Source organism: Benincasa hispida, chromosome 2 (genome assembly GCF_027475165.1).
Source record: "Benincasa hispida cultivar pf3 chromosome 2, pf3_genome.v1.1, whole genome shotgun sequence".
NCBI lineage: Eukaryota > Viridiplantae > Streptophyta > Magnoliopsida > Cucurbitales > Cucurbitaceae > Benincasa > Benincasa hispida.
In genome coordinates, this window is record NC_143479.1 from 65,055,450 (window position 1) to 65,127,538 (window position 72,089).

The 72,089-nt window shown below is 37.0% G+C and overlaps 1 protein-coding gene and 1 pseudogene across 4 annotated transcripts; both read left to right on the forward strand.

Annotated features, from left to right (window-relative positions):
* The first annotated feature begins 8,351 nt into the window (after window positions 1-8,351).
* On the forward strand, window positions 8,352-54,940 carry SCC3 (sister-chromatid cohesion protein 3). Of its 4 annotated transcripts, XR_005480196.2 has the most exons (24): window positions 8,355-8,619; window positions 8,744-8,851; window positions 8,937-9,156; window positions 9,533-9,645; window positions 9,860-9,952; window positions 10,121-10,284; window positions 10,381-10,617; window positions 10,702-10,846; window positions 10,947-11,125; window positions 11,196-11,341; window positions 11,427-11,554; window positions 16,736-16,909; window positions 43,867-44,028; window positions 44,122-44,322; window positions 44,407-44,544; window positions 44,616-44,810; window positions 44,916-45,060; window positions 48,141-48,247; window positions 49,039-49,176; window positions 51,491-51,756; window positions 51,850-51,974; window positions 53,551-53,823; window positions 54,124-54,264; window positions 54,458-54,940. XR_005480196.2 is itself a non-coding variant. In XM_039023410.2 (23 exons), exons 2-23 carry the CDS (start codon window positions 8,798-8,800, stop codon window positions 54,472-54,474), a joined length of 3,420 nt encoding a protein of 1,139 aa, XP_038879338.1. In that variant the 5' UTR covers window positions 8,352-8,619; window positions 8,744-8,797; the 3' UTR covers window positions 54,475-54,940. The 4 variants fall into 4 exon arrangements, 2 of the variants coding, with proteins under 2 accessions (XP_038879338.1, XP_090166860.1); XM_039023410.2 differs by lacking the exon at window positions 54,124-54,264 and having other exon boundaries at window positions 8,352-8,619; XR_005480197.2 differs by lacking the exon at window positions 49,039-49,176.
* LOC120071254 (large ribosomal subunit protein uL3-like) lies at window positions 35,462-39,124 on the forward strand (annotated as a pseudogene).
* Window positions 54,941-72,089: the final 17,149 nt, after the last annotated feature.

Below are 72,089 nucleotides of genomic sequence, written 5' to 3' on the forward strand. Positions count from 1 at the left end.
TTGCGGTGATGAAGCTAATGGTGAGGTGGGGGCTGCTGGATAAATAATAGAAGATTTGGGGACAAGAAGAGGGTTTATAAAATGTTCGTGCAAAGGGGAAGAGGGTTGCGCTGTCGGGCTCGGAGGGCTTGGAGGCCGAATAACTAAGGGAAGAGGGTTCAGAGGTTCCGGATCTTGCGTTGGTGATTTTTGGACCTTCTATTTTCCCTTATCTTCTCTTCGCTGTCTTTTGGGCCTTGGTTCTTGAGGCGCATTCAAATTGACCGCATGCCTCTTTGCTGGCAGCTCGGGGCAGTGTGGAGAATCTTTGAGGAGCATCCTCAAGATTTTTATGTTGATGAGGCCGTGGAATTCTGACATGGGCTCCTCATCAACACCTACATCCGTAGACAGACATAGACTTGAAATGATCCACGGGAAGAAATACTGCCCCTAAACATGCCCCACTAATGCTCTGATCTGCCTCACAATCAACTAGCCCACGTCAATAGGAATGATGCAGGCTATGCAGTATGCGGCCATGACTCGATCCCTTAATACAGTTCTGTCATGCGTTGTTGGGATCAATCGCTTCTCAACCAAGTAAATCCAGAGCCTTCCCTCCAATAGCAAGAACTTGGACTCCAAGGTACAGATGCCTTTGAGCGAGACCGACCACTTCGTGCCCGGTTGCGTTAGTATCCTCAACGCGTCCTCTATATGCTCTTCTATGGGATCATCAATCATCTTGTTCCCTGGTGCATCAGGGTTGTCCTTCATCTCATAAATTTCATTGATGTCTCTTGCGTTAAAGGATATTGTTTCTCCCGTAAAGGTCACCGAATCCTTATCTCCATATAGCCGCCCGCGGTAAAAGCTTCGCACTACCTGAGGAACTATGATAGATGCGCACTGGCAGAATGTGTCCCACCCATGTTCCACAATTACACTCGTGATGAGGTCAGGTAATGGATTCGGCGCAGGAAAGAAACCCATCTCGATTAACATATCATCGTTTTCCTTTTTCTTTGATGAACGTTTCTTGGCTACCGCGGGTTCGCTGCTTTCTGCTATAGCCTTGCCTTTTGCCAGTGCAAGGCGAGCTGCTTGTCTTGCCTTCTTTTCCAGCTCCTTGCGTTGTTCTTCTTTCTCGCGTTCAGCGAGTTCTTTGCCCTTGCTCTTATATAAGCGCTTCTTATTGGCTTCACGCTTCTTCCTCCTCTCATCCAGCACCAATCTGTCCTCTTCTTCCTTTTTCCTCCTCTCTTCTTTTTCTTATTCTCTTTCTTCTCTCGCAAATTCTTCTTCGAATTGCTCAGAGGCAAGCAATAGACATTGTTCCTCCTCGCGCTTCTGGATCCCTTCAAGTCTGGCAAGCTCATTGTTGCTTCACATTTCTTCAAACTCCACTCTTCTTCTTCTATTCCCCCCTGCGATAATGAGCTTGCCCCGCTCCATCTTTTCTTGTTTCTCTTCCTCTTCTCTTATTTTTCTCTCCTCCTCTTCCAATGCCAAAATTAATTTTTGAGGGTCAATTATGGACTCTTGCGGTGCATTCTCCCTGCGATGTCGCATTAGGGGGGTTCCCTCTGCTTCTTCTCCTTCATCGGTCGCAACTATTTGCATTGGTATGGGTTGTACCGATTCCATTAACTGTGCCATTTCCCCCTATCCTCCCTTACGGAGGTTGATTCTCCATCCTTCTTAGTGCTCGCAGCTCTCTGTTTCACTTCCTTTTCTTTTCTCAAGCGCCTCTCTTCATGCCAGCGCAATTTTCTTTTTTCTTTCTCTCCATATTGGCCTCTTCATCTTCATCATCATCCTTTTGCTCTTTGTTCTTTCTTGCCTTGCAATGATGTGAAGACTCCGCCTCTCCAGCCTTTTTTCCCTTGCTTTTCTTCTTCTTTTTCTTCTCAGCCCCTTCTGGTTGTGCATCCCCTGCAACCTCTTCCATCGCAATGTCAGGGGTCTCCAATGCAACCTCAGCTTCCTTGGCCTCCTTAATCACAATCTCTTATTCTTCTCTTCTTGGAGGTCCATCATAGGCTTCTGCAATGACAGCTTCCTCTTGAGTCTTTGGGACCAGAACATCTTTCCCTGTTTCTTCTTCTTCAACCACCACTTCTTCCACCACCACTGCTCCATCCTTCACTGCTCCATCCTTTACCCCCACCATCTCCTCCTCCGTAGGCAGTGGTTGATTTACAACCCCTGCCTCGGGCAGTCCACCTCCTTGCTCCAAGGTACTCAGGATGTTACCAAACATCTCCGTATCATCGCATCTCTTCCTTTCACTTTCAGTTGAGACAACAGGTGTTGGCGTAGGCATGCTCTCGGTGCTTCTTCCTCGCTTGAACAAATGAGGTCTAATGGCCAGAGGGTTTCTCTGGGCTCTCCCAGCGAGTCTGGGGATAGTGTGGGCTTGGGTGGAAAGCCTGCGACTGGCAGCCAGGAATGTTGCCTCTTGCATGGCTACTTGGTCAGGTGTGGGAGGTGAAGCAGATTGGGTGGAAGTTTGGTCAGCTATGGATACGAGCTTGGAACGGTTTGGTAAAAACTTGAGTTGCTAGGGAGAAAGAAAGGTCTGGGTACAAGACGCATAGGGTTTTTGGTTTTCCAAAGTGAGGTAAAGAGTTTCCAATGAAGGAGGAGGCCGTATTTATAGGTTGGGTCGTGGTAGAGCCCAACGCGATTTTTGCGGTAATAGGCCTCGAGCAGCTCAACAGGCGCGTTGTTCCACCTCCCTCATTTATGGAATTTCAAATAAAGTTGTCCTTTGGTCTGCCAAGTCATAATTGCTTGGGGATACGAATCCATTGGACTCCCCCATCAAATTGCGAAAAGAATTTTTCTTTAATATATTATTTGAATGGATGCAAGATAAAGATTAACGCATTTTGCTCACCAACGCAACTGCATTTTCGCAGAGGACGAGCAACAACGCATATATCCCCGCAACACACCCCTTAACCAACGCATTTTTGGAGGATACCTCAACATAGTGCATTTAGCTAAGGACAGGCAAAGGACATATATGAGCGCAACACACCCTTCAACTCAATATAGTTGAGTTAGGTGAACGCAAAGTATTCCTTATTGATTTGAGATGCGTCCATTGTCGCCTTGCATACCTGTTGTTAATTGTTTTATTATTTTTATTATAATTTTTTTCATCAACGTAAGTGCTATAACTTGGTGCAATAAATTCTCTCTTTATTACTCAATCATTCACCATTTAAAGCTCAAGCATTAATTACAGAAAAAGTCAAGGAATTAAAGACAAGACAAACTTAAATGCAAAGAAATAAATGAGGAAATAAATTCATAAAGTCAAAATTAAATGAAGAATTGAAGACATAATTCAGAATTTAAAGAGAGATATTTAATAAAGCATTAAACATAGTATTGAGATATGGACCAAAAATTGCGTTGTCATGAGTGATCGCAATCCACTTCTCTGCAAGCAATCAGACTTGCCTGCTCAATGTCTTAAGGACATTGCTCCTTTCCTGTAGATCCCGGGCTTCTGAATTGTTGCGCAATGTTCCTGGTGTTCAACTTCTTAGCTTAGAGGCCAGCTAGCCCACCTGGATCTCTAGATTCCTTATTGAAGACGTTTGTGCTTGCATCACTGCATCGTTTTTATCCATATATTGCTTCAGCAGCGTCTCTAACGAGCTTCCTAAGGTGTTGGATGATGATGGTTGTTGGTTGTGTGGTCTTGATTGCCCTTAATTGTGGTGAAAAGGTGGATTCCCTCTACTATCCCTTGATGGTTAACTGGCCCCCCTGGGTTGGGATTGCCTCCCCAACCGAAGTTAGGATGGCTCATCCAGCTCGGATTATAGGTGTTGCTGACGGGGTTCTTTTGGATAGCACATACTTATTGAAGGTTCAATAGGCACATGTCAGCTCCGTGAGCCCCTTCACAATTGACGCAACTGATTGCGACCACTTGAGCCGGTGCAGCGGGTTGCGCTGATTGTGGAGCAATGGCTCCTTGGTTGATTGCCATTGACTGGAGGATCGAGGTCACCGTGGCCATTTATGCGGCCAACGTGGTCATTATCTCCATAGGGACAATGGCTATTTCACTTTTCCTTCTCTCGATGCCTCGACCTCCATATCCATCATCGATCCAGTCATCCATATTCCGCGAGATGCGATCGAGAATGACTTTAGCGTTTGTGTATGTCTCCTGCCGTGGAGGCATCAACAACAGCCTCCGTTGCTCTGTTCAAGCCATTATAAAACGTTTCCATCAAGACGCAAATCGGGGATCCCGATATACGGGCAGTTTTTCACCAGTCTTCTAAATCGCACCCAGGCAGTGCTTAGGGTCACATTCTCCATCTGTTCTAAGTTCAACACATCCTTTCGTCACCTTGCGTTGACGGCAGGTGAGAAGAACTTCTTCATGAATCTCTCTACCAGTTGATCCTATGAAGTGATTTCATTTGGCTCAAGTGAGTAAGCCCACCTCTTTGCCTCGTCCCTTAAGGTGTAAAGGAACAGATACAGTCTTATATTCTCCGGGGTCACGCCATGTAAGGAAAAATTGTCGCATATCTCAAAAAAGTTGGTCAAATAGGCGTGTGGGGTCTTCACCTTGCAGACCCCGAAACTGCCCGGAATTTTGAATCATCTGCAACATGACCGACTTAATCTTGAAACGTGCATTCTCTTCCATAGTCGGCCTCGAGATTCCAGGCGAAAAATCATACAAATTGGTTGCCGCATAATTACGCATTGGGATGTTGCGATCAGCCGCTAGGAAGATAGGATCCTGAGCCGGTCGAACATCCCCTTGGTTTGCAACTGGTTCCGCATTATCATTGTTGTCCGCCATGCTGGCTGCCTTCTTTCGCCTAATTCGGTTCTGACGTGCCCTTGCGCGGAAAGTACGCTCGATCTCAGAGTCAACTTCAAATTCCGGTTCAGCACCAGGACTCATAAACCGTCAGGCTGCTCTCCACATTGAACAGCCAGTACAATGAGATCTGTTATGCAACATACCAAAAACACACTCAAACAATAAACCGTTAACCAGTCCCCGGCAATGGCGCCATAAACTTGTTGACGAAACGCTGATAGGTATGATTGATGATGTTCTACTCGAAATGATGTGATACTACTGCTAGATATGCGTTAATTAAGGATGTTCACGTAGTATGCCATGCGTTGTCACAAGTTTCCTTACGATGGAACCAAGTGTAATTCCACCGCAAGTTTCTCGGTGTGATTCGAGGTCACACTCAAGGACTATTTTAGGTTATTGTGATATGTTCATGATATATGCGACCAGGTTTTCAATCTTTAAAAATGTGTTTGTACAGGTATATAAATTGCGATAAAATAAAGTAAAACAGTAAAGATGCGATAATAAAATAAAATATAATAAACCTTATCATTGAAGATGTTAGATGGATAAGGTTGGATACCTTATCCTGGTGACATTTCGAACACGACTCACTTTGTAGATGTTACAATTATTGTAAAATGCTACAAATGATCTGATCCTGATCATTCATGTAGAGGCATGTAAGCTGGGGTATTATATACAAAGGAGTTTGCATAAGACTGGACCACAAAATGTTTAGTCTCATTATATAACGTCGTTCATAATAGAGACTTACATTTCCCCAAGATGACCATAGGTGACATGACATGAATTTTGAGTGAGTTGTGAGCTCCTGCTTATGAAGGCGATCCTTTTATTTGTATGGGTGACAGTAGCCAGATCGCCGACTCAACAAGCCTACCATTTTGGGGATTCGTCTGACTGGGGAGCTGGAAACACATTTACACAAGAAAGAATTCACTCATTCCCTAATGTCGGGATAAGTAGATAAATTGCTCCCTTAAGGGCTAATTTCGGGGTTTGAACAATGTTGCGTCACACCCTCTCTTGGCTTGAGAGGAGTTTAGTCATAGTTGGACTATGATTTATTGTTTATTAGAGGGATCAGTGGTACTTAAGGAGTTAGATGTAACTACAAAGATAAAATGGTAATTTTGGCCCAATTGTACTTACAAGCAATTTGTGAAGGGTCACTATACTGTTGATTTGTTATATCCAATGGACATAGAAATATATCTGTAGTATGAAGAGTGCAACTGCTTTAGCGGAGTGCCCGACAGTTAACGGAAGGTGAATAATTTGATCTATGAGGTCCCCTTGGTAGCTTAACGGGATTAAATGAGAATCAGTTTTTGGATTAATTTGAATTGTTCAAATTAATTATATATGATATAATTAATTAAAATTTAATTATATGTGATATAATTACTACGATGTATTTGATACATTATAATATTAACTATTTATTAGAGGAAATAAATATTTGAATATGATTCAAATATCAATTTTATGAATTGGATTCATATTGTTAAATTTAATGTGAATGTGATTTATATTAAATGTCATTAGTGAGAGAAAAGAAACAATAAGTTATATTGTATATGATGCAATATTAAAACTATTGATTATATGTTATATTTGATATAACATATAGTTTAATATATACTATATGATAAGGTGGTTATCATATATATTTATTTATTTATTTACTTATTTAATTTTTTAATGGATGGTTATCATATAAATATATATTAAATTATTTTTTTAATTTGGTTAGAAGGTTTTCTTTCTTGAAGAAAGTTTCTAAAGGTTTCTAAACCCATTTTTTCTCTTCTTTAATTATTTTATAGCATGTTGTATTTTAATTAGATGCATAATTTTCTATATGTTTTTACTGTAAAATTGATGTGTCTGTAAATTTTGGATTTGGGTCCAATCCCGTTTTTCGATCAAGGACCTTCAATGGTTCCTTCAAGACAACCCACCACAGCCAACCATTCCGTGGCCACCGTTTGTCGCCAATGCTCCAGTCCCTTCACCTCTGCTGCCGCCCACGTTTGCATCGCTGGTGAGTTACTTCTTTACTTAATCTCTCTCTCGATCTCTTTTCCACACACAGCAATCAGCCACACACGTTGATCTATGCATCGTTGCCGTTACAAGTCATGACCATCGAAGTTGATTGGGTTCGCATGCAGCAACGTTAAAGTTGGGGTTTCAACGTCTTGAACGACTTTGAATTAGTTACCCGCTTTGTTCTAACGTTTGAACTCAATTCCTTTAAGCATGGGGGGGGGGGGGAGGGGGGAGGATTTTAGCAAGGGACTTGGTTTTGGTAATATTTATGGGGTTTTCTTGAATTCCTTGGATACTAATTAACTTTTGGCATAGATTTAATGTTATGATTGAAGGTTTGGAGTGTTGTGAACTGTTGTCCAGCAATACTTTTAATGTTTCGATTGAAGGTTTAGAGTGTTGTGAACTATTGTCCAGCAATACTTATAATATTTTGATTGAAGGTTTAGGGGGTTGTGAACTATTGTTCAACAAATTCGAAGGTGTTTCAGTGACCTTTAGTAAGTGTTTAGGGCTTCTAATCAATTTAAATCGTTGTTGGTTGGGTTAAAATCATTAAACCTTTTGGTATTTGGCTTAAGGTAATCTTGATTTGGAGGATTGGAAGTACAATTGAATCAAGCCACAATTAAAGATGATGTATTAGTTGAAATATATTACGAGAATGTTTGGGGCGCTAAGATGAGATATGATGTCTGAAATTCATGTATGGTATGTGTAGATTATATATATGAGGATTTCATATGTTTATGTTTTGGGTGTTTGGGGTATTGAGTTCAGAGTATCCAATGTAGTTTTTTTGTTTGTTTTTACATAAATAATCTGTTTTTATGGTGATTATTTTTTGTTTGGAAACATTTTTATTCAATAATTATATATACGTGTGTGTGTATTTATTGTTTTTTTTTAAGTAAACAAGTATTGGTGGGAGTTTTGGAAAACGAGTTTATGGTTATTTTTGCATCATGCATTTCATTTTTTTTTAATTTAAACAATCACTTAATAATTTTGTGCATGTAACATTTCTAGTTAAGTTGGACAAAATTATGTTGGATTCGTTGGAACAAAACAAATAAAGATTTATCAGGTAATCGATTTAAAAACCTGATCCCCAAAGAAAACGGTAAACAGAGACCTCTGGGTATTCCTACCCTACCGAAGATATATATATATATAATATGTGCCAACAAATGGCCAAGTTCGCCTAGGGTGTACATGGATTGGGTTGGGTTGGGTTGGGTCGAGGATATTTTTTTTGGACTAACTTGAAAATTACTAATAACTAAAATCTCATAAAATCAAGATGCTAAATATCAAATATCTATGATATTTATTGTAAATTTTAAACAAAGACAAGTATCATAATAATTTTAAAAGAAAATATTAAAAATTTAAAAATAAAAAGAATATATATATATATATATACAAAATTCGGGTTGGGTTGCGATGACTTCTCGTCATATGGCGGGAGATTATCATTTTCCACTCGTGTGATCCACCGAAGGCTTACCTTCTTCTTTCTCGCTGCATAATTTTCAGGCCAAATTTTATATGCACCATCTATCAAAAGGAAGCAACGCCACCGGCTAACGCTATAGGACAGTGTCAAGTGGGGACGTCTGCGTGGGAAACCCTAGCCTCTGTTCATCAACACACTGCTTTCACTTCTTCTTCCAGTTTGTAGAAATTCAATTTTCGTCTAGGTAAAATTTCAATATGTTTTTATTAGGCTGTCTGTTCAATTGTGGGCTTGTTTCGTTGATTAATTATGCTCGAATTTGTTTTGGTTCTGTTACGCCTTTGATTGTTTGATATGATCATTCGCAGTTTTGAGGACCACGCATAGGTAGTGCGTGTTGGGTTGCTGATCTTTTAAGAACAATGGAGGGTACTGCTGCTGCTGCTATTTCTTCTGGACTGACCAGCCGCCGCTCGGTGATAATTGATCTCAGTGCTCGTGAAGTTTTTTTTTTTTTCCTTTTTTGTATTTATATAAGGTTATTTATGGTCTTGGAGACAGAAAAGGACCCGGGCTCAAACTGTACCCGCCGAAGCTCAACCTACCAATGCAGATGGGGGTGGTGCCGACAACAATGACAGGACCAGCGATGCTAGCGACCAGGCTGACCGAGATAGTTCACCTGAAAACTTTGAAGAGGCTCGGGCTCCTAAAACTAAGCGGCACCGTTTGGAAGGCACTTCGAGTGCTGCGCATGAAGTCTCCGATCAGAGTCTGATTGGTAACTAATTTTATATCCATTTATCGGCATGACGAATGTTCATTTTCTGAATTAGGTTTAATTTATCTGCCACTTAATGACGTTTCTTGTAATTTTGATAATTGAAAGTATGAAACGGGGTTGTGGTTGAATGGGTTTTAGTCATGGTGATACAGCTCAATGAATTACTGCCCTTTCCATCGTTTTGCAACTGTGCTCACGTTCTAAAAAAAACTCTTTAATGCCCGTACATGAACTATACGGGCGTGCATATTTGGAATCAAAACAATTCTCGGGTGCTCCCTCATAGTTTCGATACTAGACTTGCTATATTATGCTTTTAGGAGATATGAGGGAAATCTTGATAAGCACCATCATGTCCTATTATTTTCTGCAGATGTTATAAAAGGAAATGGGAAACTTATTCCTCAAGTCGTTAAGCTTTGGGTGGAGAGATATGAAAACGATCCAAAAACTTCAATGGTTGAGCTACTATCAATGCTGTTTGAGGTAATTCAAAGTTTTATTTTTATCGGATCTAATTTGAGAAAGAATTTATAAAGTAACCCTCTCTTTCGAAGTTTAAGTAGTTGGGCAGCTTATTTAGATCCCCTGAACCTTGGGATCCTTATTTAATGGTTAATAACTACGAGACCATCCTCTTATAGAGGCTGTATTGTAACTGAAGAAAGATTGTTGATTATTGAAATCTACAAACTTTCAGGCATGTGGAACTAAATACCATATCAAGGGTGACTTCCTAGAAGAGACTGATGTTGATGACGTTGTTGTTGCTCTTGTCAATCTCGCAAAAAGAGTATCCTAAACCTGCCTTTTTATCTTTTATGCACATTTTTTAAACATTAAACTCTCTTTTACGTTCTTGTCATCAATCATCATCACTCTACTATCAATTTTTTTTTCAGTTCTCTGAAAATGTGTACAAATTTTCCTTTAAAGCATTGTCTGGACTTTTGTATCACAGGGTGAAGTTGAAGACTATCAAAGCTCTAAAAGGAAGGAGTTCAAAAACTTCAAGGATAATCTTGAGTCATTCTGGGACCACTTGGTCCACGAGTGTCAACATGGGCCTTTATTTGATCACGTGTTATTTGATAAATGTGTGGACTACATAATTGCATTATCATGGTTAGTAAAGTGTAGCAAAGTCTGATTATATCATTTATTACTTTCTTTAAAACAATTATGTCTCTCCCTTGAGTAATTTTTATAAATATGGTGCAGTACTCCTCCAAGGGTTTATCGTCAAGTAGCCTCATTGATGGGTCTCCAACTTGTTACATCTTTCATCAGTGTTGCTAAAATGCTTGGTGTTCAACGTGAAACTACTCGTAGACAATTAGATGCTGAAAAGAAGAAACGAGCTGAGGGACCTCGTGTGGAGTCTTTAAATAAAAGGTTTTCTATGACTCATGAAAATATTACGGTGTTGGAGGAAATGATGCGCAAGATTTTTACTGGGTACAATATTTTCTTTATATTTCTGTTAGGAATGTTGGATTCTTTTTCATTACTTCCTATTTTGATTAGCGTGTTCTTTTGAAGGTTATTTGTGCATCGTTATCGAGATATTGATCCAAACATTAGAATGTCGTGCATACAGTCATTAGGAGTATGGATTTTGTCCTACCCATCACTATTTTTGCAGGATTTATACTTAAAGTATCTTGGATGGACATTGAATGACAAAGTAAGTTACTTGATTTGGAATATTTACCAAATCTTTATTGTTCTTATTTACCATCTATGTGGAAACATCTTCAATGTTTTCTCTTATTTTGCTGTTGCAGAATGCTGGAGTCAGAAAAGTTTCTGTTCTTGCATTGCAGAATCTTTATGAGGTGGATGATAATGTGCCGACATTAAGTCTGTTCACTGAGAGGTTTTCTAATCGGATGATTGAATTGGCAGATGACATTGATGTTTCTGTGGCTGTGTGTGCCATAGGGCTTGTTAAACAACTACTAAGGTAACTGAGTAGAATTTATTTTGAAAGCTTGTTTATTTTACACATTTATTTGATTATTTTTGTGTCTCAGACATCAACTTTTAGCAGACGATGACTTGGGTCCCCTTTATGATTTACTGATTGATGATCCACCAGAGATCAGACATGCCATAGGAGCATTAGTGTATGATCACTTGATTGCTCAGAAGTTCAATAGCTCCCAATCTTCTCGGAGAGGTTTTGCTCTAATTATAAATATATCTCATTCTTGCTGTTATTGTGTGTTTAGAGAAAGTAACTATGATGCTAATTATTGTCTCAGGTGATGGCAATAATTCTTCTGTGGTTCATCTTGGCAGAATGTTGCAAATCCTGAGAGAGTTCTCAACGGATCCAATATTAAGCATCTATGTTGTTGATGATGTTTGGGAATATATGAAGGCCATGAAGGTATGTTAGAGTGAAAAAAGAGTTTAGTCTGAGTTTTTTTTGTTTTCTTAAAGGAAACAACTTTTCATTGTTGAAATGAAAAGAGCTAATGCTCAAGATACAATGACACAAATAAAACAGTAATACAAACTTAACTGAGCAAAACGTAAGATCTATTCAAGAAAAATAAATGCGTTCCAATCTGAGTTACTTGGAAGTTTTTTTGAGATTTTTCTTTATGACATAAAGCATCGACACTCCTAAAATGGCCAAGTGTCGATGTCAGTCACATGTCGGATGCGGACATGTTCCGACACGCTAGCTGGTGTGTCTATTATTTTATTATTATTATTATTTTGCTTTTTGACACGTTAGGACATGCCAGAACACACCGAGGACACGCCATCTGCAAAAATTTAATAAAAAAAAGAAAATGAAACAAGACCCATTATCGGCAGCCCATTGAAGGGGCATTTTAAGCTATTAGAATTAACTGTTGAGACCAACTTATTTAAAATTCTAGGGTTTTTAGACACTTTCTCCATACTTACTAACACATTTCACCCTCAAGACTTAAGCCACAATCTCCCTTTTTCGAACCCCCCTCACACCATGCTATCCGATTCTTCTTTCTAACTTCATCGATGGTGAAAACTTCAACTTTAAGATCTATGACTATTGGCAACTTCTGTGATCTCTCTTACTGTTTTTTTTTTCTTTTCCCATTTTTATTATTTTTCCTTCCATTTTTATCCTTATTTTTTCCGTTTCTGTTTTTTCTTCATTTTGTTAAACATATGCGTGCATATTTCACAATATGTCAAAATATGCACACGTATATTTATTTTTGTAAAAAAAAATTAACGTGTCCCCAAGTGTCCTGTTCTACCTTTTTTTTTTAATTGATATGCCGTTGTGTGTCTTTTTCATTGTATGTGCTTCTTAGATGACAGTTAAAAAGATATTTAATAATTTTTCTTTTTTAATACGAAACAGAATTTTTTGCTGATTTAATGATGTAGCCAAGTAGCCTCAAGGAGTAATCCTCCAAGAATCAAGATTGTGAATCTTTTATTAGAATGATAATGTGTTTGATACAAGAGGAAAAAGTTCCTATTTATAGAGCTTTATTATAAGTGAGGGTAAAAAAGGAATTAACCTAGAATATTACCTAATTATCCAATTAATCCCTATTCTTCTTACATCATTCTACCCCTCCAAAAAGCAAACTCGACCTCAAGTTTTAAAAAGAAAAAAATGAAACAATCAAGAAGTAAAATAAACTCGTTTAATGGCATATGGACAAATCAACCTCCTACATTTTGAACAAAATTATTTCGATTAAAGAAGTAAATCCGAGACAAAAAATCCAATATTGCCACCGGAAGATGAATTTCTCCATTGGCCATATACCCAAAAAAGAAGTTTCCATCAAGCTCATTAAAAATCGTAATCATAGGATCAATCACAAAAGAATTAGCTTCCGAAGAGAACCCTTCAAGAATCACATTTTCTTCAAGTTCTTTGACGTTGTGGTAAACGATTTCAAACGCAATTGGTGTGGCGTTCTTGGTCGATTTTTTGATTTCCGTCTCGACGTTTAGAGATTTGATGTTCGATACCTCATTTCCATCTTCTTCATCACTCGAGACTACTTCCGAATCAACATTTTTAAATTCTTCTTTTTTATCTTCTACTTCGTTCACGTGATTTTTACCCCAATCACCTCTGTCAACTACATGGGTCTCAAAAAGATTTTTCTCAAATTTATCTTCAAGATGTTCTTTGAAAAATTTTCAATTGTGATTCCTTTGTTTTTTCTTCCGTATATGAAATCAATCCGCTCTTGAACTCTTGAAAATGAATTGATAATTGATCAATATATTGCGTTGCTTTTCCCAATGAATGTTGGATTTCTTTTGTTGTTTTCTTTATTTCCTCCTATGCTACGGGGTCAAAGTAGTCATTTTGTTGGATTCTTGGATATGTTTTAGTCTCGCAGTGGGTATAGGACTCATCCATTGATTTTCTTGAATAAACCTTTCTTGATCGTGTTTCATAACCAAAAGAGTAATTTCGCGTCGTGAACGTTCTTCTTGGGCTGTAAACATCCATATTGATGATTCTTGATGATTCTTTAATTCATCTAACTCCCAATCTTTACGTTGATTTCCTGAAAAATAGGTTTCATTGGATCGTTGAGCCCTTTTTCAATATTGTTGCCTTCTAATTCCATCCCAAATTTTCAATGTGGATAATGATATGTTCTTTGAGGAAATCGAGCATGGGCAAAATTAGTATGTTGGAATTCTTCTTCTGAATTACTTGAGTCAGAATTCAAGCATTGTTTTTGGAAGTTTTTTTTTTTTTTTTTTTTTTTTTTTTTTTTTTTTTTTTTTTTTTAAATTTATTTATTTTATTTATTTTTTTTGCCTATAACAATTGCTGGTTTTTTTCTTAGACTTCTTCTTTGATCGACAATAGTCTATTCCTACAAAATCTTGAAAATTCTTTGGTTTCTTCTTTCGTTCTTGGAGTTTCAAGGGTTCCCCTTAATTAGATGTGCGTTGTTTGACAATAAGCACACCTCATGAAGCCCCCCCTTGGGAACGATGTCGCTAAGAGTTTACTGGTCTTCCACCAACGACAGTCAATGTTGGCCTAGATGGCGACTTTGATACCAAATTGTTGTAACTTAAATAGATAAAAAGGAGTAATCCTCCAAGAATCAAGATCATGGATCTTTTATTAGAATGACAATGTGACATTTTCATTGATATTAGAATGATAATATGTTTCACAGAAGAGGAGAATGTCCCTATTTATATAGTTTTATTACAAGTGAGGGTAAAAAGGGAATTAACCTAGAATATTGCCTAATTACCCAATTAACCCCTATTCTTCTTACATCCTCTACTTTATCACATGCCTTTTTAAGATCTGACTTCAATAAAAAGTCATCTTCTTTTCACTCTAGTCTATCTCCAACAACCTCTGGCATCAAGGATTTGCTGCGCCACACAGGCCATTTGTTTAGCTTGATGATCAAGGGGAGAGCCTTCTTCAATATTTCCGCCAACGCTTCTACAAGAATCTTTTATGGAGAGGTGACCGAACTTATAGGTTTAAATCAATCATCTCTGTTACATTAATCTTTTTCAGCATCAAGTAGACATAGGTCTCATTTGTGGGTGTATTTGTCACTCCATTTTTAAAAAAATATTGGAACATTGCTACGTTTTTTAAACAAAAAACAAATGTTTCACCGATGGAATGAAAAAAGTCAAAGCTCAAAAGATAAAAAATAGCAAAAATAAAAAAACATAATATAAATACATAGAAGGACAGGGTATTGTAAGTGGTAGAGTGGCCTTGCTGTCACGATCCACTGAGATTCAGTTCTTCGTCGCTCCGATTCGTTTAAAAAAAAATTAAAAAAAATTAAAAATACATAGAAGGAGCAAATTCCTTCATGAAAAGCTTGACACCCTTTAAAAGAAATACGTAAAAGGAGCAAATGAAAAGCATGACGGGTTCATCATTTTTTTTTTGGAATAAGACTGGTTCATCAATGAAAATTCTGATGCTAAGAGGGGTAAATGAAGCCAACCTAGTTGAGACAAATGTCTTGCGTAGAGAAACCCCTGAACTTCTTGGATTAAAGAACACTGCGAGGAAACCTTCAAATGAGTAGATTCGAAGCAATCTAGCCAAGAAAGGGAATTAACTAAATTCTTGGATTAGAATGTGATGTAAGAAGAATAGGGTTTAAAAAGGGAATTAACCTAAAATATTGCCTAATTACCCAATTAACCCCTATTCTTCTTACATCACATTCTAATCATAGTTAAGATAAACTAGCTTTTACTCCACCAATCCAAATCAACTTGGCCTTCGGAGTTGGGACTAAGAAAAGGATTCGATATAAGCTGCAAAATGTTGTTTCTGAACACATTTGACATGCCTAAAAATTTAGATTAAATCAATCTGGCATATAAACAATTCAAAGAAAACATGACTAAGATAATCAACATCCGAGAAGCATAGAGGGCAGATCGACGGTGAAAAACACTTGGAATGAACTCTCTTCTTACGAACATCCAAGGTACTAATACTACCATTAAGCATGATCCATACATAAGACACATTTAGGGATATGTGAAAAGAAATCTCTTGTGAGTTCCATTCTTTTTCTGTGTTGATTCAGTGCGTGGTGGGAGATGGGCTAGGGGACTTATTTCTGCGAGGATAGATGGGTGGGGGATCCCCCCCTTTGTAGCAGATTGCCTCACCTTTATCATCTTTTTGCTAAGATATTTTTTTTTTTTTTTTTTTTTTTAAATTTTATTTTTTACTGATGTTCTATTAATTTCGGGGGCCTCACTCTCTTTTTTGTTCGGTTTCTGTCCTCCTTTGTCCTATAGGCAAACGATAGAGGTTATCATCGTCTTTTCTTTATTGGGGAATGTTAAATTTAGGCAAGGAAGAAGTGTTAGTCTGGAGTGTGCTTTGTTTTGGGGCATTTGATGGGAGAAAAATAGTATATCTTTTATGGGGTCCTTGGAGACAAATTTAATTTTCCAGTTGACCATGGATTTTCCTACCTGATGTCATAATTAAATGCTGCTTTAATCTAGTTCATAATTTGGCAACAAAAATATATTGATGGCTATTACAGTTATGGTATCCTTGTCAATTCACCTTTTCCAGTGGTCTGAGTTGAGAAGAACAAGTCTATCACAAAAAAAAAAAAAAGGTCTGAGAGTAAATCGATCTTATCTTTTATTTATCTTGAGGATGGTTTTGTACGGAAATGATGAGGGTGCTAAAGGGGTGTCAACCCAGTTGAGATGCCCCAGTGTGCTTCCTGATCTTTGGGCCTTTTTGCTCTTTGTATAATTCTCTTGTACTTTGAGCACTAGCCTCATTTCCTTTTCAAAAAAAAAAAAAAAAAAAAAAGGAAAGGAAAATCAATCTTGTCTAATATGGGGAACTATTTTTGCTTAATTTTGAGTTTTAGATTGCTTTCAAGACAAAATTGCATTACTGATATTATTATTTAGTACCACTTGTTCTTCCAAAGAATAGAGAAGTAAATAGAGGCAGCAGCAAATATGTTTAAATTCTTGTTTTTATTTTTGAAAAAGTTTGCATGGTAAAGTCGTATTCTTAGATGGATGTTGTTTCAAATTTTGACTGCAGGACTGGAAGTGCATTATTTCCATGCTCCTAGATGAAAATCCAAGAATTGAGCTTACTGATGAGGATGCCACAAACTTGGTTCGTCTCCTTTCTGCATCTGTCAAAAAGGCAGTTGGGGAAAGGATTGTTCCTGCCACGGATAATAGGAAGCAGTACTTCAGTAAAGCTCAAAAGGTATGCAATATGTAATGGTTTACTACCTTTCTTTAATGTTTAGTGATAAAAGGAATTATCTCAATTATAGAAATCCTCTTGTTCCATGTGAATTCCCACAATAATAAGAATAATCTCCATTCTTTTAAAAACTTTTCATTGATATAATAAAAAGGAAAAAATGTTTAAAAACAAACTCGCAAATGGAGTGAAAAAGGAAGAAAAAACAAATATTGCATATACAACCATATGAAGCTTAACCATTAAAATAAATAAACATTAAAGAACAAAGATTGCAAATACAACCAAATGGAAATTCACCGTTGAATTCTTTCTTAAGTTCTGGCATTTGTTCAGAGAAGGCTTTTTGTCATTATTCAGGGAGTTTTACAAGAATGGGCATGTTAATTCTTGTCTAAAGGAGAAATTTATTTGTTTAATTCAGAAGGAGGAGGCCGCCATCAGTGTTAAAGATTTTCGGTCAATCAGTTTAACTTCCTCAATTTACAAAATATTTGCCAAAGTTCTTGCTGAGCGAACTAAGGCGATAATGCCTTCTTTTATCTCCTTATCAAAGTGCTTTTATTGAAGGTAGTCAAATTTTAAATCCAATTCTTATTACTAATGAGCTTGTGGAGGAATAACGTGTTAGAAAAAAGAAAGGATGGATCTTGAAGCTGGAGTCCTTGACATTGAAAAAGCTTTTGATTGTGTAATTGGGAGTTTTTGGAGAAAATTATGTCTCTTAAGGCCTTTAATGAGAAATGGATACAACGGATTGGGGGGGTGTATACGAGACCCTAGATTCTTAGTGTTCATTAATAGTAGACCACGATGGCAAATTATTGCATCTAGAGGAATAAGGCAGGGAGATCCACTATCTCCTTTCTTATTTCTATTGGCTAGTCAAGTTTTTTGTGACTTATTTGAAAATGCGTTCTCTAAATTCCTTTATGAAGGTTTTGTGGTTAGTAAAGATAAAGTTCATGTGACTATTTAGTATTTAATAAAGATACTTTTATTTTCTGCAAGTACGCTGGAAAATCTCATTAGAGTTATTGAGGTTTTTGAATGGTGCTTGGGACAGAAGATTAATTGGGCGAAATCATCTCTTTGCAGAATTAATGTGGGGAGTCCAAGATTCGATATTTTTCTTCAAAGTTAAATTGTATGGTTGAATATCTTCCCTTACTTTATCTTGGCTTACTGATGCCCTGAACAATTTTCTTTTTGCCAACCTGTCATAGATAGATTCTGAAAGAAATTGGATAGATGGGAAAGATTCTCTTTCTAGAGGGGGAGGATGACTCTATGCACATCCATTTTTTTATAATAATAATAATTATTATTTTTAAATAATCTATATATAAGAAGCATAATTTCAATATCTTTTGTTGTTGGATAAAGAAATATTTCATGGAAGGAATGAAATAGGGAAAACCCAATAGCTACAGGTGATTATAAAAAATCGCTCCAATTGAAAAGAAAAAAAGATAAACTATTGTGGGACGTATGAATTGAACATGCACAAAAAATAGGATTGCATATAAGCAAAGACAACAATGTGATTTCATGCATACAAAAATATATTGTAAAATATTGTTCATTAAGATAGTCAAACTAGTTAGTCCTACCAAGTTGATGCAACACAATACCTCATCCTAGATTGTGGTGGGACTGTTAAGAAACAATCGATCTTCTGGATGTCTGTGACAAATAGGTCTATACGGATGACTTGATTATCCTTAATATCAAATTACTCCAAAAGACGACTATTAAATGCTAAAAACCAATATTTTCAATTTTATATTTAAAAGCACTTTTGCCAGTCAAGTCTTTTGTTTTTGTTTTTTCTTTTAGTATATTATCATTCGAGTTGGTTATTGGAGTTAGTCGTTGGAGATGAACAACAAAGTTGGTGGTTTTGGAGTTGGTCGCTCGAAGTGATCGTTAGAGTTGGCTGCCAAAGATGGTTGCTGCCGAAGTTGATCATTAGAGATGGTATTTGTCGGAGTTGGTCGTTTGAGGTGAATGTCGGTGCTGGTCATCGTAGGTTGTTGTCAACTGAGTTGATCATTGGAGATGGTCTTTGTCGGAGTTTTCGTCGGAGGTGGTCGCTGAAGTATGTCGCTCGAGTGTGGTAGTGATAGTCACATGTGATGATTTGTGATGATTTTCATACCTTTGATGGTTTTCTGTTGAAGGGAGATTGTTTATGTATTCCACGTACTACTCTACGAGAATCACTTGTCAAAGATTTACACCCCAATGGGTTAGCTGGTCATGTTGGACGCTACATGATCTTGGATTTAGTAAGTGATTGTCTCTATTGGCCATAAATTCGTACAGATGTCCAAAATTTTGTATTACGTTGTTTCATTTGTCAAACAACAATGAAGACTTCAACAAATGCAGGGCTCTACACTCCTTTACCCTCTCCAACCACCACCTGGATAGATTTGTTCTTGATGCTATTTATATTACTAAGTTGTTCTTATGTATTTTTTGTGTTTATTACATGGTTTGCTTGTATTAAAAGCATTTGTCTCTTTTTATTACTTCAATGAAAAGTCTAGTTTCTGTTTTAAAAAAGATTACTAAATTGTTTTTTTGTGAAGTTGTAAGATTACACTGCACCCCAGAGTCTATAGTTTCTGATAAGGATGTTAAGTTCTTTAGGCACTTTTGACACACTTTATGGAAGAAATTCAATACCACCCTTAGTATAGTACCACGACTCATCACTAAGGTTACAAACAGGTCACTCGGGAACCTTATTTGATGTCTTTGTAGGGACTATCCAAAGCAATGGGATTTGGTGCTTTCTCAAGCAGAATTTGTCTTCAACTTCATGAAGAATTGACCGACAGGAAAGTGTCCCTTTAAAGTGGAATATACTTCTTTACCTTGCCTTACTGTGAATTTGGTTAGCTTACCTTCTTCCGTTGATCTTAGTAGTGAAGCAGAGGTGATGGATGAAAGGATCATGGATTCACAAATAAGTGCAACTTAATATGGATGCAGCAAATTTGGCCTACAAGATCGTGTTCCAGTTGGCACGTACAATAAACTCAATAATAGAGAGCTTGGACCCTTTCGTGTTCTCTGCGCTTATGGAGCAAATGCTTATCATATTGAATTACCATCTGACTTGAACAACAACCCTGCTTTTAATGTAGTTGACCTCCACCTGTATCGTGCTCCTTTCCACCTTGCTTCTTAACACAAGGTCGAGTTTGGTCTTAAGGGAGTGGATCGTGATGTATCTAGTTTGTTATCTAGAGGGGCATTATTGTAATCTGGTTGGGTTGTTGTCTTACTTATGAGTTATGTTCTGTGTGGAATGTTTTACTGACCGGTTGACTTCAAGTGAAAAGATTAGTTAGTTAGTTAGTAGTCATCTAGTTAGCTTGTATCTCAAACACCCCTATGTACACAAAGCTTCATGCTCTAAAGCAGGGTGATCTGCATTTGAATTTAAATCTTCCTTTTGGTCTACACATCATTATTGTGAAATTGACTCGACTCCCATTGACTTTGAGTATAAGTTTTGGTTGAGCTAGTTGAATTTGGTGTTCAGCTTGTGGGCTTCCCTCATGGTCTTTTTAGTAATTTATTTTCTTATTATCATTTCTTCGAGAAGATTCATCCCCAAATCTAAAAGATTACCTTGGGAAGAAATTTTTTAGTCGTCATCTCGAATTCGTGAAAGAACTTTGATAGAATCATCTCTTCCATGTATAATCTCTTCGTAGATTACTTCTTCCCTTTTGCCATTGATCCTTCTTCTTCTTCTTCTTTTCTTTTCTTTTCTTTTCTTTTTTTTAAAAAAAATTGTAAACTTGAAGAAGAGGGGATCGATAGGCACATCCAGATACTGGGTTGACACACCCATAGCATCCTCATCATACCCCAATATTGAAATAATGAAAAAGTCAATGCTCAACCTAAGAAGATACATAATAAAGTGTAGAATGAACTCATGAACTAGATAAAGAGGAAAGTTGAATCTAATCTAGGAAGATGAAAGCTCTCCAATTTAAACAAATGTCTTTCATCGAAAAGCTTGAATAGCTTGGAAAGAGAGCACTGGGTGGATGCATTAAGTTTTGCAACTTCAAAGCGATTGATCCATGATAAGGACTTTTCATGGAAAACTCTTTCATTCCTTTCGATCCAAATTTCAACAAGCAAAACCTTCACCGCATTTGCCCAAAGTAAATAAGCTTTAGTCTTCAACTTAGGACCTCCCAAAATTTGGACAACATTCTCCTTGAAGCAACCACTGAACACCCACTGAATATGAAAAGCATCAAAGAACTTCTGCCAACATGCCAAGTAGAAGCTACAATAAAAAAATAGATGTTGAAGATCATTACTTGCAGCTTGACGAAGAGGGCAAATTGATGGGGATAAGTAATGTAATGGCATCTTCCTTTGAAGAACCGAAGAGCAATTCAACGTTCCAAAGATCATAACCCAAACAAGAATGTTAATTTTTTTGGGTTATTAGACTTCCATATAGGCTTCTTTATCAACAGAATCTGAAGCAGCCAAGAATTTGAAGGAGTTCACCAACTTTAAGAATTTATGGGTCTTTCAACAATCTTCTGAAGGAAATATCCATGAAAAGTTTCAATATCCCAATGGTCGAAAACAGACCCATTGGGCAGTACAGCAATTCTATACAGCTGAGGGAAACGTAAGCATTGATTTCGGTAGTAGAAACCCTCAAAGGTGGTTACTCTCTTTCAATAAAATGCACCACTACTTGTAAAGACTTGTTGGGTCACTAATGTATATGAGCCAACCGATTACAAAGAAAGAAAATTTGTGTGGGAAAAACTACTTTCCTTGGTAGCTAACTGTGAAGAGGTATGGTGTATGGGTGGTGATTTTAATATCACAAGGTGGGCACATGAGAGATTCCCCTTGCGTCAAAGTACTAGAGGTATGAGAAAATTTAATAAGTTCATTGAGCAAGCAAAACTCATGGAAATCCGATTGAGTAATGGGAACTTCACTTGGTCAAGGGAAGGTATCACTGTTTCAAGATCCTTACTAGACCGTTTTTTCATATCAAAAGAATGGGATGAGTTATTTGAAAATTCTAGAACCAATAGACAAGCCCGAATTTTTTCAGATCACTACCCAATTTTACTAGAAGCCGGTTCTTTTAGCTGGGGCCCCTCACCTTTCAGGTTTTGTAATAGCTGGTTACTCAACAAAGATTGCACCCAAATTATAGAGAAAGCATGGGTTGACAGTAAAGTGCACGGATGGGCTGGTTTTGTACTAAATCAGAAGCTGAAAGAAGTGAAAACAGCAGTGAAAAAGTGTCATCACAGCAATAAGGAAGAACTAAAATAGAAAGAAGAGAGGCTGCTAGCAGAAATAGAAAAATGGGACACTCTTGTCGAGATTTCCCCCCTTTCCAGAAATGACTATGCAGTTTGGTCTTCATCAAAATCAGAACTCATGGCCTTATATAGGTTGGAAGAAATCAACCTATTGCAGAAAAGCAAGTTAAATTGGTTCAAGCAGGGAGATGAGAATACAAGCTTTTTCCACAGATTCTTAGCAGCAAAAAAGAGGAAAAACTTTATAAATGAGTTAGTTGATGAGCAAGGAGTGCCAACAAAGTCGAGTGCAGAAATTGAAAGCCTAATAATCAATTATTACAGCAGCCTTTTTCTAAAATCCCCAGGGCAGAGGCATCTTCCGTTAAACCTAGACTGGCCTTGTGTGAATTTGAATCAGAATCTCCTCTTGCAAAATAATTTTTTAGCCACAGAAATCTTCTCAGCCATAAAAACCCTTAGCAAAAGCAAAGCCCCAGGCTCCAATGGCTTCACCACAGAATTCTTGCTGAAATTTTGGTCTATTCTAAAGTCAAGCTTCCAAGATACCTTTAATGACTTCTACAAGAATGACAAGATCAATGCTTGTATAAAGGAGAACTTCATATGCTTAATTCAAAAGAAGAAAGTAGCAATCAAGGTTAGTGATTACAGACCCATTAGCTTAACCTCCTTAATATACAAAGTCATTGCTAAGGTGCTAGCTGAGAGATTGAAAGGGATTATGCCCAGCATTATTGCTCCCTCCCAATGTGCATTCGTAGAAGGAAGACACATTTTGGATCCCATCCTTATAGCCAATGAAGCGGTTGAAGAGTATAGAGCAAAAAAGAAGAAGGGATGGATCCTTAAACTTGATATGGAGAAAGCTTTTGACCGAGTTATGAAGCAGCCAAGCTGAAAGCCTCTCTTTGGTGCTCCCTCACAAGCTCCTTTGCAGCATACTCTAGTCAGGAAATTAGTCTGAATTGGCATTCATTTCTTTCTCTGGCATTTTGAAGCTCATGCTACAAAGAAACTTTAGTTCTCAAGGCTGTGTTTTTTCTTTCTCTCCCTTACTTTTCCAGCTCGTTTTTTCTTTCTCGCTTTTAGAATTGTATCCCTTTGTATTGTTTTAATTTAGAGGATTTTCTAGTGTTCGGATGTGATGATGGGTGCTAAAGGGGTGTCAACCTAGTTGAGATGCCCGGGTGCACCTGCTGATCCTTTTGATTTCCTGTAATTTGAGCATTAGTTTCATTTCATTTTCTTAATGAATAAAGAGACTTGTTTCCTTTAAAAAAAAAAAAGTAACTTTCTTGGGATAACTTCCCAAGGGGAGACCAAGATAAAGAAAGGTAAGCGATTCAACCTTACAATGCAGGTGAGTGCAGTTGATCATGATCAATACTTAAGTCACACTCCAAATTCACTTTTTGGCCCGAGCACCACTTGAAGAGCTGAGTAATTTCAATAAGTGGCTAAAGATTGAAGATTTGGCGGTGTTTAAGGTTGGGAATGGGGGAAGAACAGCCTTTTGGTCTGATCCTTAGCTGGACAAATTTCCTTTTAAAAACAGATTTCCATGGCTGTTTAAGATCGCACTTAAACCAAAAGGTTCCATCTCCAACCGTTGGGATTCCTCCACATACTCATGGTCTTTATTTTTTTCAAAACTTGCTGAAAGAGGAAGAAATTAGTGATTACCAGATCTTATTGTGCATGCTCGCGGATAAAAAAGACCCTCTAGTATTCCTAAAAGAATTTGGTCATTGGAAGCAAGTGGAGTCTTTCTGTTAAATATCTTGTTAATCATCTATCTTTGGCCTCCCCCATAGACAATCTGTTGGAGAAGGGTTTTGAAATCTAAAAGTCCACAGAGAGTGAATATTACTATATGGATTATATGCTATTTGGGAACTTAAATTGTCTACAGTCATGCAAAGGAAGCTTCCCTCTCACTGCCTTTCACCTCACATTTGGCCACTGAGTTTGAACAACCAGGAAGATTTACAGCATCTACTTTTCGATTGTGTTTATGCTAAAAAGTGTTGGTCTCGTTTGCTCCCATCTTTTAACCTTTGTTGGGTTTTTGGATATGATTTTCAGAGCGATGTCTTGCAGATTTTGGTTGGGCCAGCCCTCAAGAAGAGACCTAAATTGCTTTGGAGCAATGTGGTAAAAAGCCTTACTAGTGGAATTATGGTTTGAAAGAAACTGAGTCTTCCATAATAAAGCTTCCCCATGGTTTAGATCGTTTTGAGTTTGCTCGATTAAATGCTTCTTCTTGGTGCACACTCTCAAGAGTCTTTGAAGATTACTCTATATTGAACTAGAAGAAAAGAAGACGACACAAGGAGTTTACGTGGAAAACCCTAATTCAGGAAAGAAAAACCACTATAGAAAAGGACTTATTATTTAATGTCATATTTACAATAGACCCAACCTCAGATATAAATAGAATGAGGTGAAACCCTAATTTAGCAAATATAGCAAAAATTACAAAAATGCCCTTAGGGCTAATTCAACGTATTTCAACACTCCCCCTCAAGTTGGGGCATAGATATCGGCAAGACCCAACTTGCTAATACAAGCTTCAAAACATCTGTCTTGATAACCCTTTCGTAAAAACATCTACAATCTGTTGGACTGAAGGTACATAGGGAATACAAATAGCTCCGCGGTCTAAGTTTTCTTTAATAAAGTGCCTGTCAATTTCCACATGTTTGGTTCTATCATGTTGCACGGGATTATTCGCAATACTGATGGCAGCCTTAGTATCACAATACAGCTTCATGGGCCCCGGACTACTCTCGTGAAGATCAGATAAAACTTTCTGCAACCAGATTTCTTCACACACTCCCAGATTCATAGCTTTATACTCTGCCTTAACACTACTTCTGGCCACTACACTCTGTTTTTTACTCCGCCAAGTTACCAAATTTCCCCATACAAAGGTACAGTACCCTGAGGTTGACCTTCTATCAGTCACAGATCCGGCCCAATCTGAGTCAGTATATGCTTCGATGCTTCGTGTGTCATGTTTCCTGAACACCAAGCCCTTCCCAGGGGTGGACTTTAGATATCTCAAAATTCGAGTCACAGCTTCCATGTGCTCCTCATATGGACTTTGCATGAACTGACTTACTATACTCACAGCATAGGAGATGTCAGGCCTAGTATGAGACAAGTAAATCAGTTTTCCTACTAAGCGTTGATACCTCTCCTTATTCACAGGAACTCCTTCCGAAATACTTTTCAGTTTGCTATTGACCTCAATAGGAGTGTCAATAGGTTTGCATCCGGCCATTCCTGTTTCCTTTAACAAGTCCAGAGTGTACTTCCGCTGAGATACAGATATTCCTGCTTTTGATCTTGCCACTTCCATCCCTAGAAAATACCTTAAACTACCAAGATCCTTGATTTCAAATTCACTTGCCATCCTTTGTTTTAGCTTAGCAATTTCTGCCGTGTCATCCCCTGATAGGATGATGTCATCAACATACACTACCAACACAACAATCTTTCCTAAGGGTGATTTTTTGGTAAACAAGGTATGATCAGAATGCCCCTAAACAAACCCTTGAGACTTAACAAACACGGTGAACCTGTCAAACCATGCCCTAGGAGACTGCTTCAACCCATATAAAGACTTCCTGAGTTTGCAAACATGATTCCCAAACTTTAGCTTCGAAACCTGGAGGTGGACTCATATAAACTTCCTCTTCCAACTCACCATTTAGGAATGCGTTCTTTACATCTAGTTGATGTAGGGGCCAATCTTTATTCACGGCGACAGACAGAAGAACACGAATCGTGTTTAACTTAGCCACTGGGGAAAAAGTTTCTGAATAATCAATCCCATACGTCTGAGTGAACCCTTTAGCAACTAACTTGGCTTTATACCTCTTGAGTGTTCCGTCAGACTTATACTTCACTGTGAACACCCATTTGCAACCAACTGTTTTGTGACCTCTAGGGAGAGCTACTAACTCCCAAGTCTTATTTGCCTCAAGAGTTCTCATTTCCTCCATTACTGCTGCTTTCCACTCGGGAACTTCCATGGCCGCATGTACATTGGTAGGTATTGTTAGAGCATCTAGCTGAGTAGTAAAAGTCTTAAAAACAGGAGATAAGTATTACTATAGGTCAGAAAACTATGCAAAGGGTATTTTGTACATGACCTGGTTCCCTTTCTCAGAGCAATTGGCATATCCAGAGTGGTATCATAGTTGTCAGTTTTCGTCTGTCCCTCTTCAGTATCAGACTTTTGAGACAATTCTGCATCTTCTTGAGGATCTTTCAGCATCTCATTACTTCCTAAAGTTTCAACCTTCTTTGAGCCCATTTCATCATTTTCTATGTTCCCAGACTTTTCTTCAAGACTCTCCTTTGAAACAACGGGATCTTGAACCTGAGCTGGTTCCGACGCTTGAACACTTTCCGATGGAATACCAGGGGTTTCCTGAATTTCCTTTCTGAGATTCCTCCTATAGTATGTTATCCAGGGCACTTGTCTAGTAGGAAGAACCGACACAAGAACAACAGGAGCAGAATTAGGTTCAAGACTAGGTAGACTAGGAACAACAGGAGCAGAGTTAGGTTCAAGACTAGGTCCAGGAACATTGGGGCTAGGCTCAGGTTCAGGAATATTCAGATTAGGCTCAAGATTGAGGCTAATGGATATGGAGTATGTGGAACTGTTAGTCTCTTCATTCGTGGTCTCCCCCTGAAGATGACTATCGGGAAAGAACGGTTTATCTTCAAGGAACGTGACATCCATAGTGACAAAATATTTTTTGGAAGATGGATGAAAGCATTTATAGCCTCGCTGATGAAGGGGATACCCGACAAACACACATGTTTTAGCTCGTGGAGCAAACTTAGTCCGGTGTGGACCATGAGTATGAACAAAGGCTGTAAACCCAAACACACGAAGAGGAACCTCAGGAATAAGACGGTAGACTGATAGGACTCTTTGAAGCACTCAAGAGGGGTTTGAAACTTTAGAACTTGTGAAAGCATTCTATTAATTAGATGAGTTGCGGTAAGAACTGCATCTCCCCACAGGTACGAGGGAAGAGATGCTGGAATTATCAAGGAACGAGCAACTTCAATGAGATGACGATTTTTCCGTTTAGCCACCCCATTTTGTTGTGGAGTATATGCACACGATTTTTGATGGATGATCCCTTTTGACACTAGGAATTCCTGGAAGGTGTGGTTGACAAACTCACGACCATTGTCACTTCGAAGGATGGCAATCTTTGTGTTGAACTGTGTTAATACAGTGGTATAGAACTGTTTGAAGGTAGATAAAACCTCAGACTTATCAGCAAGGAGATATACCCATGTAAGTCGGGTATGGTTATCGATGAAAGTTACAAACCACCGTTTACCAGACAAGGTAGAGATGCTTGAGGGACCCCAAACATCACTGTGGACCAGATGAAAAGGCTGGGTAGGTTTATAGGGCTGAGAAACAAACGACACGCGAGGTTGTTTAGCACGTATACAGACATCACAAGATAATGAAGAAACATTCACATTTTGGAATAAATGAGGAAATAAATATCGCATATATTGAAAACTAGGATGTCCAAGACGAAAATGCCACAATAAATAATTTGTTTAAGATATAGTAAACGAAGATAAAAGACTAGTCCTAAACAAGTTTCTGGAGGAAGCATCTACAGAAAGGAAATATAGGCCTCTGTCATATCGGGCAGTGCCAATCATCTTCCCCGAGCTCAAGTCCTGAAACAAAGCAGTATCTGGTGAGAAGACAACTCTACAGTTCAAATCTTTTGTTATTTTGCTTATTGATAATAAGTTGTAAGAAATTTTGGGCATATGTAAGACATTTTGCAGAGTTAATCCCTGAAATGGTGACAGTCTGTCTTTTCCAGCAACAGGAGCGAAGGACCCATCCGCAATTCGAATCCTCTCATTTCCAGCACTTGGATAGTATGAGAGAAACCGGTCGGATGAGCCAGTCAAGTGATCGGTTGCTCTTGAATCTAGAATCCATAATTCATTCCCTTCAACAAGGAAACTAAAAGATTGAGGGTTACCTGATTGAGCAACTGTTCCGATCCCTATGATACCTGAATCACCAGGATTGGTCACTGGAGGCTGTGTCTGAGGTTGTGCAGCCCCCTCAATTGATTCACCCACTAGAGCACGCCCAGTTTTCGACTTGTCATTTGGAGGGCGACCATGCAATTTCCAGCACTGATCCTTTGTGTGCCACTGTTTTTTGCAATGCTCACAAACTGGGGGTGTTTTACTATTCTGCTTGTCACCATCAGCTCCAGCGAACTTTACCCCGAAGGCAGCTGACTCTACAGTGGTAACACCCGACCCGTTCATTGCACTCGATTTATCTTCTTCCAATCTAACCTCTGAACAGACTTCCATGAGAGACGGAATTGGTTTCTGCCCTAGTATTCTACTACGATCTGTATCAAATTTGGGGTGCAGCCCGGCAAGAAAATCATACACACGCTCAACCTCTTCTATCTTGGAGTATTGAATTCCATCTTGTGGGCAGTTCTAGATGATCTCCCGACATAGATCCATTTCTTGCCATAACAATGACATCTTGCTGAAGTATGACGTTACATCCATGCTCCCTTGTTTGCATTCGTGAACCTGTTTACGTAGAGTATACAGGCGGGATGCGTTCTGACGCCTCGAATATAACCGTCGGACTGCATCCCAAATATCTCGGGCAGTGGCTGAATAGAGTAAAGGTTTCCCGATTTGTGGTTCCATGCTACTGATTAACATTGAGCGGAGCAAAGAATCCTCTGCCTTCCAGACACGCTCTTGAGGATCCTCAGGATTCGGTCGTGGTATCTCTCCAATTAAATATCCCAACTTATGGCGTCTCTCAAGAACCATTTTAATTGTTTGGGACCAAGAGAAGTAATTTTGCCCATTCAACTTCTCTCCCGTGATCATTCCTGCAGAATTTCCAATTGTTCCAGATAAAAAATTAGAAGTTGGAAGAGTAGGAAACATTGATACTGGATTTTCTGAATACATCGGGGAAGAATCATGGCCATTCAATCTGGCTCCCAGGGCGACCATCTGTTGTTGGAGACTAACTAATTGTTGTTGGAGTTCCCCATGAGATTCAGATCTGGAATTTTTCTGTCTAAAAACCATGGGATTTTCTTCAATGGAATCACCCATTCGAAACTGGGGCTGAACTGGATATACATGAGGAAGAAGCTGTCCACCATGGTACTGTGAAGAAGCTACTGTCGGAAGTCCACCAGTGGCAAGGTTCGGCAACCCGTGACCGGCGCTGCTCTCAGACGGCTGTGATGGTGGGTAATGGACAGAAGGCTCGGCGATCGACTGCGAGGTTGAAGAAATCGCGCCGATCTGACCCGACCCGGCAGCTGGAGCAAACCCATGACCGTCTGGTGTAGATCCGGTTCTGTGCGACGCCGAGGTACCAATCGGCTGTAGATCGATCGCGTGCGCCGGCTAGGGAACGTGCGAGGCTGAGACGGTTGCGTACGAAGTCAAGGGTCCGATCGGTTGTGACCCGTTCGCGTGCGCCGGCTGGAGCAAAGTCGAGAGTCCGATCGGTTGTGACCCGTTCGCGTGCATCGGCTGGAAAGCGTGACCTTCCTCGATGGTGTTCGGTTGGAACGGCTGAGACTGGAAGCTAATCGACACGCCAGCTGGAGCAAGCTCACCACCTGCTGTTCGGCTCGCCAGCTAGATCTGTTCGGCTGAGCCACCTGGGATGATGGTTCAGAGATAGCGGTCAACCGCTGCTTGAATCACAGCCTCATTAGTCAGCGTACCTTCACCTATCAAGTTTGATAACTGAGTTTCTTCTATCGGGGCTAAGGTTTCATCACCTTGCTCTGATATCATATTGAAATAGAAGAAAAGAAGATGACACAAGGAGTTTAGGTGGAAAACCCTAATTCAGGGAAGAAAAACCACGGTAGAAAAGGACTTATTATTTAATGTCATATTTACAATAGACCCAACCTCAAATATAAATAGAATGAGGTGAAACCCTAATTTAGCAAATATAGCAAAAATTACAAAAATGCCCTTAGGGCTAATTCAACGTATTTCAACACTCTATCTAGGAGCTTAATCTGAATTGGTAGGCATTTATCTCTCCCCCATCTTAGAAGCTGCTCCCTCTTGTTGGTTGGTTTTTCTTGTTTTTGTTTTTGTTTTTTTGTTTTTTTAATGCTTGCTGTGTACTTTGTATTTTGGTTTATTCCTTCTAGCTTTGGTCTTGATCCTCCTTTTGTAATAGCTAGAGAACTTCGGATATTGACTATTTTGGAGGTATTATTTTGCTTGTATTCTCAATATTGGGTACGATGAGGGTGTTAGGGGGTGTCAACCTAGTTAAGATGCGTGGATGCATCTCTTGATCCGCTGGATTTGTACTTTGTACCTCAAGATTTTGTCTCTTTTTATTAATTCAATGAAAAGTGCATTTCCTTTATGATGAGGGTGTTAGGGGGTGTCAACCTAGTTGAGATGTGCGGATGCATCTCTTGATCCGCTAGATTTGTATTTTGTACCTCAAGATTTTGTCTCTTTTCATTAATTCAATGAAAAGTGTATTTCCTTTAAAAAAATATTATCATCATACTTGCATAAAAGAAGTGCATCATCAACGAATTGAAGGATAGAGACATTCACCTTATCCTTTCCCACTACAAAACCTTTGAGAACTCCCTTTTCATAAATTAGGTCAATAACTGCATATAAAACTTCACTAACAAGAAGGAATAGGAATGAAGAAACTGGATCCCCTTGCCTTAGGTCTCTAGAAGCTTGAATTCTCCCTCTTGGTCTTCCATTAATGAATACTAAATAAATTGAATTACGAATACACCCATTAATCAATGAAATCCATTTAGAGCTGAATCCTTTAAGCACGAGAACTTCCTCCAGAAAGTTCCAATCCACTCTATCAAAGTCCTTTTCTAGATCAAGCTTGAGAATCCAACCCGTTTTTTTCTTGGATCGATACTCCCCCACAATTTCATTAGCCACAAGAACCGGATTGGTTATTTGTCTCCCTCCCATGATGCACTTTGAGAAGGAAAAATTATTCCAGACCTTTCTTTCTTTGGTCTTTCAACTAGACCTTTGTAATAATCTTATAAACTGATGTTGTGAGGCTAATTGGCCGAAAATCTTTGACAAAAACTGCTGATTCTTTTTTTTCTTTTTCTTTTTTTTTTTTTCTGAATTAAACAAATAAATTTTTCTTTGATGCAGGCATTCAATCTCCCGTTTCTATAGAATTCAGAAATCATTTCATGAAAATCAGCCTTCAAAATCTTCCAAAACCTGAGGAAAAATTCCTCTGTAAAGCCGTCTGGACCAGGCACTTTGTTCTTTCCAAGAGCTTTCAAAGCAAATGAAATTTCTTCATCTGAAAAGAGGACAGAAAGCTCTGAATTTTGGGCTGCTGAAACTTGAGAAAGACAAATATTAAATGGGATGGCACGAACTCCTGAAATTTGTTGATATAATGAAGAAAAGAAGGATAATACTTCATTCTCAATAAAAAAATCTGGTATTTTCATCTCCCAAACGAAGCCAATTAAGTTTACTTTTTCTGGATATAGTTTCTTTCCTCCATTAGGTATAATTTCATCAGCTCCCCTTTAACTGCTACTCGAATATCAACATCCAGTGAAGACCAACCAGTGCCTTCGGCTTTTGAATCAAGAAATTCAAGTTCATTTAGCAAACTTTTCTCTTTGCCATTTCTCTTTTCTTCTGCTGACCTGTTCCAAGCTTTTACTGCCTCTTTTATCTTTCTGAGCTTTGAACAAATAATTAATCCAGCCCAACCTTTTAACTTATTTGCAGAATAAGTTGATTCAATCTTTTTGCAACAATCATCTTCTAATAACCAGCTATTAAACAATCGAAATGGAGAAGGTCACCACAGAAAATGGTCTGAGAATAAATGTGCTTGCCTTGACACTCGTGTCTTATAAAAAATCTCATCCCATTCTCTAGAAATAAAAAATCTGTCAATGAGGGAGTGTTAAGTAAATCTTCCACTCGAAAGAGGAATCTCCAGGAGGCCACACTCATCAATAAACTTACTAAATTTGTTCATACCTTTTGTGGACCATCCAACCGGAAAGCGCTCATGAGTCCATCTTGTAAAGTTGAAGTCTCCACCAATGCATCGTGGACCTTCATAGTAACTTTGTATAGATTGAAGATTTAGCCATAAGCATTTTCTCTCTTTATAGTCACATGGACCATAAATATTACAAATCCAGCAATAGTTTTTGCTGGGGTCAAGAATTTCATGGATAAGGAATAATCTCCTTTTAGAGTTTCCACCCACCCCACTTTACTTTCATCCCACATGGTTCATAATCCTCCAGGTTTTTTTTACAAGAATCCACAAATGACAAGCTGATATATTTTGACCTCCATATTGATATAATTAAAGAATCATCCACTTCTTTCTTAGTCTATTAAACAATCGAAATGGAGAAGGTCACCACAGAAAATGGTCTGAGAATAAATGTGCTTGCCTTGACACTCGTGTCTTATAAAAAATCTCATCCCATTCTCTAGAAATAAAAAATCTGTCAATGAGGGAGTGTTAAGTAAATCTTCCACTCGAAAGAGGAATCTCCAGGAGGCCACACTCATCAATAAACTTACTAAATTTGTTCATACCTTTTGTGGACCATCCAACCGGAAAGCGCTCATGAGTCCATCTTGTAAAGTTGAAGTCTCCACCAATGCATCGTGGACCTTCATAGTAACTTTGTATAGATTGAAGATTTAGCCATAAGCATTTTCTCTCTTTATAGTCACATGGACCATAAATATTACAAATCCAGCAATAGTTTTTGCTGGGGTCAAGAATTTCATGGATAAGGAATAATCTCCTTTTAGAGTTTCCACCCACCCCACTTTACTTTCATCCCACATGGTTCATAATCCTCCAGGTTTTTTTTACAAGAATCCACAAATGACAAGCTGATATATTTTGACCTCCATATTGATATAATTAAAGAATCATCCACTTCTTTCTTAGTCTCCTGAATTAATACCACATCTAAATTGGGAAAAGTCGGCCATTTGTGGAATCAATATAGAAGAAGATAAGCTGCAGACAGTTGCCTCAAGGCTAGGTTGTAAAACATTGCACCTTCCTTTTTTATACCTTGGTCTTCCCTTGGGCGGATACCCAAAAAAAAAAGGAGTTTTGGCAGCCGGTTATCGATAAATTTCAGAATAAACCGGACAAATGGAGAAGATATAACCTGTCAAGAGGAGGTAGGACAACTCTATGCAATTCAGTTCTCTCTAATCTACCAATCTACTATATGTCTTCCTTTTTGATGCCAGAAAAAGTGATCTCTACTATAGAGAGAATTATAAGAAACTTATTTTGGGAGGGCCATAAAGGTGGGAAACTAAATCACTTGGTAAAATGGGAGATTGTCTCTAAAAAGCAAGAAGATGGAGGGCTGGCACTAGGAGGGTTGAAGGTAAGAAACTTGGCACTTTTAGCTTTAGCTAAATGGGGATGGCGTTTTATGCAAGAAAATACCCATCTTTGGAGACAAGTTGTTATGAGTATCCATGGAACAAGTATCTTTGATTGACACACTTCTGGAAAGGCATCGTGTAGCCTTCGTAGTCCTTGGGTAAGTATCTCACAATCATGGTTGAAAGTAGAAGTATTGGCAGCCTTTAAGCTAGGAAATGACAGCAAAATAGCTTTGTGGCATGACCCTTGGATTGACACTACTCCCCTTAAAAACAGATTTCCATCCTTGTTCGGAATTGCCACCAATTAGAATGGTTCTGTCTCAAATCATTGGGATACTCAAACTTCTTCATGGTCATTATAGTTCATAAGACTTTTAAAGGAAGAAGAAATTTCAGAATTCCAGAATCTGCTTCCCTTGGTGTCCAAGAAGGAACTTTTGAACTGCCAAGATTCTCGTACATGGTCCCTAGAAGCCTGTGGTTCCTTCACAGTAAAATTACTAATTAAACATCTTTCTTTGGCTTCACCTCTTGACATTTGCCTTCAGAAAGCTTTATGGAAGTCCAATAGCCCTCGGAGAGTAAACATTACAGTTTAGATCATGCTTTTTGGAGCCCTAAATTACTCTTCAGTTTTACAACAAAAACTGCCCTCCAATTTTCTTTCTCCCAATCAATGTGATTTATGTAAATCAGAAGGGGAGGATCTCCAACACATTTTCTTTGACTGTGTTTATGCCAGAAACTGTTGGAGAACTCTTTTTAAAAGCTTCACTATTTGTTGGGTATTCGACAACGTTTTTAGGAGTAATGTGCAACAGATCCTTATTGGGCCTTTTCTCAAGAAATCCAAATCTGTTGTGGATTAATGCAGTTAAAGCTTTTCTCGTTGAACTTTGGTTGGAAAGAAATCAAAGAGTTTTCCAAGATAAGGAAACTCCTTGGTTTGCTCGGTTTGAGGCTGCCAAACTTAACGCTTCACAATGGTGCTCTTTATCTAAAGTATTTGCAGCATACTCTCTACAAGATATTTGTTTAAATTGGCAAGCTTTCATCCATTTTGACGGACAGAAGCATAAAGCAAGGGGTCTCTTTTTCCAGCCTAGTGTGGTCTAGCAACTTAGGATTTTGATTTTGCTTTTGATTTGCTTTGTATTATGTTCTTTGAGGGCTGTTTTCAATATCTCTTTTATTGCTTTGTAAGAGTTCCTTTTATCTTTGTTATTTGAGTTAGTTGGTTTGGATATGATGAGGGCGCTAAGGGGGTGTCAACCTAGTTGAGATGTCTGGGTGCGCCTCCTGATCCTTAGTTATGTATCGTTTTGTTTCAAGTACACATCTCTTGTACTTTCTTTTTATACATTAATAAAAAGTCTTGTTTCCTCTTCGAAAAAATTAATACCACATTTGGATGCTGAGATTGAAGAAACCTTTTTAGTGCAATCTGCTTTGATTTATCTCGCAGATCCCTAGTATTCCAAGAGATAACTTCCATACCTGAAAATTTGAGAGGACAGAAATCAACACGCCATTGATGAGATGGTTACGGGGAGTTTGGCTTTTCTGTGGCTCGTTAGAGGGTTACTAGGAGTATGATCGCGGGTTACAAGAGATATGTACAAAGAGCATAAAGCATAAAATCTAAGAATTAGGAGGTGCACCCAGACATCTCAACTAGGTTGACACCCCCTTAGCGCCCTCATCATATCCTACAAACTAAACTCAATGAAAAAGTGTTAGATGCTGAAATCATCCTTACATGAATCAATTAAGATACAAAAATACCGGCCTTGTGCAGTTGCAATAGCCGCACGGGAAGTAGAAAAAGATGTCTCACAGGAAATTTGAGCACCTAAGGCACAGGTCCCTTGGATTTCTTCCAAGGAAGCAAACACCTGGTCACTGGGGAAAAGTGAAGGCTTTCCCAAAGGATGATGCAAGCAAACCATGTAGGTTGACTGCCTTTTTGGGTTACAAGGTTGGAATGACGCACATTGTCAGGGAGGTTGAGAAGCCCCGATCAAAACTTCATAAGAAGGAGACGTGAGCCTGTGACAATCATTGAGACCCCACCGGTGGTGATTGTTGGTGTTGTTGGATATGTAAAGACCCCACGTGGTCATTGCACTCTGGGCATTGTATGGGCTCAGCATTTGAGCAAGGAAGTAAGGAGGAGGTTCTATAAGAACTAGTGCAAGTCTAAGAAGAAGGCTTTCTCTAAGTACTCTAAACAATATGAAACTGATGAGGGAAAGAAGACCATCCAGGAGAAGCTTGAGAAGTTGAAGAAATATGCATTTGTGATCCTTGTCTTGGCTCATACTCAGATCACCAAGATGAAGGGATTGAAGCAAAAGAAAGCACACCTGATGGAGATCTAGGTTAATGGTGGTACAATTGCTCAGAAGGTGGACTATGCCTATGGGTTCTTTGAGAAGCAAGTTCCAGTAGATGCTGTTTTCCAGAAAGATGAGATGATTGACCTTATTGGTGTGACCAAGGGTAAAGGTTATGAAGGTGTTGTCACTTGGTGTGTTACACGTCTCCCTCGTAAGACTCACAGGGATCTTAGGAAGGTGTCTCGTATTGGTGCTTGGCATCCTACTAGAGTGTCATTTACTGTTGCCAGGGCTGGTCAGAACGGATACCACCACCAAGCTGAAATGAATAAAAAAATCTACAAAATTGGAAAGATAGGGAAGGAATCACATATCGCCGTCACTGAATTTGACAGGACCGAGAAGGACATTACTCCAATGGGTGGTTTCCCTGACTATGGTATTGTGAAGAGTGACTACTTGATGATTAAGGGAGGTTGTGTTGAACCCAAGAAGAGGGTCATCACCTATAAAGCACCGACACTCCTAAGATAGCCACGTGTTCGACACCGACATGCCCTGACACGTGTCCGAAACGCCAGCTGGCTTGTCGAATATTTTATTATTTTCTAAAATTTCTGACATAGCTGGGACATGGGTGGGACACAGTTGGGACACGACACTGCAAAATTAAAAAGAAAAAACAATGAAAGCTTATAAAACTAAAGTGAGCAGCCCATGCCCAAAACTTTTAGGTTATTGTGTTTTTTATTTTAATTTCTCAAAATATATTATTCCATTCCACTTTTCTTCAAAATATCAAAACTCCCTAGTCCCCACGCCCAAAACGCCACACCTCCACGCCCACTCTATCAACGACCGACCACACCTCCACGCCCAAGGCGACTTCTCCACACCCAGACACGCCGATAGCACCTTCTCCCCGCCCAGACTTGCCGGCGACTTCTCCACGCCCAGACTCGTTGGCGATTTGTTTTGTTTCTTCCTTTTTTTTTTTTTTTTTTTTTTTTTTTTTTTTTGCGTTTTTCTCCCTTTCATGAACATAATGTTTTGTTTGAACATTTATGTTTGAACCGAACAATTATGGTTTTTTTTCTTTCCATTAAATCTTATTTTGTTCTTTTTGTTTTATTTTAAAAGTATGGCAAAATCATGGCAAAATCATGGCAAAATCATCTTCAAGTCATACTGAAATCAATTAAAAAATGTTTCTTAAAGCGGTAGATTGCTTAGGTGAGACTAAAGACAAATACTTCATAGCAAATTTGATGAAAGAAGTTATAAATGAAGTGGGACATGAGAATGTGATTGATTCCATGAACATAATGTTTTGTTTGAACATTTATGTTTGAACCGAACAATTATGTTTGTTTTTCTTTCCATTAAATATTATTTTGTTCTTTTTGTTTTATTTTAAAAGTATGGCAAAATCATCTTCAAGTCATACTGAAATCAATTAAAAAATGTTTCTTAAAGCTGTAGATTGCTTAGGTGAGACTAAAGACAAATACTTCATAGCAGATTTGATGAAAGAAGTTATAAATGAGGTGGGACATGAGAATGTGATTCAAATAATCACTGACAATGTTGCAAATTGTAAAGGTGCAGGACAAATTATTGAATCATAGTTCCCCAACATTGTGTAGTTCATACCCTCAATCTTGCTTTGAAGAACATTTGTGCTGCAAGAAATATTGATAGTAATCAACATGTATTTGCAGAGTGTAGCTGGATTTCTAAAATTTCTGATGATGTTATGTTTGTCAAGCACTTTATCGTGAACCATTCCATGAGGCTTGCTATGTTCAATGAGTTTGTGTCTTTGAAGTTACTTGTAGTAGCAGAAACACGATTTGCATCTACCATCATTATGCTTAGAAGATTTAAACTCATTAAGGGTGGCTTGCAAACAATGGTTATCAGTGATAAATTTTAGTTCAGAGGATGAGCGAACAAGAGTAAAAATTGAATTTGCCAATTTCTCTACAATGTCTTCAGAGTTTGCTGAACATGATTCCATACATGATAGATATAATATGCCTCCAAAGAGTTGGTGGGCCATCCATGGTGCCTTTACTCCAACTTTACAATCACTAGCTATGAAGTTACTTGTTCAACCTTCATCTTCCTCGTGTTGTGAGCGAAATTGGAGTACATATTCATTTGTGCACTCTATGAGAAGGAACAAGATGATACCACAACGTGCAGAAGACTTGGTGTACATCCATAACAATCTACGTTTTTTTTTCAAGAACTCTTGAATATTTCAAAGAAGAGTCGAAAATGTGGGACATTGCTGGAGATTCATTTGATTCATTTGAAGATGCGGGAATGCTTGAAGTAGCTAGTTTATCTTTGGACGAACCAGAATTGGAAGCTATAGTTTTTACTGACGATGGTGATCAAAATGAAGCTTCGAGTAGTTAAGAGGACATTGGACAAGAATGAAGAAAATATGGCTTGGCTTCTTTGATTCTATTTTGTGGTTTTGTAACTTTTGTGGTGTTGAACTAAAACTTGTTATGACTTATGACATTGAACCGTTAGTCATCTTATCTATAGTTGCATGGTTGTTAATGATGTTTTTAAATGGAATATTTCCCAATATGTTTATTTCATGACATATATTTAATTTTTTTAATAAAAAAATAACACGTCCCCGACGTGTCGTGTCCTACTTTTTTGAAAATTGGCATGTCGCTGTGTCGCGTGTTGGTGTCTGTGCTTCTTAAGTCATCACCCTTCGTCAGTCTCTTCTCAAACAAACTTCCCGTGTGGCTCTTGAGGAGATCAAACTTAATTTCATCGATACATCCTCTAAGTTTGCCCATGAACACTGGAGAAACAGAAGTTCTATGGTAGCGTCAAGGCTTAGCTTTAGCTGCCTTTCTTTATTCATGGTTGTTCTGGTTGTTCCTATCACCAATGAATTTTTGTTATTTATTTCTGTTATTTTGAGGACTCGGAGTAGTTGAGGTGTTTTTGTTATTAAACTTAAATTTTGAACTTATAGCTTGCTATTAATGAGACTTGGTTTCACCTTCAAAAAAAAAAAAAAAAAAAAAAAAGGAAGGAAAGGGACCCTGGTGAGATTTGGTCTCTCGTTCGCTATCATGCTCTTTGTGGGCTTTGATTTCGAAGACCTTTTGTAACTACTCCATAGGCATTCTTTTGCATTGTTGGAGTCCCTTCTTGCAGTGGGGCTTCTTTTGGTGGGCTTGGGTTTTTTGTATGCCCGCACTTATATTCTTTCATTTTTTTCTCAACCATTCTAAAAAAATAAAAAAATAAAAAGAAAGAGGCAACCCCAATATTTAGCCTAAATTTTGATTGACACTTTATACCTTATTGGTTAAGAACGCTGCAAAGTCTTCACCCAAAATATCATCAGACTGAATCTCATCCTCAACTGTGTTTAAGGTATTCAAATCAAATTCTTCGCTACTTGCACTTACATTAGATTCATCATCTGGTTCTTCTTGATTCAAAGAGGTTTCCGAGGGATCTGAGCTAAGTAGTGCGAGCTTGAAATCTAAATGGGGGCATTAAAGTGGTTGGAGGTTTTTAATATGGGTAATTGCTCTTTTTCTGGAATAATATTTCAGGTAGGCTGGAAAATACAGCTTTTTTCTCAAAGGGCTTGAAGAAAAAATGGCTGCCTGGGAGTTCCAAAAAAATGGGGAGCCTGTCTCTTCCTCTTCCCTTGAAGGAGTATTCGTAATTCTTGTCCTTGATGTCGAGATAATAAATGATGAATTGCTGGAATTTCTTGGAGAAGAAAGAGGTTGAGGAACCAATTTAATTAAATCAGGAGAGCGAGTAGTCTTTGATGCGGCTGCCTTATCTATCTTATCCACCGAAGTAATCTTCTTTGAACACAGAGCTACTAATGTTGGAGTTCCCGAGTTATTTGGCCTTGAATTTTCTACTGGCGACAGTGAGGCATCATCAACCAAGATATCATTTTTCAACTGAGCCTCATCTTCCAATGCTAATTGTATTTGATCCTTATCAAAGGAATTTGAAAAGTTTTCTTCATTCAACAAAACATCATCTTTCACAAATGACTCCTGCTCTACAACTGATCCAAAATCCCCAAACTTGAGAGAGAATTCACCAAAAAAATTATCTTTAATAGACAGTTGCTGGGATAAATCCACAAAAGTTTCTTTCTACTTCAATATTGGCTGATGAACAATCGATGCAATTAAGAGTTTGTGAAGATATTCCAACAAAACCCCCTAATTGAATTCCAATGGCTTAAAAAGAGAGCGTTTCCAAGATTGCAAAGATAAGTTCTTGATAAAGATCATCCCCCCATAGCTTCTAATAACTTCTTCAGGGAAATAATTTTTTTCTTTAGACCAGAGCTCCAATTTTAGGAAGAATTTTCCATAGTGGTTCCACTTTCCATTAGGAATGGAAGAATCAGAACTCTTTTTGAAATAAATGATTGCGTTATCAACAAAGAAAGGATTAATAAAAGCAATGCATTTCGATTTTTCTTCGAGAGCTGCTTTAATCTCTCCCCAAGAATAATGAGCCATTAACTTAGTTACAACTTACAACCCAACGATCACTAATCGTTACTTGGCAACAAAGAAAGCTATCGACAGAAGAAATTTGGCAAGCAGTGCACACTTTGGGTAAAACAAACCCCCCAGTCCTGATGGCTTTACAGCCGAGTTCTTCATCAGGTTTTGGGATAGTTGCAAAGTGACTTTGCGATGTAGTCCTTTGAGGGTTTCCATCTTATCTTGGATTCTATTGAAAAGTAGCCTCAACACAACTGGTGTTCTTTAGAAGAAATTAGCCCCATCAACACGGTCGAATGTAGCCTCAATTTTTATTGTATCTCGGTGATAGTTTGTATGGATATGATGAAGGCGTCGAGGGGGTGTCAACCTAGTTGAGATACCCGAGTGCGTCTCCTGATCCTTAGGTCTTTTTGCTCTTTGTATAACTCTCTTGTACTTTTTGCATTAGTCTCATTTTATTTTATTAATGAAGAGGCTCGTTTGCATTTAAAGAAAAAAGAAGAAATTAGCCAATTCTTGCCTTCAGCCATCAATTTGTTTTCTATGTCGTTTGAACGTGGAAAGCTACAACCATATATTTTTTTTGATCTTGCCCTTTCTCATATACATGCTGGTGCAAGCTTCTTAATTTATTCAAAGTATCATGGGTTTTTGACTCAAGTGTTTAAAATAAGTACTTCAGCTACTTGAGGGACCTTATTTGGATAAATGTTGTGAAAGCCTTGCTGTTAGGATTGTGGCTGGAAAGAAATCTGAGAATTTTTGAAGAGAAGTATTGTTCTAGCTCAGACGTCCTTGTCATAGTTCACTTAATACCTCTCTTTGGGGCTCTCTTACTACATCCTTTGCTAGCTACTCTTCTCAGGACATCAATCTCAACTGGCCAGCCTTTCCATTCCCTTATTAGTTTGAATTCTGTTCATTATTGATGTGATTTTTAGTTATGGAATTGTTCCAATTATGTTTTACTTGATGTTTTGTCTATTATTTACTTTTCTCTGTCTTCTGTGGAGTTCATCGAGTCACATCAGCATAAGATCTTGTTGAATTGAAATCTCTTTTTGTAAATATTCCCCAAGCCACAATTCATATTTTGTTAAATTTCACCATGAATATTCCTTGAAACAGGGGAAACAGGGGAGCTGTTGACACAAAAACTAATAATTTCTTTGAATGTATACCATCCTTTCTTGTCAGCACCAAAAGGGACGTCAATATTTTTCCTCCCACCTGTTGAAGCCTGGACTGCACACTCCATAAACCAGTAACCATGAACATGGAATTTTGAAAGTCGAAAAACTCCTTCATCAGCTCTTTCCTTAAGAGAAAAGAACCCAAGAGTTGGGGCCCTAAGCAGTTTTATCAAACTATTCTCAGACCATCTTACCATTTTTCTCGAGAAGAAAACCTTCTGACCCTTTTTCATGTCTTCGACAAAATAACCACTTCCATCTTTCCACATACAGAAGTAATGATTGTTGATATTGCAACTTTTTACCTCCATGTTTTCTTTCCGTTTCTGGCGCTACACTTAATAAAAAAGTAACTCTAACTTAGGAGAAAATGGACAGAAACAGCTAGGGAAAAAAGTAGGGTAAGGCTGAGATGGTGGGAACTGGGAAGTTGAGTGAGGGGTAATCAGAAGTGAAAGGAACGACAATGAAAAGTGTTGTTTGTGTTCTAGTTCTAATTCTTGTTTTTTGTTGTATCTTTATAATTTGAGCATTAGTCTCTTTTCATTTCATCAATGAAAAGTGTTGTTTCCTTTTTTTTTTTTGAAAGGAACGGCAATCAAACTGGAGGGATTTGGTGGGAAGGATGAGGGAGGGGAGGGGAGAGAGCGTTGGGGGGGAGGGGGATACTCCGTTGATCCAAACTTTCATACTTGATCATCGTATTTGTCTTCAATGAACCGCAAAAAACACAAGGAAAAACAACAGATTAGAACACTAGATGGGAAACAAACCGTTGTGTTTTTACACGTTTACTCACAAGGACAAACAATGGATTATTCCTCATAGGAATTTCTCCCCCACAAAGGAATGCCTTGGACAATCCCCAAGGTCCTTTTATAGGCGAGGTTGAGAAGGTGGATGGAGAGAACTACCAATTTGCCCACTACATGGATAACTACCCATGATCTTGGATGAATATCCACTTTGACTAAACTGGCCATTTATGCACCTCAGATGGTCATCCAGGCAACCAAGTCAGTTGGCACCAAAGACTGCATGTCATGTGCACACTATGTGCATGCCATGCCTTGACTCCCATTGTTTGGTGCATGCCCATGAGGCCCGTGCGTCTGGGTGGCACTGTGTGCATCCCGTGTCGCTCAATGTGAGCTCCACCACTGCCTGTCTGACATTGCCTCCACTCATGCGCGTGTCTGATGTGCTGCAAGCCATAGTGCTTGTTGTGCCGTGTGCCTTGCCCTTCACCGTCGTGTTTTGCCCATACACATGCACTAGCACGGTTGTTGCAAAGCTCCATCAACTATGTCTGTGCTCAAGAATTAAGGTCCTGTCACGTAGACACCTGTACTTGGCAGTTGAGGATTCATTGCTTGTAGTATTTTAGCTCTAATGATTGGAATTTGTAGCATAATGGATAGCTCATCATGGGTGGTAATTTGACTCGACTCCCATTGACTTTGAGCTTAAGCTTCGTTTGAGCTTGGATTGAGCTTGGTGTTCATCTTGTCGGACTTTCTTGTAATCTCTTTGGTCATTTATTTCCTTATCATTTAAATCACAGTTAACATGACCTATGGCCTTAATTTTGGTTCATAAAATGTACAATATTTCCATTTGAGCACTGGATGAATACTCAAGTAAAATGTTTTTGCGCTTGATGTTGGTAATACATACATATTCATGACTAACTCTTAAAAAATTTCAAGCAAATGTTTCAATCTCTTTTTTACTTAATTATGTTTTTTGTTTTATCCCCCATGTATCATGTCCGGTATGGGCCAATGCATTAAACTAAGTAACAGACGGGATTCATGGGGATGTGATACACGAGTTAATAAGATTTTAGTTCTTTGACAGCTTCCCCGTATTTCATATTGTCCTGGTGTTTATATTGGTTCCTGTGTGATGCAACAGTGCTACACAAATTTATTATGGCATTTTTTTGCGATTCTCAAATTTTTTGCTGCCCTCTTTGTTGCTAACTTAGTCCAGAATTTAGTTTAAATCATTGTTTCTTTTGGTTGTCAGGAAATATTTGAAAGCAACAGACGGGACATAACTACTGCCATGATAATTAATTATCCCCTACTTCTACGCAAGTTCATGGCTGATAAAGCTAAAATACCATCCTTAGTTGAAATTATCGTGCACATGAATCTTGAATTTTATTCCCTGAAGAGGCAAGAGCAGGTGCTGTCAGTTCTTGCTGCAGCTGGCTATTCAAGTTTTCTTTCAGCTTAGTTCTAATACATAATTATCTGCCATTCCATTTTTTCCCCACAGATTTACAAAAATGTTCTTCAACTTATGAAAGAAGCATTTTTCAAGCATGGCGAGAAGGAAGCATTGAGATCATGCATGAAGGCAATTAACTTATGCTGCATTGAGAGTCGAGGGGAGTTGCAAGATTTTTCCCGTAATAAATTGAAGGAACTTGAAGATGAGCTTTTTGCAAAACTAAAACATGCTATGAAAGAATTAGAGGTACATAGAGTCAATATTGTTCCTTTAGTCCCCCTCCCTCCCTCCCCTCTGAATATATTTTACTAGAATGCTTAATGTCTGCAGGATGGTGGTGATGAATACTCTCTTCTTGTAAATTTGAAAAGGTTGTATGAGTTTCAATTAACCAGACCTGTTCCTATGGAAAGCTTATATGGTGATATTATGATGATTCTCCAGAAATTTAGAAGCGTGGATGATGAGGTAAGGGTGGCTCATGGGTGAACAGTCGATTATTTCAAAACCTTATCATTTTCTTTTCTTTTCCCATGCAGGTTGTATGTTTTCTACTTCTCAATCTCTACTTACATTTAGCATGGTCTCTACACTCTATCATAAATAGTGAAACGGTGTCATTAGAATCTTTGTCATCCTTATTGAATAAACGGAATGCGTTGCTTGAGCATCTGGACCAATACCTGAATGATCCTACTGAAGTTGGTATGAGTGGTAATCAGCTGGCCTGTCGAGTATGTACACCTTGCCTCCGTATCTATCAAGTTCAATAAGTGTATTGAAATCCTCAATAATCACTTCAAATATCATACTGATATAACGACATTGGATATGTGTAGGTTTGTACCATTCTTGCGGAGACGTGGTTTTTGTTCAGAAAGGAAAATTATTCTTCAACAAAACTGGAAGGATTAGGCTATTGCCCCGATGCATCTATTGTTAAAAAATTTTGGAGGTTATGTGAGCGACAACTATGTATTTCAGGTATTGGTTTAATTTTCATTTTTTTTTTTTAAAGGAAACAAGTCTCTTTATTCATTAAGAAAATGAAGTGAGACTAATGCTCAAATTACAAGGAAACCAAAAGGATCAACAGGTGCACTTGGACATCTCAACTAGGTTGACACCCTCTTAGCACCCATCATCACATCCGAACACTAGTAGCAAATGGAAATCCTCTAAATTCAAAGCAATACAATGGGATACAAAACTTAAAAACGAGAACAAAAAACAGAGCTGGAAAAACTAAGAAAAAGAAAATACAGCCATGAAAGCTAAAAGCTCTTTGTAGCAGGGACTTCAGAATGCCGGAGAAAGGAATGCATGCCAATTCAGATTGATTTCCTGACTAGAGTAGGCTGCGAAGGAGCTTGTGAGGGAGCACCAAAGAGAGGCTTTAAGCTTGACTGCTTCATACCTTGAAAACCATGGAGTTTCCTTGTCTTGGAAGACTCTTTGGTTCCGTTCAAACCACAACTCAGATAACACAGCCTTTACAGCATTGGCCCACAGAATTTGATGAGATTTCATTAGATTTGGACCTATCAACAGCTGCTGAACATTATCTCTAAAATCTGCCCCAAAAGCCCAACTTAAATTAAAGACATTGAAGAGTGAAAACCAGCAATTTTGTGCATAAATGCAATCGAAAAGAAGGTGTTGGAGATCCTCCCAATCCCTTTTACACAAAGCGCATCTATTGGGAGAAATGTAATGGGATGTAAGCTTCTTTTGCAGCACACTCGAGCAGTTTAGAGTTCCAAAAATCATTATCCAAAGGGCTATATTTACTCTCCTTGGACTTTTGGACTTCCAAAGAGCTTGTCTTGAGAGATTATCGATTCGAGGGCCTTTGCGAAGGTGATTGGCTAAGGATTTTACCGAAAAAAGTCTATTGGATTCCAATGACCAAGCCCGTGAGTCAGGACGATCTTGCACTTTTAGATGTGATACTAGGCTTAACAACTCTTGAAATTCAGTAATCTCTTCATCTTTCAATAATCTTCTAAACGAAATGCTCCAAAAGTTGGTACTTTGATCCCAATGATCCGACACATAACCGTTTGGTTGGGTAGACAAGCGGAATAAGCTGGAGAATCTGGTCATAAGAGGGGGATATCCTAGCCCTTTTAAGGCCATTGCCTAAGACAAAAACAGCCAGAATTTTCATTTTTTAAAACTAAAATAGAACTTTTCATTGATGTAATGAAAATAGACTAATGCTCAAGATACAATGAGTCCATAAGGAGCATTTAAAGAGCGAGGGTCAGCAGACGCACTGAGATATCTCAATTAGGTTATACATCCTTAGCGCCCTCATCATATCCCAATACAAAATACATTCAAAAACTAAGGTTCAAAGTACAAACAACATAACATCATAAATGCATAAACAAAAGGTTGGCAATACAAGTTGAATAAAGCCTTAAGTTGGAAAAATAAATGCTCTCCTATTTAAGCAAAGATCTTGAATGGAGAAACCTACAAATAATTTAAAAAGAGTGCATCCGGAAGAGGCATTGAGCTGAGCAACTTCTTAACGGTCCATCCAAGCAATTGATTTATCATGAAAACCCCTTTGGTTTCTTTTGAACCAAATTTCAGTAAGCAATGCTTTGACTGCATTAGACCAAATCAATTGAGGGTTGGACTTCAAGGCACAACCAGAATCTGCAATACAGTGTCTCGAAAAACATTGCCAAAGGCCCAACTTATGTTAAATAAATAGAATAAATGCCACCAACACTGTTTAGCATAACAACATTCAGAAAAGGTGTTGCAAATCTTCAATTTCAGCCATACAAAGAGAACATATTGAAAGAGACAAGCAATGTGAGGGGAGCTTCTGTTGCATTACCAATGAACAATTCAAATACCCAAACAACATTTATCTAAACAAGGATATTAACTCGTCTTCAAATATCCTCATATCTTGATAGACCAAACCAAGTGCATAGATCGATCGGAAAATAGAAGATGAGACGAACCCAGTTGACAAAAAGCAAAACAAAGCTCCCATGGAGTGGTGTGTTGCGACAGAGACAGAGATTTCAGGCTGTGTGAGAGCCTGATGTGCGTCTTTTCCGATAAACAATGACTGCATACTTCGACGAATGACGACCATGCTCCTCCTAAGGTGGGTGGTGTTGACAAACGGTCTCCGTAAACCGATGACCCAAACCTTAAAACCCAAACCAATTTTTTGAGAACTACCCATCAAAAGAAATAAATCTAAAGCCCTAGAGTTGGCTCTAATACCATGTACTCGGTATTGGAGAAATACTTCATATTATCTAGACTAGAATTGCACAAATATACATCTACAAAGAAACCTTAATATACAATTACGATAAAGGACAACTATACATAACAACATAAATATACATTATAACAAAACCCTCACATTTATACCAAAAAAAGAAAAAATAATAATAAATAAAAACTTAATCAAGAAAACAATTAGTAATTCCTACTTAATCAAGGAAACAATTAAGCTTGATTTTCTACAGTAATCACAAATTATTTTCTACCATTTTGACGTCCACATCCCTTCCAAATGTTACCTTAGCAGATGGATCAAGATATTATGTGCTGAAGTTATGATAGATTTTTCATGTCATGAGAGGATGCAACATGAGAAAATTTTCTCTAACCTTATTCAATATTTTTCTACTATCGTGCTTCATATATCTTGGATTATGGAAGTAATGAAAAAAAATCCCTCTTCAATCTAGCCTTCGAGTGTCAAGATTAGATCTTGAAGTGATTTAATTCATCTTTGTTGTCTTTATGATGTTTGTTCTACTAACGAGAATTAGTTCTTGAAGTACTTAACCTCATCTCTCTATTGCCTTTATAATGTTTCTTCCACTAGCAATTATATCGATGAACGTATCAATAGACTGGTATATTTATATCTGTGTACAGTTGTTTATGTAAGTCATTAGTAGTAAAAGAAGAGTCTAAAAGCATCAATAAGCTGGGTTGCTTTTCATCATTCTTATACTTGCTGTTGATGGTTTACCTTCCCATGTTTAATGCACCTTTTATATTTGTCCATATAGATGAGTGTGAAGATGAGGATGTTAGTAAAGAATATGTAGAGGAGACAAATAAAGATGCAATCATGATTGCTGCCGCAAAGTTGGTTGCAAGTGATACAGTTTCTAAGGTAAACTTGTTTTGAATTGGAGCTCATTTTGGTGTATTTAAAGTTTATCATTCGAAGCCCTTTGGTTCAGTGCGGGGAGGCTCTTTGTTGTAATGTGGCAGTATTTCATTAAACTCTCATAAAGTATGTGCAAAAGGGGGGAGCCAGGCTAAAGGATGCACTTTTACTGGTGTTGTTTTTGGATAAATTGCTTCTTATTTTTTAAAGAACCCAATAATGAGTAAATATAATAATAGGAGAGAAGTTTCAACCAAGGAAACTAATTATGAAAGGAAAAGATAATGAAAAACATATTAATTTTTTTTAAAGGGAAATAAAACTTTTCACCTATGAAATGAAAAGAGACTAATGCTCAAGTTACATAAATTCCATTGGAAGATAAGAAAATGAAAAACGAGAAGTAGCTCAAAGCAACAAATATTTCTTGGTGGTAAACTCAAAACACTTCTTCAAGGTCACTATTTAGAAAAGCATTTTTTTACATCAAGCTGGTGAATGGGAGTACTGGAGCATTTTTTAATTGAAAATTTGCTTGTGATCCGTACTTTCCTTTTTTTTTTTTTGGGTTGTCGTTGTTGTTGACATTGTTATGATTATTATTGGTGGAGTGGGAGTAGTGGAGCCGTGTAACATATATCCTAAAGTAGTTTATGTTGGGATAAAACTCCCAACTGGGATGTTGACAAATTATGGAATATGAATAAGTTGAGCTAATGATCATGAAATATGAATAGTATGAAACTGTTTTTGTTTATTGGGTCAAAACTCATTGCATCTAGTTGTTAGTGCAGGAGTATCTTGGTCCAGCAATTATTTCTCATTTTCTGATGCATGGGACAAGTGTAGCTGATATTGTTAAGCATTTCATTGCCATTTTGAAAAAGAAGGATGGCAATATCCCAGTTATCTTTCTTGAAGCCATGAAAAGAGTAAGGACCATACACTTGTATAGGGTTTACTTCTCTATAATAGGGACTTCTTTTTCTCTCTCTATCTATGAACATATACATATATATACACAAACGCACAAACAGACCAAATGTTAGTAATAGTTAGTCGCTGGAACATTGGTATTTTCACTCCCATGCCACCTTTTGCATAGTTACTCAGGATAGAAAATTAGAAAAGATGGGAGACGAGAAATGGATGTAAAATACGTCATGATATAAGTTCAAATATAGATGAAGTTTTACAATGAGTCTACTGAAAATAACAAGTTTACAACTCTAAAAGATTATGAGCATGATAGTAGAGATGATGAGTCTTCATCCGGAAGGTGGTGATGTCTACAGGTTGAAGGGATTCCTCGCCATCCTCCCTATTTTTGTTGATCACCTCTGCGTTCTTGGTGCTCTCTGTGTATCACTTTATGGAATGGTGTCTCTCTCTGCAAGATTTTGTCTCTTGCTTTCAGGATCCTTATATTTATAGCTCCAAAAAAGAGGGAATATTTGTTTGCCACACTGGAAAACAGCCTGCAATTCATTAGTGTTTTTTCACGTCACAACCCAATTCTTTCGGTGGTCCCTGAACACAATGTGTTGGATTCTGGAATGGATGCTTGCCACAAGGGAGCTTGGTTTGCCTTATGATCTTTTATCATTCTTTCTGCAATTACATGCGATTAGATCTCAAAAATGTCAACTCTTGATTTAACTTTTTCAACGCATGGGAGAACACATTTACTTTTATATTTGCTAATTCCAATGAAATTTCCCTTCAAAAGCTTGATTATTCCAATTTTAGGCCACAATAACTTGTATTTCTACAAGTTATCAACCGTTCTTAAAATACCCAAGTATTCAATACATTGCCTTAAGATCTTCAAAGGGCTTATGCATGAATTGACTTACCATACTCACTACGAAGGCTATGTCAGGTCGAGTATGTGATAGGTAAATTAGTCTACCAACTAACCTTTTATATCTTTGAACATCAACACAGGAACCTTGACTAATTTCCCCAAGTTTCTTGTTTGCATCAATTGGTGTTCCACACCCACTCATGCTTGTTTCTTTGAGAAGATCTTTTATATATTTCAACATTGAGACACAATAATTCCTTGCTTTGATCATGCAACTTCCATGGCATGGAAATATTTCATTTCTCCCGGATCCTTAACTTCAAACTCCTCATAGAGTTTGTTCTTTAACATGAATATTTCTTCTTGATCATCACCTGTGATAAGAATATCATCTACATAGACAATAAGAATAGTTATTTTTCGATTTTTTGAGACATAATATATAATTATCATCTTATCACAGGTGTACTAGGTTATATGTATCATCTCATTTGTTAGGAACACACAAAGGAACAGTAAACCTCAAAGAACAAGCAAAAATAGAACCAAACCCTAGGAGAAAAAAAAACTGAATCAAATGCTAGGAAAGTAATGCTGTTCTTCAAATATCTTCATATACGATTAGGTTTTGGTGAAACCAAATACACAGAACGACTGAAAACCAGAACTTGAGGCAAAACCAAGTGACATAAAACATAACAGACAGCCCACGCAAAGTTCATAAAACTTGAGGTGAAAAACAAAAGGTCCCAAACCCCAAAGTTCACAAACCCTAATTTCCCCAAGGAAAAGACCTAGAACTCTGATATCATGTACTCAATGTTGAAAGATACTCAATTGTATTTTAGATTCGAGAGTCACATATATATAGGTGTATAAGAGAACAATAAATTAAGAATTGTATAATTACAATAAAGGACAGGTAGATACAATAGCATATATTACAAAACCATGTATGCAGTATGCCTATATATATTGAATTCTAATGTATAGAATAAGTGAGGAGTTCTCTTGTATTCTCGTCTAACATTATCAGGTTCTGTTATCTTTTTAGAGAGATCTTTAATATTCTATATGAAAAAAAAACCCAGTAATATGTAAATATAATACCGGAGAAATTTAAACTAAGGGAATTAACTATAAAATGAAAGGATATAAAATAATAATTAAGAAATAAAATGACTAATATTTAAACGCAACTATGTTATACATTACAAATGTATGGGTTCTATTTGTTATTTGCCACCATGACTTTTATATATCAGTGATAGTTTCCTTTAGATCTTTTATATATCAATTAAATTTTCCTTTGCTAAGGATACTCCAAATGGTGAGCCTCCATGTGATGAGATCCTTTTAGTTTTATCACGTGAAATTACTGAGTCTGTGAAGAGTCATGCCATGTGATTTCACATTCTTTTCTTTTTGGGTTGTGCTAGGCCTACGATCGACATATGGTAGAACTCTTGAGAAATAGTGATGGGCCTTCAACAGGAAAATCCTTTCTAGAATGTAGGGAGTTGGCTGCTCGGCTATCTGGAACATATGTAGGTGCAGCTAGGAACAAGCACAGATCAGATATTTTAAAGATTGTTAAGGATGGAATTGAGCATGCCTTCTCTGATGCACCGAAGAATTTATCTTTCCTGGAGTGTGCTGTTCTACATTTTGTATCCAAACTGCCTACACCGGATATCCTGGAAATGTACGATGTTTATACCATTTTAATATCAGATTGAGTTAAAACTAGTTGTTGCTTGAAATGACCCAATTTAATTCGTAATCACTTTTCAAATAGTATCAAGGATGTCCAGAATCGAACAGAAAATATTAATACAGATGAAGACCCAAGTGGTTGGCGCCCATATCATACCTTTGTTGACAGCTTGCGTGAAAAGTATGCTAAAAGTGATGGTTTGCAAGGTAACTTGCTTCTCTCAATTTAAGTTGTCTTTAGAGGAAAATCGAATCTCTCTTGGTTGAATTTGCGTGATTCTTGATTGTATTCGGATGCATCTTGGGGATATTGTGAATTTTTCACTTTCTTCGTGTTATTGGAATTTCTTTATTTAGTTCAACATTTTTCTTTGGCTAAAGAGAATTAGGACACATTTGATAATCATGTTGGTTTTTTGTGCCATTTTCTTGTGTTTTGCTTTTTGTTTTTACAAAAAGTCATTCATGTTTAACAACTGTTTTTCTGTTTCCTATTTTTAAATACAAAAAACCAAACCAAACGGAACATTTTTTTTAAGAAAAAGATGGTAGAAAACAACATATAAAGCATGTTTGATTTTTTATCTTCCAAAAAGTTGGAGTGATAGAGAGATGTGTTAGAGAGAGAAATATATGGTGGGTCCATAACCCACAAGTTGTAGGATCAAAACCTTGCTTATATACCATGTTAAATCATCAATCAACTTAAAAGCTTAAATGGATGGATTATGATAAATTTAATTATATTAATATACAGTTAAATATTTTAGAGAGTAAATTTAGAGAGAGAAAATCTAGAATAGAAATTAGAGAGAGAGTCGAGGGAATACTAGTTAGAGTCCTTAAAAGAAGAATATTAGTTAGAAAAGGAAAAGTCAGAGGGAGAAAGATAAATGAAAGAGAGAGAAAGAAGACTTCAGGGGAGAATTCTAGAGAGAAGTGACAGGCATGTTAGAAGAGAGAAATTTTATATCTTAGAGAGAGTTGAGTTCAGAGAAAGATAAGTTAAGAGAAAATAATTAAAATTCTAGAGAAAAGTGAGAGATATGTTAGAAGAGAGATTCAAATTTTAGGAAAGTTGCTGATATTTTAGTTCTAGTCGGTCAGTTTAGGTTACCATTTTTGTGGAGTTAGTGGAGTTAGCTAAGCTATCTGTAGAATTAGAGTCTGTGTTTAAATAGTGATGGCATGAAAATGTACTTTCCCATTTCTCAATAAAGAACCTCATGGTATCAAAGTCCTAAATTCTTGAGAAGTGGTTTGGTACAATGGAATGGGAGATGAAAATGGGCCTAAGGTTTTATCTTTATGATGGGTCCAGCGTTTTAGAGTGTGTTTGATTTAACTTTTCAAATGTTTAATTTTGAAAATAAGTCATGTTGGAAAAAATTGAAGCATTTGACAAACACTCAAAATAGCTTTTGAAATATTTTCAAATGTATTTTAAACTTTTTTTTTTATTATTTTTATATGAAAATAGCTAAGCTTTTTGAAAAACACTTGTTTCTCTAGTCTAAGGGATTTTTATATATAGTATAGTAAATAAAATGAATCATATTATATTATCTTTTTGTTCTGATTTCAAAATAGTTTTGGTGATGGCAATAGTAGAAATTTTATTTCGGTTTTACCAGTTCCTGTTCATTCTCATTTCTATTAAGTAAAGAGGCCTGCATATGTTCCAATGGCTTCTTCACAGACTAAGCTGTCGCGATATCTGTAAATGTAATATTTTTTTATTTAGCTTATAATTGATTTAATTTTTGATATTGTGCAATTGTAGATGAGAAAGAAGGAAATTCTACTAGACGTAGAGGTCGGCCCCGTAAAAAACATACCATACAGGGAAAAAGACTTTTTGATGAGCAAAGTACAAGTGAAGACGAGGAATCAATTAGTGCATCTGACCATGAAGATGCACATGATGAAGAGAAGCGAGATGAGGAAGATGAGGAAGAAGTACCACTCATCCATTCAATTAGGCCATCCTCTAAATTGAGGTCACTTAGAATTTCAAGAGACGAAAGAAAAGGGACTTCTATGGGTAAAGCTGCAGGTAACATGTCTGCTTTCCTAATGAAAAGTCTGAAGTCTAAAGTATTATTTTAAACAACTCAGAGTTTTTAGTGAGCCGCTTAAACGTACACTGCTTGAGGCATTTGCTGTGGTGGGCCTCATGGTTAACTTTATTATATTATTCAGAAACTGCATGTTTCTTCATACAAATTTTATCTTCACTATACCTGACACAAATATTGGAAGGAAGCACAAATACTTCTAATTGTGTAGAGAATCGATATCAAATACGTATTATAACATGAATCCATGCAACAATTTGCTTACTTGCTGTGTACAGTCTTGCATGGCAGAAAAGGATAGAAAAAGTTGTTTCTGATGAAAATGATATTTGCTCTCTCTCGCATAAGATTTGAAGCCAGGTGAAGCCATCTTGGTTCTTGTGGTGCTTGGAGTTGTACTTCAGCCTCTTTTGCTCCATGTAATGATTGAAAACTGTTATTTGAAAATGAATAATTCATTTCTTGTCGATCCTTCTCCTGCAAAAGAATTATCGACATTTCTACCACTGATTGTTAATCATACCCACTAGCAGCATGTAGATCTGTAGGTCATTTTCTCGTCTTATTGATCTTGTGTGAATCTACACATAATTAATCGTTTTCTTTCTGCAGGGCCACCATCTACATGACTTGAACCGACCGTCTACCGCGCATGACTTATCATGGTCTACAAACATCCCCAAATTAAGACATGTAGCAGTTGTGTTTATATTTATATACAAAACGAAATTATGCTGACGTAACCTTAACTAAGATGTTCGTGAAACTTGCTGAAGGATGCTACCTAAGGAGTTGTGGCTATAGCGTAATAGTTGATAATCCTGTTAGCCGCGGACATTTCTGTGATAGCGGTAGAATACCCCCTACGTTGCCTCTGTTATGGTCGGAGGCCTCGTATGATTCTCTTGTCTGTCTTGACTTTTGTTTTTGCTTTGTGTGATTTGATCTTTTGGATATTATGCTATTCTTAGTTCATAATGTAGTTCTCGAGAATGTCCATTATCTAAAATTTATGGATGAAGCAAAATAATATGCCTAAAAGATTCTGTTCCAGAAGGTGTCCGATGACATCTGCGGGATTTTCTATTTCTAAAATCTGATAACTATTATGTTTTTTTTTTTTTTTTTTTTTTTTTTTTTTTTTATTATTATTATTATTTAAAAATTAAGTTTATATCATCTACATTTATTATCATGATTTGTATCATTTTTAAGTATAATGGTTGAATTTTTAGTCAAATTTTAAAAACAAAAACAACTTTTTGAAAGTTACTTTTTTTTTAGTTTTTAAAATTTGATTTGGTTTTTTAAACCATTGATGAAAAGTAGATAAGAAGAGAAGAAATTTGAGATGGAAGTACTGTCTATAAACTTAATTTTCAAAAACAAAAAAAATAAAGTGGTTACTAAATGGGGTCTAAATTTTTGGTGTCTATGGTTGAGGATTTAATATCTATAATTATGGTAAGTCTGATGGTCTAAGTGTAGTACTTGGCGATAGAGGACTCAATTTTTACTATTAAAGGCTTAAGAATGTAATTGTGATTGGGTTTTGCAATTTATTCAAGATTTCATTGACATTCGAAAAGAATATAATAGATACATACCATAGATATGCCCAATCATAACCATCAATATTTCACTCACAAATCTAAGAGGTTTTTTTTTCATGTTTTTGAAATTTAGGAATTTAATTAAAATTACCTTTACTTTTTCTGGAGAAAAAAATTGAACTTGAATTAAAAACAAAAAGAATAATTAAGATGTTGAGGTATGATGTCCAAAATTTTCTATGATAAAAGGTTACATTAAATGAATTCAAGTAGAATTTAAGAAGAATCGAGCTTCAAGGAGCAAAGACTTATAGTGGGGTTTCATAACTCTTGGGTGATTATAAATTTATGGGTTGATGATTAAAGTTAAAAAGAAATTTGGATTTATGATATCTATTAAATGTATCTCCAGTTGTAACCCTTCAAATGCCTCATAGAATATCAAGAATATCAAGAGTTTTATTTTGAGACAATAGAAAGTTATGTAATGTGTATTGAGTAGACCTGAAAGATTTGAAAACGTAGTATTCTGGATTTCAAAACTTGAAAGCTTTTAAGCTTTGTGTCTTGTGTTTTTCATAGTGTATCAATATTTGGAGCTTTTGTGTGAGAATTGATCTATCTTGCTTGTGGAGTGTTTTGAAGAGCAAGGGTTGATGGGAGTTTTAAACTTTGTTTGATCCTTGGTTTATTTTGATCATCTAAGTAATCAGTAATCTAGTCTATTTTAGTATTGATTTCAAATTTGTTTTGGGGTTGTTGGGATTGAGTTTTTTGAGTATAGTTCAACATGATTTTTATATTTGATGCTCGAGGGTTTCTTAACAAGAAATCTTTGGAAAGTGTACAACTCTAACTTGCAAAAAGAAATGATAATCTTAAAACTAAACCATCAATAGATTTGTTAATATTTTATTATCATTTACTATGTATTCGGAGAAATTGAACAAACAATTTCAGCATGTATTAGTAGTAAGAGAAAAAAATGGGTTCTTAATTTTTAAATTTTGGTTTAAATTTTGAAAACACTAGTAAAAAGACAGTGAAATGATAAAATCAATAGAGGGAAATGTATTTGTAACTATATTTTTAAAAACCAAATGTTTATCAAATAAGTTTTATTAAATCTAAATTTAATCAATACCAATACTAGGAACCAAAATAAACAAATTAGAAAGAAAGAAATCAATAATCTATACCATTTATCAAGTGGAATACTGATGATTAGTTGAAATACAAGTTATAATCACTTGAAATTAGAATAATAATGTTGCTTTTAGGAAATGGTTGGATTTTTAAAGTGATAAAAGTTGCATTATTGCCTTCCCTTCGATAGTTTGTTAATTTTTGCTTTGTTGTGAGGAAATGTATGAGGAGTTGCGTTTGGAATGAAGATTATGTGCACCTTGTAGTGAACTATCTCATGTGGTTGAAATGCATATGTGTAACAGAGTTGAGTAGAAACTATCTGTTGAGTGGCATATATTCATTCCTTGTTGTGATGATATAAATAGCATAATAAAATTTCAGAAGAGGGGGCATATGGAGAACATGCTTCGAAGAATTCTCTCGGGAGAAGACAAGGCAGTAACATCTTGTAGTCACCATCGCGATATTCCTTCATCAAATCTTTGTTCATTCTTCCTCGCACATTTTTATGCTTTCGAGTTGTAGTTTCTTACATTGTTCCATCATTTTGTACCAACATTTCGACTACTATTATCTTCTAGTTATATGATGAAATTATTTCTCCACCTTATTTTATCCCTCTCTTCTTCTATATCTATCACGAGCAATTAGAAGTTTGGGTAGGCCAACGCAAATGCAATTTTTCGGTGACTTGGGTCAAGAATAAGAAGCTTAGTTTTTGTTAGTATGGTAAGAAGGTTTCATTACCCACTTTTGTTTGGCCAACCGAGAAATGTAGCAGCTCCTCTCTGCAACTTGAAAGAGGGAGGAGAGATGGAAAGACACTATCGAAGGGATCGAAGATAGTATCCTTTAGACATAAAGGATTCACTCATGAGCACAAGAGACCCCATAAAGCCATAGAATTATCGTGTCGAGTAATCTCTTTCCAAAAAAAAAAAAAAAAAAAAGGCAAAAAGGTGATATGTCTTGATTTTTCATGTAGATGATAAAGAAATATCAATGTCTTTTACTTATTGATGTGTAGTATGGGGATAGAAACCATCAATTCTTTGTTTAAAAAATATCCTTGAACTTTCAATAATGTCATTAATACTCTCAACTTTCAAAAGATAATGTTTAAAATACCCTTACCTTTAATATAGTCAATTTCTTTAGAGTTATCTTGAGTTGGGGAAAAAAATCAATTTAAAAACAACTTATATATGATACTCTCATTTTTTTTTCCCATTCCTATAGATACTCTTATTGACATAGGGATATTAAGAGTATTTTGGGCATTTCTTGTAAAAAGGGGTATTTTGGATTTTTTTTTTTTTTTTTTTTTTTTTTTTTTTTTTTTTTTTTTTTGTAAAATGACAGATTGTATTCTCTTTTTAAATTCAGTTTTAATTTTAGAATAGGTGCGATAAAACCCTTCTCCATTGGGTCTAATTAAAGGAGGTTAGGTTAGTTAATTAGGTGTGTACAATGTCACACTCTGCCCTAAGCCCGACGGCTGAGCTCGAGGAGAGACGGGAAGGACCGAGCTACCACCCTTTTGTGATACCTACTGTCTATCCAAGCCTCTTTACTCTCATCAAACTTTAAGCCAAAGACGTAAACAACAACTATTTGATTAAACTCATTTTATTACCACAGTACAACATTTACACAACATTCAGGCTTAACTACAAAGTTTACATCAATAACTCTAAAAGCTAGAAGTGTGACTATGGCATGGTGGACCTTGACCTTAGCAGCACCCTGGAACTCCTCAACCTCCGCTACCTGGAGAAGGAGGAGGAGGAGGGGGGAAGAAAATAAAACATGGAAAATGTAAGCTACAAAGCTCAGTGAATGGCAGCTTTATACAAACATAGGTTTGATTTTAGGAATTCACTTTTGGGAAAACAATTCCACAATCAAACAACAATCATATAACAAAACGTAATCTCCCCAGCCTGTCAGCTGGACAATCCTGGCATGATCATGTATTTTTCCCAGGTACTCTCCGCGAATAACCCGCGATAACTAATGTGGACACAAGCTCAATACCCTATAACCTACCGACTGTGCACATGTCGACATTTCCTGTTAGACATATTTAGGTATGCTGACAATTCCAACCAAATACCCTAGTAATCCAAGCCAAGCATCCCCAAAGCATGTTAACAATATCCAGGATATAAATCCCATTTCCCAATGCAATTATACATACATTATGACCACAACACAACAATAATCAAATCCAAACAAAACACATTTTCCGATCATGCCAATATTTCAACCAATCTATAATCATACATACATACATACATACATATATATATATAGAAATTGACCATACAAATGATGGAACAACCAATTGCCTTGGTTGGTTAGGAACTTTCCTCTTTGAAGTTCCTTAGGTTTCCTCAGGTTTCTTTTTTAACCCTAAATTCCAGATTCAATTATAAGCTTAGATTACTCATAGTTCCATACCTTATTTTAAGATACTTCCTTTTGTAAACATGTTCTAAATTGTCTCAGTAAGATTACCTTAAAATCTTAGCTCAGAACTTCTCGTGGTTTGGCCAGAATCCTTAAATCATCAAGACTGGCTCAAGCTTACCCGAGAGCTCGACCATTCTGTCTTTTCCTCACTCTCTAGCCTGGGGCTTCTTCTCCGGTTGCCCTTCCTTGAAAACTAGACTCTTAGCCTTCAAGTAGCTTTGGAATCACTCAAAATGCACGATAGTCTGGGAGAACTCTTCGTCCCAAGTTGATGCTACTTCATGGTCTCACTGTCTGACAGCATCTCCTCCTCTTGGAACCACTTGACCAACGCATGGTCTTGCTACCAATGCATGTTCTCCTTGATCAACGCATAGCCTCCTCCCAATCAGCCCTTATACATTCTTCCTAATTCCCTTTGAAGAGAATTCGAGTTATGATCTGAAGAGAAGTCCTTGGCCCTATTTATAGGCGTCCAAAGTCCCTCAAAGCTCGACACCTCTTACTTGGCTGCATGTCCAGGCATCCTTTCTTCCTATTGCCAACGCAGCTCCTTGCCACAACCAGCTTGAAGTGTTATCTTCTTCTTCATCCAGCTTAACCTAACCGGTTTGTAGTCTCCTTGGTGCATCTACCTCCTACTTTTAGTTTTCTTCCTCATGCACACTTCCTTTGCATGAAATCCTACTTGTCCACCTCCTACTAACTTAAGCTTAACCCTTTATTGATTAGCCATCATCAGCCCATGACTTTCTCATCAACACATCACTTGAGCCATACTACACTCAAGACATTGCAAGTCCTTGGCCGCATATCCTTCTTCTCTCGCATGGCTTACCTTTGGCACATGCACTCAGGTAGGATTATGACCATTACGCTCTTCCAACGCATACTACTTGCTCAAGCCTTGTCTTATGCGGCCACATGCCCTCTGATGTTCTTAGCACATAGCATATCACCAATGCATAACCACCCTTGGGTCAAGCTAGGTCTCAACTCACAGCCTCATGGTTTATCTTACCATCATCTAGCCTTTTGCTAATGCATCCCTTATGACTAACGCTAGCATGTCCTTGTTGCTTGCCAACATCCTTAGTCTCTTGCTCAAGACCAACGCAAAACTAACCTCACAAGCCTTATGTACTACAAGCCTTAGCAACGCATAAGCACTTCACCATGCGCCCACGATGGCTTGGCTCATCATCTAGTTCATCGTGTAGCTCTCCTGTTAATCGCCTAGCTCATCGTTTAGTAATCTCTTGTTGTCCTCGTCATCCAACCTTCTCGTTGTCGCTCATCGTCTAACGTATAGCCCATTGCATAACGTTTACGCCTACGCCCCATCGCATACCTTCATCGTTTAGTGATCTCTCGCTATCAACGATCTCGCTACCGCATATCTCTCGTTCATCACATAGTGCTTATGCCTATCGTCTAACGCATTATGCCCATCGTCTAGCATGTTAGCTTATCGTGTAGCACCCTCGTCAGTCGTGCAACACCTCATCGTCTAGTGCTTCGCCTATCGTGTAGCTCTTGCGTTTATCGCCCAACGTCGATGCCTAACGCATTGTCTAGCGTCTATGCTTATCGTCTAACGCGTCCGAGCTCATCATTTAGCGCTATCGTCTGGCACTTATGCTGATTGTTTAGCGTCATCGCCTATCATGTATCACTATTGTCTAGTGCTGCTTGTAGCTACACGATTGTCCGTGTGCATCACTTCAACGCCAGCACCTTGCGCATGCTAGTCAGCATGCATGCCAGTCCCAACCTCTTGCGCTCATTGCTTTCACCCTCTCGCTATCGCTCATGCAACATCTCATCATCCCAGCATATGAGCAATCTTTGGGCAGGGCCTCTTGCCAATGCTTCGGCCAACATTCCAACCCTCACAAGCTCAACGCATGGTTGTCCTTGGCTTCCATGCTTATTCTCTTACAACCTCTATAAACTTTAGCCTCATCTCATGCGTTAATGTTACCGAACGCATGGTTTCTTTTAACTTCACACTTAGCCAAATTTTTACTAGTTAAGGCTCAACTCAAAGCTACTAAACAAATCTATTCAACACTTATAAATTTTCCTTCTCTTTCACATAGGATTTAACTTACACTTAGTTAATTCCCTTAATTACCTGTTTAAGTAGGGAAATTGAAATCTGGGTTTCACATACAAGCACTTTCCCTTTGGGCCCATTTAAAGGAAACTTATCACTCACTTTAATTAATTAATAAAAACTTCGGCTCCAAGATTCTTTCAATATTTCTCCAAGACTCTTTAGTCTTCACCAATTAGTATCAGAGCGATCTCGTGAAGGAACCTCATGGCGAGTAAAGGGCTTGGTAAACTCCGCACTCTTCTCCCCATCTCTTTTAATTATGCGGAAGCATCTTTTTCCACTTCTCCTCAAACCATCAACCGAAGATTAGGCAATTTAGAAACTACTGTCAACGACATCATGGATCATATGAGTGCTATGCAAAGTTCTATGGCAGGTTTGCAACAAGCAATTGAAAAACTAACTTTGGACGTGGGAAGAATGGTTGAAAATCAACCAAGAACTCATCAAAAAGCACCAGTTGGACACTAAGCTGGTGGAAACAATAAAGATCAACTGCAAGAAATTCAACAAAGACCTGAAAACCAACATCAATTACTTCAAAGAAACCAAGATTTTCCTAGGTAGGTCCAAGAAATTCCTCCAAAAATTCAAGAACAAGAAAGGCTACATCAAAGATTTGAAGACAGAGGAGTTGCAGCTGCCAAATGCTATTCATAATTACCGATTTACCCATTTTTTAAACCCGTGGCACCAAATTTGTGTAAGAATAAACAACGTGCATGCAAAAACAATTTGGATCTTAAACACTCTAAATTTCATTAATTTAAAAGATAAAATATGCATGAAAATAACTTTGGAATTAGGGTTTGAGCTACAACCTTTGTAGCTCCAAACTGATCAACAATTATGCTCCAATCTTCTCACAAACCGGCTGTGAACCACCAAGAGGGTTTTTTCGACTATTCTCCAACATTAGAACAGGATGATGGGATCCGATGAGTGGCTAAATCAGGGATGATTTTAGAATAAAAATTAAGAGAGAATTGGGTACTTTCATTCTTGGATCTTTCCACTAAGTGAAGTTAACATTTTGACTTTTGACTATTTTGAAGTCAACATTTGACTTTAGTCAAATTCTAATTCAATTAAAAAATAATTTAAAACTAATTTTGAAATTTTCCACTTAATGAAGTCAACTTTGACCTTTGACATCCAAAGCTTGGTGAAGTCAACATTTGACTTTGACCAACTTTGATTAATTCCATATAATTAAAAATTAATTCAAATAATTAATTTTAAATCAAATTAATATTAAATAATTCATTAAAAAAATTAATTTAATATTCAACTATTAAATCCAACGCTAATCTTGATGAATCCTTGTTCATAGTTTTGATATTTAAATCTTATTTAAATATCTCAAACTCTCTCTTTATCATTTAATTCCTAATTGAATGACACGCTGTTAAATATATCACATATATTTAATGCTTATTCCCTAATTCGAATATGAACACTTCAAACTCACTCGTCATACTATTATAAGGTTTAGTCCAAAATGAGCTAGCAGAGAGACCTAATGGACCTACATATCATGAGGTCCAATGATTCAAGATTAATTTACTAAAATCTTTTAACCGAATCAACCAACATTTGTTAACTAGCGGGACACTCCACTAAAGCCCAGTAGTTGTACTCTCCTCATTGTAGATATATTTCTGTCAACTTAATTTAACCATGATCAATAAGTTGATCCTTCACAGGTTGTTCGTATTTACAGCTAGGTCAAATTATCGTCTTACCTCTGTAATACATCTTGATTCTTAAGTCTCCATTGATCCACTAATGAACAATTGGATTATAGTCCTACCAATAAACCGAGTCCCTCTCAGTCATAGAGAGGGCGGGGCCCATTGTTCAAGAATAAGAGTCAATACTTAAGGGAATAACCTATCTACTAACTTTGAAATCGAGTAGGAGTGAATTTCATCTTACAGGTGTAGGAACTTTTTGAGGAAGAGAACCTTGAGCAGAAGCAGATCGACCAAAAAATCATTTTTCGTTGAAGGTAAATTTTACAGTAAACAAGAAACAAGATATGCATTTAACTATAAATTACAGCATGCTAAAGAAAGGGTTTCAAGAATCTCACCTTTGAAGACCTTTCTTCATGAATGTCCCTTGAACAGTTCACGAACCTCTTGAAGACTTTCTCCAAGAAAAAACCTAGAATAAGTTAGAACACTATCACGGATGTTTCCTCGGTATTCTCAGGGTGAGAACCCAGGAGTGGTGGACTCTAGCTATTTTGGATTTGAGGGAATTTTGTGGAGAGGAAGGATTGAGAATGTTCTAAAAAAACTCAAAACAAACACACAGAACTCTTCTGTTGTTTTTCTCTATCTCAAAGGATTAACTGGCTCGTTAAAGAAGAAGAAGAAACTTTTTCTTTTCTACTTGCCAAAATAACCACCTACCTATTACGTGGATGGAGAGAAAAGAAGGACCATCCTTATTACTAAAATAATAATAATATAAATATAACTATGATAACTAACTGATCATATTATATATATATCAAAATTATATGTTATATCAAATATAACAGATAACCTATAGTTTTAATATTGTATCACATACAATATAAGCTATAGTTTCTTTTCTCTCTTATATGGCATTTAATATAAATCATAAATCATATTTATATTAAATTTAACAACTATGAATCACGTTCATAGAAACTATATTTGAATCTCATTCAAATATTTATTTCCTATCATTAAGCTATAATGTATCAAATACATTATGACAATTATATCACATATAATTGAATCAACTTAATTATATCATATATAATTAAATCCTTCTATTAATTTGAACAATTCAAATTAATCCAAAAATTGATTCTAATCCTATTGAACTACCAAGGGGACCTCATAGACCTATAGCTTGAAGCTCCAACGGTACGTGAATAATTAATTAATCTCTTTAATTAAATTATTCACCATCCATTAACTGTCGAACACTCCACTAAAGATTGACAACTACACTCTTCACACTACAGATATATTTCAGTATCCATTGGATATAACCAACCAACAGTACGATGTCCCTTCACAAATTGCTCGTAAGTACAATTAGGCCAAATTACCATTTTACCCCTATAGTAACATCTAACTCTTTAAGTACCACTAATCCCTCTAATGAACAATAGATCATAGTCCAACTATGGCTAAACTTCTCTTGGGTCAGGAGAGGGTGTGGCGTCACATTGTTTAAGACCCGAAATCAGCCCTTAAGGGAGAAATTTATCTAATTTCTCTCGGGGAAAGAGTGAATTTCATCTTGTGTAGTTGTGTTCCAGCTCCCCAATTAGATAAATCCCCAAAATGGTAGGCTTGTTGAGTCGACGATCTGGCCAGTCTTACCCATACAAATCAAAGGACCACCCTCATAGGTAGGAGTTCACAACTCACTTAGGATTCAGGTCATGTTACCTATGGTCATCCTGGTGAAATGTAAGTCTCTATTATGAACGACGTTATATAATGAGACTAAACATTTCGTGGTCCAGTCTTATACAAACTCTTTTGTATAGAATATCCCCGCTCACATGTCTATACATGAATGATCAGGATTAGATCATTTGTAACACTTTACAACAATTGTAACACTTATAAAGCGGGCCATACTCGTAGTGTCACCAGGATAAGGTACCCAACCTTATCTATCTACTACATACCATTTAGGTTATCACTTAAACATGATCCACCTGTATGTCTCTACATACATGTTTAAGTTACAAAGATAACCTTGAATGTTAGTTTTAGTTTGTGGTTAATGAAACTAAAATATCATATATTTTATAGACAATGAATAAAATATCATATATTTTATTAAATACACAATGAGTTTGTTATAAACTATAAGGCCTTACAAGATTTAGGGCATCAACTCCAACAGTAGGGTTATGTCCCCAGTTATCTACCCAGTCTTACCCTTAAAATGGGAGGCTTATTGAGCGGCGATGTTGAGTCACTCTCACTCATGCAGATTAAAGGATAATCCTGGATAAACAAGAGTTCATAATTAGCTCAAGATTAAGATCGAGTTACCTTAGGTCATCAAAATGAAACAGTCAGTTTTAACAATATATGGCGTTATAAAGAAAAGTGACTATTTCATGGTTCGATCTCATGCAAACATATTTTGCATAGGATGCTCCCAATCGTATGTCTCTACATGAATGATTTAGGATCACATCATTTGTCTTAAAGACAAAGTGGGTCACATTTATAGTGTTTCCAGGATACCCAGCCTTATCCCTATACTTAAGACCGTTTTGGCTATATACTGAAATTTGATCCACTTTTATGTCTCCACATAAAATTCAAGTATTCATGCTATCATAATTATTAGATTTAGGCTTTAACAAGTGCAATTTACATATTCAATAACAACTTTATTGAATATACCTCAATAACATCTTTATTGCAAATAGAATATATTTAATGTTTAAAAACTGTGAGTTTTAGGATATACAACCCAACAATTTATTGGGGTTGGATTATGATTCATCAGAGGATGAAGACTCGACTAGTACACAACCATATTACTGAGCAAGAATGATGTATCCACCTTAAGGGAATAACCCAATTTTTCAACAAAAAATTCTTTTGACACAAACACAAGGGTATGGAAATCAAGACTATTATCAAGATTGGCATGGAAAACCAAATTGGAGGCAAGAAAATAACTTTAAAATGAAGATTGACATACCCACATATAATGGCAAGATGAATACCAAAATATTTTTGGATTGGGTGAAAAGCATTTCTTTGATTATATGGGAACTCGAGAACACAAGAAGGTAAAACTTGTTTCTTTGAAACTTAAAAGTGGCACATTGGTGTGGTGGGATCAAATTTAGGGCAATTGATGTTTGTATGGTAAAAGACCTATCCCTAGTTGCCAAAAATGATGCAATTGATGAAGAAATGGTTCTTGTCGACTAATCATGAGAGTCTCCTTTACAAGTAATTTCACCATTGCAAGCAAGGAACTCGTAAAATTGAAGATTATACGGAAGAATTTCATAATCTAAGTGCTAGGAACAATTTGGCCGAAAGTGATAGCCAACAAGTAGTTTGGTGTTGGAATACAGAAAGAAGCAGCGGAAGAAAACTGGATCATTAAGCATTCTAATTCCTTAATTTTGAAATTAAAATAAGTATGTTCATAAGTAATTAAGAAGGTTTCAACACATACCTTTGAAGATCCTCTAATGCAAGCTGCTCCTCACAAATCCTCAACTCCAAAACTTCAGTGAACCAGCAAGAGATCTTCTCTACTATTCTCAGCTTTGAACTTGAGTGGTGGAAATCACAAATGGAGTGAATTTGTGAAGGAAATATAATGGGTTTTAGGTGAGGAAGAAGAACTCAACAGGAACAAAATTTTCCAGCAACTTCAGCCCTCTATTCTGCCAAATTAGAGTGTTTTTATTCTTCAACTATATGTAGGCATGATTGAATTCAGTTAAAGACACCTCAAACTTGAAGATTGAATGGGATAGATGTGTGAATTATAGAGTTTCGCCTACTTAGTTGGTGAAACATTGGATTTTTCCACTAAGTGAAGAATCCCAATTTTCAAATACAACTTGAAAGTTAATTTCAATTAATTCAAAATTAATTAAAATTTCAGAATTCAATTTCTCAAATTGAATTATATTTGAAAAATAATTTGATATTAATTAATTAAACTAATTTAATTAATTAAATAATAATTTAATATAAAATATTAAATTAATCATACACCTAATTTTAAACATGAATCCTATTCATGTAATTAATATTTAAATTAGTATTTAAATACTATAAACTGTCCAATTTTGTTTAATTTCAATAAATTAAATGTTAATTAATTATATCAAATATAATTATATAAACCATAATTTGAATTTGAACTATTCAAATTCAAACCCTAAATTCAATTTGAATATTTCAAACTGATATCATTCCAAATTCATTCAATTTATTAATTCAAGGTGTTCATGTTTTACGAGCTAGTAGAAGGACTTTATGGACCTATATATCATGAGCTCCAACGGTTTGAGATTAATTGACTAAAACTCTTTAGATCGTTAACTGTCGAGTCACACCACTATTGCTCGATAGTTGCACTCTCCTCACTGTAGATATATTTGTGTCCACTTGATTTAACCATAATTAGTAAGTCGACCCTTCACAAGTTATTCACAATAACGGCTGGGTCAAATGTTGTTTTACCCCCGAAATTACGTCTTGCTCCTTAAGTTCCACTGATCTTCTAATGAATAATTGGTTTGTGATCTAATCACTAAACCAGATCCCTCTCTGGCCAATGAGACGGGTGAGGCCCCTTGTTCAAGACCTGGATTCAGCACTTAAGAGAACAACCTTCCTCCTATCCTTTAAATCGGGTAGGTGTGAATTCCATTTTGCTGAACTATGTCTCCAACTATCTATCTGATTTTATCCCCAAAATGGGAGGCTTGTTGAGTAGTGATGTTGGACTACTCTCACCTATGCAGATCAAAGGATAATCCCGAATAAACAGAAGTTCATAGTTAGCTCAGAATTAAGATCGAGTTACCTAGGTCATCTAAACAAAATAGTCAGTCTTAAACAGTAAACAACATTATAAAGTAAGAGTGACTTATTTCTTAGTCCGATCTTATGCAAACTCATTGCATAGAACGCCCCAACTCCTCATGTCAATACATGAACGAATCAGGATCACTTCGTTTGTAGCATCTTACAATAAATTGTAACAACTACAGGGTAGGCCGCATTCAATAGTGTTACCAGAATAAGGCACCCAGCCTTATTCATATACTATAGATCATTTTGATTATTTACTCGAACGTGATCCACTTTTATGTCTCCATATAAAGTTCAAGTATTCATATATTAGCCATAGATCTTAGTTTATTGGATTTAGTCTTTACAAGTGCAATTTACAAATTCAATAACAACTTTATTGAAGAAGTGTTAAATAACTTCTTTATTGATAATAGAAAATGTTTAACTCTACAAACTGCGAGTTTTAGGACATACAACCCAACACTTGGTTCATTGATGGCTTGAGATAAGACATCAAGGAAAAATTACATTTACAACCTCTATCTTCTTTGGTAGAAGCAGTATCTGTGGCATCTACAATCAAGGAAGATGAAACATTAAAACAAAAATGATGGGCTGGCCGAAGAAGCAATTGGAATAGAAATTCAAAATCAACCAATAAATCCATGGCAGAAACTTAAAAGAGGCAATCTAGTGAAGTACCTACCAAAAACAAGGGGAAAAATGTTGAATCTTAGGGAAGTCCTTCTACTTTTTTTTTTCCCTAGAAATAACTATAATCCTATTAGACCTAAACTTGGCAAATGTTTTAGGTGTGATCAAATGGGACACCTTTCTAATGATTGTCCCTAAAGGAAGAACCTCACAATTCAAGAAGAACATGAAGATGAAGAAGATGAGAACTACTCTGAGGAAGACATCAATATGGCCCAACCAGATGAGGGAGACATTCTTTTTTGTGTAATCCAAAAGGTCTTCTTTGTTAGGAATGTCCTAGAACTCGCAGTTTGTATTAAACATTCTATTTATCAATAATAATGACTTGTTGATTTTGCATCTTATTATAGAAATCCAATACACATATCCATGATTATAGTCTGAATACTGTAACTTTATGTAGTGACATAAACAGGATCAAGTTGATAGTATATAGCCTAAATGGTCTAATAAGTATATGGATGAAATTGGGTATAATATTCTGGTAACACTATTGGATGTGGCCCACTCTGTAGTTATTACAAGAAGTTGTAAAGTGCTACAAACGATGTGATCCACAAATCGTTCATGCTAAGACATGTGAGTGGGGGCATCCTATGCAATGAGTTTTGATGCGTTGATTTATCATGCGATGAAAGGATGTATGGATGCGATGATCATGCAAGTTTTCCTAACAAAGCCCAAGTATAAGCCTTTTTAGGGTCCTGGTAAGTCCAAGGTCGAACGTAGGGATTACTAAATAGATATGCGACATACTCTTTGATCTTATTGCGATGGTGATTAAGAAGTAGATGGTGATTTAACTTTGATCTTTTAATGTGATGGAATTAAATGCACATCGATGAAAGGGTGGTTTTGTAACAAATATGCGATAAAAGGGATTGAGAAGAGGTTTTGCTAGCATTTCTTAAGATATTGTACAAGTCATGTGATCATGCGATACACAAATATTAAGCACTATATTTCTCAATGCTTAATGACACATTTCCTATGTCTAGGATGCATGCGATGTGTATGGAATGTAGCAGATAGAACTTATTTCTAAGTCTCTACTCTTGCTTATGCGATCTAATCTGACTCTCTCAAGCCTAGATTCTTTCCTTAGACTACTCTTTCAAGTACTCCAAATGATGAGTGAAGCATACATAAGACAAGATGATCACATAAATTGCATAGCTTAAGTCATGCTAGCTAAGTACTTCTCAACCCATTAACAAATTTAGCTACTCATGTATGGTGTGAAGAGACTGAACATAAATTGAAATGAAGTTCCCATTCTTGCAAATAAAGTGTTTAAGTACAAAACAATAAATGGGGTAAGTATCAAGTCAGATAAGCAATGTCTTGCTTCCTCTAGTGTTTACACTACTCTTATCACTTCAATTCTTTCCCAAGTTGTAAACTCTTGCTCTCGCAAGGGTTTGGTGTCTCTCCTCCGTGCTGTTTTCGTCAGTCTCTCGACCTCTCTAAAAATTAAGTTCTTCTCAAGAATTCCCTTCCCTTTGCTTCGCCTCGTCCCCCTTAGAAGTCCTCCTGGTTTGGTAGCATTGGGTATTTATAGCCTTTCAGACAAAACAATTCTTCTCTAATGATTGTGTGGATGGGCAACATTAATTTCCATACCCTGTTGTGCCGTCTGATAGTCACCGGAAGTTCAACGTATTTGCAATGGTATGGTCTTCAACGGCCATCAATTGAATTTCTGAGTTGACCGTTATCAACTTTACGTCCCATCATGTTTTATTACATTAGGCTACCGCCTTTATGTATGGTCATCACGCGATCATCTTTGAGGTAACCTTGGATCGCAAACTCAAAACGAACTATCGCATTGTTCCTGCACAAAATAACTCAATTTAACTGCTTTTATGCGATGAGCTTTAGCGATCACAATTTTTCGTTTAGTTTGGCACATTCAATCGTAATATTGCCTATTCACCATCACTTTCTCCCATTGTTTTAATAATTTGAGCTTTAATAACTTGTATTTCTACCAGTTATCATACCCCTAAATTTAAAACAATGCTTGCCCTCAAGCATAAACTAAATATTTCTCAAAATTTCAATCACCTTTACCCTGCCTACGCTTCTCATGATGCCTTATTCAAACCGCTGAACCGTAGTCATTATTAATTTCTATCCAAATCTCTTTCTAAAGTATTTCTAACCTTTAGGGATCGCGATCTTAATCTTCAAAAAAAGAAAAAAAAAATCTTTACTCATTTCCTAAGACATTGCATGATTTATTTCAAATTGTATCAAATCGGGGTGTTCAAGTGGTTTTGGCCTTCGCATGATTCAGATATTAGGTTTGTGATCTTGCGCTGATCCAAGTGCCAGCCTTTGTTTTGGCTTGCCCCCACGGATGTCATGCGGACATTCAACTATGAGCGAGGCGCTCTTTTCAGTCAAAACTCATACCCATCTTTTTATTTGGCAGTGGAGTTGCGATCACTTAGCTTCTGCGTTGATCACGATTCCCACCTTCGTTTTGGCTTGCTCCCACGGGTGTCATGCAGACATCCAACTACGAGTAGGATCCAATCTCAACGTTATATATATATATATATATATATATATATATATTAAATTGAATAGAAATTCTATCAAGGCTGAAAATAACACTCCTCAAATTTAAAACGCAACAATGTCCTCATTGCTGAAAACGAAATAATTCATGAAATGCTTTGTGAATCGAATGTCTTGAAATTAATTTGACGCTAGTTCATGCGATAAGAAAAGAGGCATATATTTCATCATTAAAGTCATAATGGGTAAAGGTGAATGCGGCGACCAAATAAAGCAATCAAAAATTTAGAATTGAGCCAAATGAGAGAGAATATGATAATAGAATTCAACAATATTAAATTGAAACTGAGAAGTACAAAAATCGAAATAAGATGAGGCAAGGAAAGACACAACCCCATTTAATTTTCGCCCGCATCATTTTGATTGCAATAAACGATTGTGATGGAGTGATGCGACGGGCTTAAAACACGTGATCAGTTGAGATTTTGAAAGATAGTATGAAAAAAAGAGTTGACAATCATAAAAAGTAATAATTATGTAGAAAGTAAAATAGATTCTTGAAAGAAAAACAAAAAGGATACCCAAAAGGATATACATCGTCCCCGATGAATGTATGCCGCTTATCATTGTAGGGACTAAGTGTTTCTTCTTTATTCTGGCTTACCCAAGTCAATGGAGGCTTTCTTGCATTGGAAATCCCCTCCATGATACAACTTTACTCTTTGTCCATTCACTTTAAATGCGTTGGTCCTATCTTCGTTGGTCAATTCCACTGCTTCATACGGGAATACTTCCTTGATTATGGAAGGCTCGGACCAACGCGACTTTAGTTTTCTAGGAAAGAGACGTAGCCTAGAGTTGAACAACAATACCCTTTGACCTGCCTTGAGGTTTTTCTCGCAAAGACGCTTATCATGCCATCGCTTGGTGCGTTCTTTGTAAATTTTTTAATTTTCATATGCTTGTAATCTCCACTCGTCCAGCTCTAGTAGTTGAAGTTTTCTCTCTTCTCCTGCAGCCTTAAGATCAAAGTTAAGTTTCTTAACTACCTACATCCCCTTATATTCCAGTTCCAACGATAGATGACAAGCCTTTCCAGACACCAATGCATATGGTAACATGCCTATGGG

Coding starts and splice junctions, on each gene's coding strand:
- SCC3 (XM_039023410.2), top strand. CDS start 8,798: ATGGAGGGTACTGCTGCTGCTGCTATTTCTTCTGGACTGACCAGCCGC. Junction 9,646..9,859: donor TACTATCAATGCTGTTTGAG/GTAATTCAAAGT, acceptor ACAAACTTTCAG/GCATGTGGAACTAAATACCA. Junction 11,342..11,426: donor CTCCCAATCTTCTCGGAGAG/GTTTTGCTCTAA, acceptor TTATTGTCTCAG/GTGATGGCAATAATTCTTCT.